The sequence below is a fragment of the Capsicum annuum genome, unplaced genomic scaffold (assembly GCF_002878395.1).
Source record: "Capsicum annuum cultivar UCD-10X-F1 unplaced genomic scaffold, UCD10Xv1.1 ctg4585, whole genome shotgun sequence".
Taxonomy (NCBI): domain Eukaryota; kingdom Viridiplantae; phylum Streptophyta; class Magnoliopsida; order Solanales; family Solanaceae; genus Capsicum; species Capsicum annuum.
In genome coordinates, this window is record NW_025853376.1 from 162,779 (window position 1) to 233,069 (window position 70,291).

Below are 70,291 nucleotides of genomic sequence, written 5' to 3' on the forward strand. Positions count from 1 at the left end.
TTATGTCCTCCATGGACATCTTCCCAAAGCTAGATGCAGCAGCTTCACAATTTCCAGGAGGGATATATAAACCACTCATGTCATTCTTTTTCTTCCAATTTCCTTGGTCTTGGTCCTTGTATCCATATTTTTCATGATAGTTTCTTCCTTGGGTTCCTTGGCCACTACCTCGGAAACCCCCTTGATTATTCAAGTAATTTGCTTCCTCCTCAGAATCAGAGTCACCTCTTCCCTGTGATACAATACCTTTGAACTTTTTTGTCTTCCCCGATAATAAATTCTTAGTAAGAAGGTCCATCTGCATTTTTATGTGAGCCATGTCCTGGTCACGTTCCTCTTCCCTTTGCCTCTGTTCTGCCGTCATGCCAATAGATACAGTAGAGCTTGCTACCTCAGAGACCCTGGTATGCAAAACTCTATTCTTCTTTGTTATATGATCCAGTATTTCAGATTACTCAAGAAAAGTAAGGTCCATAAATGACCCCACCCACAGCGTTATCTACCATAGGCTTAGTCACCGAGTTCAGAGCCTTATATAATATCTCCATCAAGTGGACATTGGTCATCTGATGATTTGGGCACCGCATAAGCTTCTTATTGAACCTCTCCTAAGTCTCGTGGAGAGCTTTAGTTTGAAGCTATCTAAAATTGCTTGTCTCATCTCTCAATTGTGCCCTCTTGGACGGCGGAAAGAATCTTTCTAGGAATGTGTCTTTCAGTTGCCTCCAATTGATAATTGAGTTAGGAGTTAGCTTATTTAACCATAGAGTTGCCTCTCCAAATAGAGACAATGGAAATAAGTGTAGTCGGATCACATTTTTTCCAACCCCTGGATTGTCAAACGATTTTCATATTGAGATAAAATTAATCAGATGCATATTTGGATCGTCGCCTGCAAGTCCACCAAATAGCCTTTTGAGTTGCAATAGCTGGATCATAGTTCTAGTGATATTGAACTTGGCTCTGGGTGCTAAAGAAAGAGGAATAATAGTCCCCGTGGCACCATCCCCATCTAAGTCATCATCATGATCATCAAAATCAAACTACACAGCTCTACGTTTAGGTCTCATTTTAGCATGGTGATCTCTGTTGACATTCCTATTCACAGGTACAGCCAAATGGTCTGTACGGCTTAGATTTAATAGCTCATTATCACCTAGGTATTCATCATCCGGATTTGGTATCCGACCTGGGTTATCAGCATTCTGCTGATTTACTTGTGCCGTTTCCAAAGCAGCTAATCTACCCTACTCCTGTTGAGTAGCTATCCTTTTCGAGTCTCGTTGTGCATCCATTCTACCAATGAGATGTGGTTCAGGATTTATAGGTAAAAATGGTTGACCCAATATCCGCATATTTGGCATGCAATCCACTCAACTTGAATAAAATAAAAACAACAAACAAAAAGTAAAATTTTTGGAATCTTTGACCAAAAGGTCGAGTAACAAACACAACCTTAGTTGAAAACCGTACTCCCCAGCAATGGGGCCAAAATTTGATGTGTCCAAATTACACCTCTTCTTACGAGAGAGTAAGCGGTTGCTGTCAAATATAGAACCCAACTAGGTTGGATGTTGAATCCCATAAGGAATATTGTGTTACTAAGTATTGTAGTTGTTACTGGACTGTTAGTTAGAGGTTCCTGAATAGGGGGTTTTGGTTTTTATCTGAAGTGATAGTTACTATATAACAATGAAGCAATATGTGTATTAATATTTGATTATAGAGAATGACAGGTTAGAGTTATGTCTACCTTGTATCTTTTACTTCTCTATTGACTATGAGTATTAAGGATTTATACATGCCTTCACTTATAAAGAGATGTATTCGGATTCTAAATCGATGTGTTTCTCAACCATCAAGGATTAATTCACTTTAGTTCTCTTGAATTCAAAGTGTACAACCTATCATATGAACTCTCAAAATCATTAATCCTATGAAGGTATTAACGTGCAAAATAGAGGTTCAAAACCGTATTTTCTTGTCACTGCTCTCTTTTCCAAACATTAACTTTTCTATCGAACAAGTTATTGCTATAATGGCACATTCCCTATGTTTGCAACCATGAGAATTCAATCATAACGAAGAGAGGAGTGATATAAGTGGATCAACAAATTATAAATTCAAAAACTCATTGCAATAGAGAGTATACTACAAGGTTTCCATAACCCTAACAAATAAGCTTAGCTACTCATGAACCAAAAGGAAATAACCATAAGAATGTTCATCATACGTAAGATTAGAGGATGATCTTAGTGTCCACAAAAAAGAGAAACCAAGAGGAGAAAAACGATTTTCACTCTCACCCTTAGCTAAGCCGCCTTTTCTTGTTTCAAAATAATATGATAACGCCATAAAAATTCAGCCATAAGGCTTTTAATAACATTTTTCTCTAATAAATGGCTATTGAGTCCTCAACTATTTAAAAATATCAAGTTTTCCCAGGAAAAATTTCCCATCTATCACATTCAGTCCAAAACCTATTTTTCTTTTATGTGAAGTTTCCTCTACTATCCATAGGTGTCCAAAGTGCCGTAATCTTCCTCATTAGTACCTGAAAAGCATGCTAATCATATAGGTCAGCTCACATAACTAAAAATAGACTGAAAGTGCAAGAATTATGAATTTTATCCTCAAAACTTAGCTAAAACATGGGTAAGTTAAGGTGCTTAGACGTATAAATACGCCCAACATCAATGATTGGGTCTCTGTATTTTGCTAAGGCCTTGTGTGATCTACAAGCCAGCATCAATCTGATGCCGCTAGGTGTTTATAAAAAGTTGGGTTTGGTAGTCCCCACACCCATAAACCTGCGACATGTAATGAAAGATAGATCGGTGAAAAAGCCAGTTGGGATTCTATATGATGTATTTCTAAAGGTGGCTGATTTTTATATTTCCTGCTGACTTTTTAATTCTTGATTGGGAAGTAGACTTTCAAATACCCATAATTTTGTGCAGGACTTTCTTTGCAACTAGGAGAGTGTTTGTTGACCAGGAGTTGAATTAGCTGATATTTAGGCTCAATGAGAAAGAGGTTAGTTTTGAATTGTGTAAATCCATGAAACAACAAAAAGAGATGAGTGTTTTCTTGACCGTTATTATATTCGATGAATATGAGGTACAAATGGTATCATCGATGTATTTTGACGATGCCTGAGTAGTCTAGATAATCAAAGTTTTGCTGCAACGTTAAATCAGGCACTTCATGGGAGGCAACCCATAATTTTATTCTCATTTTATCATGTGAATTAAAAATTAAAAAATAAGAGTCGAGCCACGACCAAAACTGCGATGCTTAGTGGGAGATAATCCATCCATCTAATCATTTTTAGCTTTTTCTCGATTAAGCGTAGGTGCATAAAGTACTAAGGAGGTGATTGGTACCAAATTCTATTTGGAATTGATCCATACCAAAGGTGGTAAGTTTATGAGTAATGGGAATATTACAGGTAAGTTGGAGTAGTCAATCATTAAGGCTCGAGTCATGATTCGTAATAGAGTTGTGCCTAGAATTATGTTATTCTGACCCCAAAAGTTTTGTGATGAAATATAATTTTTTTGATTTTCAATAAGGTCTATGGTGCTACCATATGGATTGGGCTGATAGGCCAAATCTCAGAGCCTACCACTGACCTCAATGGGGGTGCGGGGACGAAGCCCCCTTCGTACGGACCTTCCCTACTTCCTCAAGTTGGATTTTCCATATGCGTCACTCAAAGCACATGTTGACATTCCTTGTGTTATGTCTAAGAATAATTAGGGAATGCATTATGCATTGCCCAACACATAGCAGAAGCCCACAGCCTTATTTAGGCATTACATTAGGCGGTTCCTAAATATAGTTATGCGATTAGATGTATGGCACACATGTGCCCTTAGAGATGCTCTTTGCGATGCATACTTATGATTAGGCAATAAATTTTGCGGTTCTCAAAACACCATATACCCTCACTGATTCACTTAGGAGACATATTAGGCGGCGCCTAAGTCCACTTTTGCGATACTTTGTGAGCTGCCTACCCTAGTTTAGGTGATAGCTTATGAGTCGCATAACTAAATGCATAACCTCATTGTTTTAAGTTATCAACTGTCTATGTTTCTTCTGAGTCTACTTGTGCCATAGTTTAGGCAATACACACTTATGGTAAGGCGATGAGCTATGCAACACTTAACATAAAGCATACACACACTGGTTCCTTACGCGCTAATCTTTGCGCCGCAAACTTAAAAATTGGTTATCCACTAGGCGATGCAAACTACTCCAATTAAATCCCCAAATTCTCCCTTATTTCACCATAAAACTATGCCTTTAATAAACTCTCTGTCCCAAAAGTTTCTTCAAAACTTTTAAAACCCAGAAACCTCCACACTCTTTCTTCAATATTTAATCTTCAAGGTAAGTTTTATTTTCATAATCCTTAAGTATTGTGACTTTATTTTGTAGTTTTTAATTGGTTTCTTGAGGATTATGGATTAAATTCTTGCTATGGCTATGTCAAAGAGAGTTTTGAGCATCTTCGGAAGATAAACATCATTGTTGTAGTAGACACCATTGTTCTAGTACTCTCAGCTTTTGCATATGATTGAATTATTCATGACTAACGTAGTTTTGTTGTGTGGCCATTATTTCACAACTTACTTAATGTAACATGGTGTTCGTTAAATCATGTGACAGTGATGGTGTTTTGTGTATATTGATATGTTGAAGCTCTATGGCATAACTTTGTTCAAAAATTATTTCATTGAAGTAAAACTGGTGGAATTAAAGTGAGTGAATTGTATTGTGATTAATGTTTGTGCACCATATCAAAGTGTATGTCGGTGACGTCTGAGTACCCGACAATAACACTTTATTGGTTTATACTAACAAATTAAGTGTGGGGTGGTGACTTCACCACCTTCATCTTAATTGTAGTTAGTTTCATTATCTGTGGCTAACGTGGATGATGTGAAGAATACAGGAAAAATGACTCCGATAATGATCTCCATGCAGGTAGCACGACTCCTAATAGGAATGAGGAGTACTACTAGCCAGGTTCTTTATCTTGTTATTTGCACTGGGGACATTGCTTAGCTTAAGTGTGGGGTGGTTGGTTACTTTACTACTTTTTTTGTAAGAAAATAGTTCCTTCTCCGTATTATACTTCTGTGACAGGATTAGTTATTTTGTTTATTTTGTTTCTTGTTAAATGTTTGTTTGATTTAGTCATAATTTGGTGCTTTTCTTGATGATGGAAGGATGACGACCGTCTTAATAGAAACTAGTCATTTACATGCATGTAACTATTCTTGTTGATCACATTAAATTAAAAAATAAGTATATGATGGATCATTATTTTGAAACACCTAAGCTCTAGTTGTGACTCTTGTTGTGATTGTTGGTTTTATTTAAATTCATTTAATCGTTGGGTCGAGAATCTTCAATGCTCCTAATTAAGTTGACCATGTGCCATATGTATGTAAGACTATTGTATATTCTTTATTGCAATTGATGCTAGAACTTGCATATTATGTATGGAAAGTGAAATAAAGATTGTGAGTATAGGAAACGATTTAGGCATTTCTTTGACATCCATTGTTGATGTGTGTGCAAAAGCTAACACATTTAATGCTTTTTAGCTCAAACTAATTGTGAATTCTGAAGAAATTCTAGTTGTTTTGATGTGTTTGCTCAGGATATTGTAAAAAAAGGCTGAAGAAATTAGAATAAAAAATAATGGAGAAAAAGAGTTGAAAATCTGAGCAAAATAGAAGAAAACATGGCTGACGACCTCTGTGATAAGTCGTCAGCCGCGTGATAGCTTATCAGTATTAGCATCAGCCTTAGCCAAGGAGTCACAGTTCGAGGAGCTGTTCTAACGACACCGGTGATGTGGCGTCAAAGTCGTGATAAGGCGTCAATAATGGCGTCAGGCTTAAGCAGAAAGTTAGTGTGGGAAGAAGATATCTGACGACGTCGGTGATACGCCATCAGATCCCTGACACAGCGCCACCCACATCGTCAGCGTAAGACAGCACCTGAAGGTAACTGAAGCCTCTCTGATGCCATCCGTGATAGGGTGTCAACTTTTTGACGCGGCGTCAGCCTGGGCGTCACCTATTTCAGACAATTTGATTAATTTTGTTATTTTGATTCCTTAATTAGGCTTTAGTATAAATAGCATCTTTTGGGGTCTTTCATAAAAAAAATCATTTATCAGATATCTACTCTAAGAAGAGAGACACATATTTTTGCTCTCTTTCATAAATTATTCTTGTGTTTTCTTATCAACTATTTTTTTGGGGGTTTCTACCTTGTGATTAAATTGGAGGAACTTCTTGTTGTTTTGTACCCATTCATAAGTTTATTATTATAATCATTCATTCAACTTGTTATTTCGTTCATCAAATCATGAGCGGCTCATTTCATTAGCCGGAGTTATGGGATCCATGGATTAGGGTTTGATATCATACTACGTGTTTAACGGATTCAAGGAGTAGTAAAACATCTTAAGATTCTGTTCTTTTAATTATAATATAGTTGTTGCAATTATTAGGTTATACCTTATGTTTTAGTTGCTTCTAACGGAGAAACAAACTAGAGGACGTGAATTATCAACAGGGACTCGAAGGCTACCAACCTTCTATTTAATGATTAATGTCGTAACTGGATTAATCTACCTGAGGTAACATGCTATTAGAAATAGATAAGTTATCTAAGTTCGAGAGAATTAGATAATAAATTGTCTGGTAGGGTCGAGAGATACGTCAGATAGTATAATCGTCAGGGATATTCTGCCGTTCTACTCATTCTGAGAATCTCTAGCATTACCTAGTATCTGTCAATTCCCAAAATCTTTGGTGAACATAGATATGGTTTCCCATTTATCTTGATTAAAAATCCTGAAGTATTTAAAGTGATATTTAACACACCGTGAAGTTAAACCCCCATCTTTCGGAAGCTGTAAACTATGAGTAAAATATTTCATATACAAATTGAAGTTCACACCCTATTCCTTATGGGATTCAACCCCAACCTAGTTCGTTTTATATTGACAACGATCTTTTAAACCCATTCCAGAGTGTAATTTGAGCGTTATAAAAAAATTGCACTGTTTCCGGGGAATACGATTATAGACTGAAAATTTTGTGTGCGAAAATTTGCTTATAGTTAAGTTTCCTTGATTTAAATTTGGTTGTTGTTTTAGTTCATTTGTAGAATCCCTATAGGTTAGACTCAACACTACTCAATTGAAAACCTCACTAAATGAGTAGAATGGCTGAACAACCGCTGTGGTATGAGATTGATGATGATGATGATGTCGATGGAGCATGGGAAACAGGTGCGATCATTCCCTCTCCATTAGTAGCTAGAGCAAAGTTCTATATTACTAGTACAATGACTCAGCTCTTAAATCTAAAGGGGTTGTTTGGAGGCCATCATAGAGAAGACCCTACCCTGCATCTTGTGAATTTTGTCACCATTTATAAGTCCTTTGATAATCTAGGGGTAAGATAGAGCGCTATCAATTTGAGGCTATTTCCATTGTCCTTATCAGGAGAGGCTACATTATGGCTAAATGAGTTGACACCTGTCTTTATAACCAACTGGAGGCAGTTGAGAGGAGCTTTCCTACAAAGGTTCTTTCCGCCATCCAGAAGGGTGCCATTAAGAGATTAGATCAACAATTTCAAATAGTTTCCAAATGAGGCTTTACATGAAACTTGGGAGAGATTCAAGAAAAAGATGACACAGTTTCCGAACCATAATATGATGGAGATACATTTAATGGAGACTCTGTACAAAGCTTTTAACTCTGTGACGAAGCCAATGGTAGACAATGCTACTGGAGGGTCATTTGTTTCTCTCTCATTTCAAAATGCTTCTAATATGCTGAATAGGATGACCAAATTAAGTAGGGCTTGGCACAAAAGTGATTTTATGGTGGAAAGTCCAACTATTCCTGTTGGAATGAATGATGAACAACGCAAAAGAGATGAGTAGAAGGATCAAGACATAGCCCATCTTAAGACTCAAATAGACCTACTCACCAAGCACTTATTGTCAGGAAGGACAAAATAGGTAAAAGCTGTAATGATTCAGGATTGGGATGATATGGAACCTGAAGAAGAAGTCAACTACTTTGCTAATCAGGTGGGTTTCCGAGGATTTAGCCAAGGGAATCAAGGTCGGAATGGGTATGGAAATCTTAATCACAGAGACAGAGAGCAAGAAAACTGGAGATGCAACAATGACAAAAATGAGTTGTATGTTCATGCGGGAAATCAAGAAGCTGCTGCAACTAGTTCGGGAAAGTGGTCAATGGAAGAAATAATGAAAGACCTATTGAAAGGAGTAGAGGCTACCAATGCCGGAGTAGCTAGTGTGCGAATTGAATTTTCCACTATGAGTTGATTGGTTAGCTTACATTCAATTTCTATCCATCAGCTAGAGCAACAAATGAGTCAACTGTGTTCAATATTAAACCATGGAAAAAGTGGTACTTCACCTACTCAAATGACTTAGGATCAGAAGACTAACGATTCATGTCTAGCAATCACCACTAGGAGTGGTAAGATTTTATCTGGCCTTGATATGGAAAAATCTATGAATATAGTGGAAGTTGCAAAAGAACCAGCAGAACTGCACCCAGAGAAGTCTAAGAAACTAGATAGTTCAGTTGATATGTCGGACAAGGAGAAGGAAGAGGAAGTGGTGCTAAAACCTATCCCACGACCACCACCTTTCATTCCTTAATGGCTGAGAAAAAAGGCAAATGATGCAAAAATCATTAAGTTTCTAGCAATGCTCAAGAAATTGACTATAAATGTGCCTTTGATCGAGGCACTTTAGAAAATGCCAGGGTATGCAAAATTCATGAAAGTCCTCATTACCAAGAAGCCAGCAGTGAGTTGCGAACTAGAAGCAGATCTCCACCTTTTTAGTGCCATTTCTATAAGGATCTTGATACAGAAAAAGTCGGATCCAAGTGTAGTCATTATTCCTTGCACGATTGGAACCATGGAATTTACTACAACACTATCTGATCTGGGGGCAAGTGTTAATCTGATGCTGTTGAATGTTTACCAAAAGTTACGAATGGGGAATCACATACGTACCAACATAAGCCTGGTGATAGCGGACGGATCAGTAAAGCGACCTGTTGGCATTCTATATGATGTGTTGGCAAAGGTCTGAAATTTCATATTCCCTATGGACTTTGTCATTCTAGATTACGAGGTGGACTTCGAGGTACCCGTAATCTTGGGTCAATCTTTTCTCTTAATTGGAAGTATGTTGATTGATTTGAGAGCGAATGAACTCTTATTCAGGGTGAACAATGAAGAGGCACAGTTTGATATGGGCAGATCAGTAAAGCAACATAAGGAAATGAGCGTGTTTTTAGTGGTTGATATGTATTTTGAGGACGAACAGGATGTTGCCAAAACTGAATAACTTATGATGGAGCCTTTATCCTCATTTGTGATGAACTATAAAAGCGAAGGCATTGAGGGGTATGAAGAGATAGTTTGTGCCTTGACTGGTGTGGGCTCGTATTCTTATTCTTATCCAGTATTAGAATTGAGGGAGCTGCTGGTTCACTTATGATATGTGTTTCTGGGGAAATGGATCATGCTACCGGTTATTATTGCTTCTGATTTAGAAAAACAATAGGTGAATGCACTTGTCTCAGTACTTCAGAGGCACAAGAGAGCTATCGGATGGACTATCACAGATATTATTAGCATTCCTCCTAGCATCTGTACACATAAAATCCAACTAGAAGAAGATGGTACCCCTACCATTAAACACCAACGCCGTCTAAATCCACCAATGCAGGAGGTGGTTAAAAAGGAGATTATTAAGTAGTTGGACGCAGGAGTAGTCTACCCTATTTTTAACAGAAAATAGGTAAGTCCATTTCAATACATACCTAAGAAAAGGGGTATGACGGTGGTTGAGAATGAAAAGAACGTGCTGATTCCACTCAGAACAATCACAGGATGGAGATTCTACATAGATTATCTCAAGCTAAACTCATGGACTTTGAAGGACCACTTCCCAATGGCCTTTATGGACCAAACGCTTGATAGATTGGCGGGTTGGGGGTGGTATTATTTCTTGGATGGTTATTCTTGATATAACCAAATCTACATTACTCTGGAAGAAGAAGAGAAGAAGACATTTATATACCCATATGGCACCTTTGCATTTAAGAAGATGCCAGTTAGGCTATGCACTGCACCAGCAACTTTTCAATAATGTATGATGTCTATCTTTCCTGACATGGTAGAAGACACTGTAGAGCTCTTTATGGATAATTTCTCGGTGGTGGTTGATTAATTTGAAATGTGTTTGAAGAATCTGAATGTGGCCTTGTAGAGATGTGTTGAATTTAATCTAGTGCTTAACTGGGAAAAATATCACTCTATGGGAAAGGAGGGTATCGTGTTGGGCCATAAAATTTATGAAAAATAGATTGAAGTTGATCGAGCAAAGGTAGAAGTTATCTAGAAATTACCACTTCCCATTTCAGTAAAGGGAGTACGTAGTTTTCTTGGTCATGTAGGATTTTATTGGAGATTTATAAAAGACTTCTCCAAAGTTATCTGTTGTGCGCCCAGTTTGATAAACAGTCTACAAAAATTTTGAATACACGTAAGGCCTTGATGTCGCTGAAGCAGAAGCAAGGCAAGGTGATGGCAGATCTGTAGATAGAGATGATGGTGCTGTGACGAGCTATGGCTGTGTCTGGGCAGCCTCATGAAGGAAGTTCCAAACTAAAAATTCCTGAGCTTAAACCTTTTGGTAGTGCTAGAAGTTCCAAGGAGTTAGAGAAACCTCTTGATAATGGATACCTCATATATTTTATTGATGAAGAACATAGTGAAATGCGATACTTAGTATCAATTGCAAATTCCCATGAACTATCAAGTCCTTGAACGTAGGTTGCAGACAAAGCAATTAGGCTGAGGGCACATCTTCCTGGGTGTCATGAATTATGTCACCCACTCACATTACGCATCATGTCACCCCCTCAAATCACATCTTAATCATTGGTGCACTATCATTGCTAGGTGGATACTGTCCTTCAGTGTTCCTCGAACTTGCAGTTTGCCTAAATATGAGTCCACGTTGATGGATGCCACGACAAGTGGTGGTTGTTATTTAACTCTCTTTGTTATCACGGCTACCGCTTATCGTGCGTTCAGACTCCAGGACACTATCACGCTTAGGCGCTCTTACCGCGACCACAGGTTAGACGAGATTACCGTCTAAGTTTAAGAAAATCAATAAGTGGAGGAAAAGAAACTTATAAGGATTCCCTTAGTAATGGTGAGGGAACCGGCAATAGCCCAACCTTAGAATTAGGCAGCTCTATCATGTGAATTATAGTAAGGAGAAACGTTCGCAGCGATTGACTGAGACCAAGTCCCTTAGAAGGAGGCGCTATAGATGGTGAGAGCCCCGTTATGCTCAGACCCTGTCATACCACGAGTCGAGTTAATTGGGAGTGCAACCTAAATCGAGCGGCGACTTCCATCCAAGGCTAAATAGGGGCGAGATACCGATAGCGAACAAGTACCATAAGGGAAAAATAAAAAGTACTTTGAAAAAAGAGTCAAAGATTACTTGAAAATGTCAGGAAACAAGTGAATACGAGCATATAATGTGCCCCTGTGAGATTAGAATGGTGACGATGATTTATAAAGGATTTCTCAAAAATTGCAAATCTACTTTGCAAACTTTGGGAGAAGAAGGCTAAGTTTAACTTTTATAATGATTGCTTGAAGCATTTGAATGCCTTAAAGAAAAGTTAGTTGATGCTTCTATTATTGTTGCACTGGATTGGTCAACACCGTTTGATATTATGTGTGATGCAAGCGGTGTTGTATTTGAGGTTGTACTTGGCCAAAAGACGGATAAATTGTTTCATCCTATCTACTATGAAAGTATAGCACTGAATGGGACCCAAAAGAACTACTCTATCACTGAACAAGACCATCTTGCAGTTGTCTATGATTTTCATCAAAGAAAGAAGTTTCTCCATGATATGACACATTAATTTTGGGGAGACCCATATATATTTCAGTGATGTGCTAAAAATATCATATGGAGATGTGTTCCAGAAGTAGTTATGTTGAGTATCTTAGAAGCATGTCATGCTTCCCCGGTTGGAGGACACCATATAGGTGACCGTACTGCTAGAATTGTTCTGCAAAGTAGCTTCTATTAGATTACTTTATTCAATGATGCTTATGATTTACTTATAAGATGTGACCAATGTCAGAGGCAGGAGTCAATCTCTAAATTCCATGTAATTCCTTTGAAAAAATGATTGACGTAGAATTTTTTGACGTTTATGGCATTGACTTCATGGGCCTTTTGTGAGCTTATATGGGATGAAATACATTCTAGTTATTGTTGATTATGTATCAAAATAGGTTGAATAAGTTGCTTTGCCTGAAAATGAAGGGATGAGAGTGGTTATGTTTTATAAAAGAAACATTTTCTCTCAATTTATGGTGCCATCCACCATTATAAGAGATGGTGGATCTCACTTTTGCAACCTAGTGTTTTGAGCTGACTTAGCAAAGAATGGTGTTATGAAACACAAGGTAGCAACTCCATATCACCCACAAACTAGTAGGGAAGTGGAGATTTTGAATAGAGAGATCAAAGCCATCCTTTCTAAGACAGTGAATGCTGGCAGACAAGACTAGTCTAGGATGCTGGATGATGCTTTATGGGCGTACAAAATATATTTCAAGACACCCATATGCATGTCACCATACCAACTAGTTTCCGAAGAGCAGGTCATTCACCAATTTAATTGGAGAATTGAGCGTTGTAGGCACTCAGGACGCTGAATTTGAATTGCAGTAAGGAAGCACAGTTGAGATTGCTACAACTCAATATGATGGATAAGTTCAATCTTGGTGCATATGAAAGGGAAAATAATTGCAAGGAGAAAATAAAGAAGTACCATGACCAGAGGATTATATAAAAAGATTTTCAAAAAGGTGATTGGGTGTTTCTCTTCAACTCTAAATTGAAGTTATTTCGAAGTAAGCTTAAATCAAAATGGTGGGGTCTATTCCAAGTTAATCATGTCTACTCATCTGGAGTAGTTGAACTTGCAAAGAAAGACGAACGCGTCTTCAAACTGATGGGCAACGAATGAAGTTGTATATTGGTCCAATTGACTCGACAAATTACATAACTACTATCTATCTTGATGAAATATGAGTAATCGTTACAACTGAGTCCTGCCACGACATTAAATCAGGTGCTAGCAGGAAGCAACCCAAAAGGTGTTGTTGTAAGCATACCTAGTGTTTACTGGGTATTTTTTTGCATTTTTGATGTGTTTGTGAATTGTGTAGGTCTAAAAATGCATAAAGGAAGGAGTTAACAGTTGAAAAAGAGGTTGACGGAGATATAAATGGGCCGTCACACCCTTAACAGACTGCCACTTGAACCGTCAAAGCAATGGGAAAAAATGAACATTTTGTTTGACGCTCGATGACTGATGTGGAAAACGATCAATAACTTGGTAGACTGTCACAACAACTGTCAGATTGAAGTTGAAATTTTGAGACATTGGAATGATTTGATGGACCATCAGATCAACCGCCAGATATAAGCAGAGTTACCCAGTTTCTAGAAAGATGCGATGGCCAATTTGGTGGACCGTCTCAGACCTGACAGACCGTTAGGTTAGCTGTCAATAAAACTCTAAGTTTGGGTCAGGTCAGTCTATGCTGAAATACTATTTAATGCATAAGAAATTGACCCAAAAATCTTTTAAAGGATAAAAACCAGTGGTTACATGCGTTGCCGCCTTTCCAAATTCTAAAACTGTTCAACTCCCTTTGCATTAAAAAAATCAATTATTCTAAAGGATTCTCCCTCTACTTTTTCTCTCCTATTTAAGCAACAACATCCCTATATTTCTCTTCATCACAACCAAAGTTGAAATCACTTAATAGAGTCTTAAGTTAGTTTTATTTTTTGAAGTTGCAAGCAAGTAGAGGGAAGTTACTACAAAATCAAGTTACTAATTTTTCTCTCCAACTTAAACAACAACACCTCTATCTTCTCTTGTCTTGTTATTAATGAAATGAGTGTTGACACTGTTAAACTATATTTTGGACAAAGTCTGAGTAACCCAGGCATTTGAAATAGGAAAATTTGCATCTAAGTATTGAATTGATGTCATTATAATGTTGCTAATCAAAAGATATCTACCAGGTGTTCAAAAAAATGCCCAAAAGAAATTTTGTACTAAAGGGGTTGTCGACAGTCATTCTTGGTGGACCATTGCTACTTCGACTGACCGCCCGATGGACCGTCACACTGACCCCCATTTTATAGTCCACTAGACAAGGGGTGATAGCAAACTTGGCGAATTGTTAGTTACCCGATGTACCGCCATTTTTACCGTCGCAAGCCTCTAAAATAATTGACTCACTAGTTAGGGCTGACGGGCAGTTCGGCAGACTATCGCATCATCGACTGACCGTCAAGCCATATTTTTTACTCCTTTTAATTTGTTTGATGTGCCAACTGATTCTGTGTTTCTTTTGCAGGCATTATGGCAATAAAACTTCCATTGATCGAAGGTGGTAGTCGGGCAAGAGGATGAGGCAAACCTCCCAGGAGCAAGGAGGCACCAGACTTCAACACTCGCCAAAGAGACCAAATAATTCTAACATTCGTCCAATCTAAAGAGAAGAGTAAGAGTAGCAACAATAGTACTAGGTCGATCCCCAACAAGTCAAGTGTAGTCACATCTCGTCCTAAGCCAGTTGAGGTTGAAACTGAGGCTACAAATATAGAAGCGCAAAATAAAGTTGTTAATTCAGAGACTGATCCTAAGAATGCCTACTTGATCAGACGTAAGGACCATCAAATAAGGGAGGCCATCAGATGGAAACTCAAGGGAGCAAGGGACAAGTTATATCATCGACTGGCACCGACGATAAATAGGGCAATCAAAAGATCATTCTCTAAGGAGTACCAAATAGTGACTTCTAAGTTACACGAGTATTATGAATTGGAGCATTGGTTCAACAAGTACGAGTTGGCTTTGATGAGCAAACCACCTGGTTCATATTAGCCAAATTTGGTAAGAGAATTCTTTACTAACTATTTGGTGGTGGAAGTAAAGGATGTTCCCAAGGGCTCTAAGATTTTAGATCTGTCGAACAGAGAGTCAGTTCCAATCTGTGGAGTTAATATTGACATATAAGCCCAAAAAATAAATAGGAAGTTGTTTGTGCTAGACTATGAAACCCCACCTTCTATTCCCAAACTCGAGTACCATCTACACTCTACATCCACCCAATAACATTGGTTGACAGGGTTGTTGACTAATGATGGTAATCTTTCCTGGGTAGCAAACCTACGTGAGTGCATAGCGAAGTATTTCCTTAGGTTCAAAATAAGTTTGGGTGGGATATGGTTCGATTGAGACATATGCAAACTGGAGGTAATGCTAATCTTGACAGTCACCGTGTTGTGTTTCTTGCTAGTTTACTTTTATGATTGAAAATTGATTTCAGTCAGATCATTGCCGATGTGTTATTTGTGAGTGCACATAAGGTGGCCAGCACACTACTATTTCCCCATTTAATCACAGAGTTATGTAGGTAGGTGGGTTTGCTATTTATTTGTGGGGTGGATAATGAGGTCCGGGCAACACATAGGTAGGATATTAATAAGTCCAAGGATGACTAAAAGTTCAAAATAAGGGTCACCAAACCTCAAAACCTCAGTCACCACCAGCCCCAGAGACCTCAGAAATTCCAACAGGTATGCCATTGTCGATTACCGATTACGTACCACTTGATTATGTGCCATCAAGTGAGTCTGCAGGGTTAGAATATACACCACCAATGGTGGGGCATAATTGTAAGAATATAGTTTGACACAGGAAAACTTCGCCAAGTGTGTGAAATTGCAAAAGAAATTCAAGAAGCAACTAGATACTTGGGCTACAGAATTCAAGCCTTTTATTAATAAAATTTAGTTGAGCCAATCTATCTATTCCAAGGCATTAAGATAAGAATGGATCACATAAAGGAGCAAATCAACAAAAGGTTGCATTCAATGTCCATCCCATACTTTGCTAAGTTCATGGAAGAGTTTAAGAAAGAACAAGTTAACATCGAAGAATTAAGAGCAGACAACTATAATAGCCCATTTTTTATCTGGACTTAGTAATGAGTGATGAAAATGAAGAAATTTTTGATCTAAGAGGAAGGCCATTGAAAGATAAGGAAAAGAAATAGATAGATGAACATAATAAAAGGAAAGATAAAAAGAGAAGAAAGAGAGAGGCAATGACATCGAAGGAGTGAGTACATTATGATCTGAAGAAAGCCTTAAAATGATTGAGGAGAGATGAACAGAGAAGAAAGAAGAAAGTAGAAGTTGATGTGGCTGAAGTGTCTACCAGTTTCTCCCAAATTAGGGGACCGACTTCAGACACAATCTAGGATGTGGTACCTCCGATTTCGGAGGGAGTGTTTCTAAGTACCCCCACCACTATAGGGGTCAACATTGCAACAGATGAGGACACTGGAAGTTGACAACATTTCATAGATTCCTCTAATGAATAAGAGGAATTGCAAGTGTTTCCTCTCCGTTGTACTTAAAATTTTATGCATTTGAGGACAAAGCATGTATTATTCTATGGGGGGGTGTACTTGTACCATGGGGGGTTGTGTTGCTGATGTTTTTTCCTCCCATGTGCTATCTAGTAGAATTAATATGCTTAGGATTATGTTTAGGATTGCATTTTTCTTTTCCTAAGTTCCATTTTTTATGTCTATTTATGAAATAAAAGTATCTTTTATTTCTGCATCTTGTTGTATATTTGAATAATTAGTGTTGTTAGCATAAGGCTTTGAGCATGTATGCGTGATTATTTATTCTAGTCATTTCATATATGTGAGCAACCTTTAGTAATTCTTTAACTAGCATTAATATGTGAGATTTGCATAAATCATGTGATGGAAATCCTTAGAGCATTAGAATAAGTTAAACTCAGTTGCCTCTGTGTGTGCGAGGATTTTTCCTTAGTTCTTGCATAGTATAGTAACTAGAACTTGACTAGTTCCTTAGGGTTATATTGTAGATGATTCAATGGGGTAGGATAGCATGCCTCCATGTATATTTAGTTCACTTACCCAAAATAATTAACCCCACCAAAAAGATTCAAGATTTGAACCCTTTTTGAGCTTGTAGAAGTTGCCTACATCACTAGTAACTCAAATTAACTATCTTTAGGGTAGTAGCATGTAAATCTTACCCTGCTTCAATATTTTACATTATGCACCATCACTTATTTTAAAAACCTATGTGGAGGGTGGCTATTGTCAAGATGTTGAGCATCTAATGAAAAGTTGGTTTAGAACTTAGTTTTAAAAGCATTTGGACCTGATATATTCAAGATATTATGCACCTTAACTGGTTGCATCAGCATAAGTTGATGGTGGCTTGTACTTATCAAAATAAAAAAAGGGTTATGTCAAAGTGAGCTAAATAATAGAAGTTGTAAATGATCTAGTAAAATAGAAGCTTGGGTAAGTAAGAATACAAGGGAAAAGAGGGTTATGTCTGAATGTTGAGTCACATTTACAAAAATTTATCCCCACCTAGACCAAAGCCTTATTACAAATCTTAAATAGACCTATATAATCTCGGTGAATCAACTATAAGAGAGCGCTAGATGGTACGGGAAATCCTATGGGTATGTAGACTCTACTTATAACTCTTGGAGTGTGATAGTTTAAATTGTGGCCACAAAAGATAATGAGTGGTGGACTTCATTGGGGTGAGGGTAACTTGAGTTTTACTTAATCTTGCTAGTCTCGGTACGATATGATGTCCATGATTTAATTTGTGCTGATATTGAATCAATGCCAATTGTAATTCCTGATGTTGTTGAGCATATTTGTGTGAATGACAAGTGAATAGTTGTACTAAGTCTAGCTCAATAGTTTATTATCTGTTATTGTATTGTTCATTTTTGCAATTTGGTGATAAGTTTCTTGAGGAAAAGTAATTATCTTAAGTTGAGGTGTTGATGTTCCAGAATTTGACGAAATATTTTGCATTTTTTTCTTGGGAAAATGATGTGTTTTCAATCAACTAAAGTTGTATTTAACACTAGATTTGAGTACTTTCAGTTTAAGGAGTAAGCCATAGAAGAAACCTAGAAAAATAACATAAAAATATTTCTACGGCGGTCTAAGTGGCATACTGTCAGCCATTCGATGGACTGCCAGGGTGACCTCTAGAATAAAGCAAAATATAGAAACTGAGTGACCTCTGCGATGGTCCAAGAGGTGGACTGTCACATTTGAGATGGTCCACCAACTTGGACGTCAGGCACAACAAAAATTTAGGATTTTAGAAGACCCAGAGATGGCCAAGGTGATAGAACGTCAGTCCAGTGATAGTCCACCAACAAAATCGTCAGATGTAAACAGAACCTGGTATTTTTGGACACTAAACGATAGCCGTGTGATGGACCATCACGCCTCCAACGGGCTGTCAGTCAGACCATCAACTTGGACACAACTTTTTCTGAGTTTAAATTTTAAATTATTCGTATCCAGGAGCATATAAATACCTAGTTAGGCTTTTATTTCTATTATCTTTTATATCGTTCCTTAGTTTTCCATCTTTTAAACCCTATAACGTAGTATTCTGTGAATCAAGAAAAACTCGTGGATCTAATCATTCCATTTTTATTAAATATTCATGAACTAAACCTTGTAACTTTTGTAAGTGAATTTTGAATTTATTTATGAATAAAATACAAAGACTTTTTCTTTTTTTTCTTCTTTAGTGATGTGTAGCTAAGCTCCTATAACTAGGGTTATTAGAGCCTTGATATAAAAAACTAATTTGGGTTGTGATTCTAAATGAGTTCCATGGGTAATTGACATTGCATAAACCCTTCTTCATTTAAATGACTTTTCTTTGTTGCAAACTTGAAAGGTGAGCCCAAGAATATCACTTGTTCGAATAGAAAAATGTTTGTTGGGAAAAGAAAGGGTTTACATGGAATTTATAGGCTTTAATCTTTTGATTAATGGAAACTGGCTTAACAGGATTGACCAATATGAGAAAGTAGTTGAATAATCAATTCATTCTTTAGGTATGAGAGAATTAAATGGATAAACTATCCATTTAGGTTGACAAATTAAGGGGTAAACAATAGGATTCAGCTACTCTTGCAATTGAATTTATTAATTGTAACTCAAAAGTGATTCAAAACCATACCTGTTGAAGCATTTCGGTAAGCATAACTATAGTTTGTTTAATATCATTGAATTACTACTTGGAAATAGAATCATTAGTTTGAACAACTATGTTGAAATTATTTAAAATACAATCCATAAATCAAAACCCCTTTTATTTAGGAAGCATTGATTAGCAGTCAGATAACAATCACAATACTTAGTGAACATGGTATTTCTTGTGGGATTCAGCACCTAACCTAGTTGGGTTCTATATTTGACAGTGATCGCTTACTCCTTCATAAGAGGGGGTGTATTAATGAGAAAGTTTAACATCACCATGATGTACTTCAAGGGTGATACAAAACTATGAGGGAGGACTCAGAATGCGAATGATGAAAGTGCAAGACATCCCAAAATTGATACTTAGGAAAAGATGAAGAAGGAAATGAGGGACCAATTCCTTCCTAGTAATGCCTCATGGATTGCTAGAGACACATTGAAAATTCTATGGCAACATGGAATGATTCAGGACTCTATCAACGAGTTTATTTATTTGATCCTGTACATTTAGAACATGTCTGATGTAGACGAGTTGCATAACTTCATCTCTGGGACCAAAATGAATTAAAAAGGCAGAATATGAAAGCTATTCCTAGTGCAATTGCTGCAGCTGACTCATTGGTGGATTTTGGCTCAACTCATTTTGATTTTGATATTTCCACTTCTTCAAAGTCTTAGAAAAAGACAGAAAATAAAGGGGAAGGGAAGAAATATATAAAAAAGGACAAGGGTGACAAGAGCAAGGCCTCAATGAATACTTGAAACACCAAGATTAAGGGAAAAGATAGAAATAATAAAGATTGTTGGACTTTTGGTGGACCCTATATGGAGAAGAGTTGTCCCAATTACGAAAGAGTGAATGCTATGCTTGTTGGAAATGTGAATCAAGGTGGGGGTAATGAAGTTGTTGCTTCTTTAATAAATCCTTTGGGTTTTTTCACTTAATCATATTAGTTTGTTGAATATTGTGGTTGGATCCTCAAAGTCATTCAACCCTCATGCTTCTTTAATTCACATAGAGATGAAAGTTTATGGCAATCATATGATGGAAATGGTCGATATCGAAGACACGTAAACTTTTGTGGAAGCCAAAGTTACTGCAATGTATGGACTTAAGTTGAAAAAAAGTCCACCCTTTGTCAAAACATTCAGTTTCAAGGCACAAGCTATTATAGGCTTGGCTTAAGATGTGCAGATGGTGATCGAAAGTTGGACGGAAAATCATAACTTGATGGCTATGCCATTGGCTGATTTTAAATTCATTCTAGGGATAGATTTCCTTAGAACATTTTGGTTTGTTCCTTTTCCTCACTTAGACGGAGTGATGATCTTGGATGAAGCCAATCCATGTTTCATCAAGGCTGCTCATCCTTGTGGAGAAACAAAAAAATGAAGAACAAGGTAATGAAACTTTCCTTTCTTCCATGATTGAAGTGAAGCTAGATATGAAAGTTGAGGTTTTGAACTGTGTTGCTAAAGTATTAAAGCAATTTGCTGATGTGATGCCTCCCAAGGTTCCTAAAGAGTTTCCGCAAAGAAGGGACATTGATCAAAAGATTGAGTTGTTGCCACGTTGTATTTCCGCTACATAAGCTTCTTATAGAATGTCACCCAAAAATTATTGTTGAACTACAAAAACAATTGAATGAATTGTTGGATGCGGGCTTGATTTACTCTACCAAGGCTCCTCATGATGCTCCTGTTTTGTTCCAAAAGAAGCAAGATGTTTCAATGTGGTTGTGTGTGGACTATCAGGCATTGAATAAAGAGACTATGAAGAATAAGTATCCTATCCCATTGGTTCAGGATCTTATGGACTGGCTAAGCAAAACATGCTAGTTCATAAATCTTAATCTACGATCATGTTATTGGAAGGTTCGAATGGCAGATGGGGATGAACCAAAAACTATTTGTGTGATTAGGTATGGTTTGTATGAGTTTGTTGTTATGCCATTCGGGTTGACAAACTCCCCGACAACTTTCTACAACTTGATGAATGATGTATTACTTCATTACTTAGATGATTTTGTGGTGGTACATCTAGATAACAGTCATTTATAGTTGCTCCCTTGATGAATATTTTGAACATTTTAAATTGGTATTGTCCTGTTTGAGGGTGTACAAAATTTATGTCGAAATTTAAAAATATGAGTTATCTACAAAGGAAGGGGAGTTTCTTGTGTATTTAGTCAATCAAAACCAAGAAAGGTTGGAATCAAAGAAGGTGCAAGCAAGTGTTGAATGGCAGACGCCAAGTGAGGTCAAAGAATTGAGATCATTCTTTGGGCTAGCGATCTACTATCGTAAGTTCATTGCAGGTTACTCTAAAAATTTAGGGGCTTTAATAGACATGCTGAAGAAAGATGTGAAGTAGGTGTGGTATGATAAGTGCAATATAACATTTCAGATGTTAAAGGAAGCTATAGCTTCAGAACGCATTTTGAAGCTGTTAGACTTTGAGTTAACTTCCGAAGTACACACTGATGCATCGAATAAGGCTGTTGGTAGCGTGTTGATGAAGGAAGGCCATCTTATGGCTTTTGAAAGTTGAAAATTTAGAGATGCTGGGAAAAGATATTTGACCCATGAAAAAGAGATGGTATCAGTAATGCATTGTTTATAAACTTGGAGGGTGTACGTACTGGATACTTGGTTTATGATGTGGACAGATAATGTTGCAAGCACATTCTTTAAGACGCAGAAAAAGTTAAGACCAAAGCAGCCCATATGGCCAAAATTCCTATCTAATTCATGTGGGAGCACAAACCAGGGAAGCACAACTAAGTTGTTGATACACTAAGTCGAAAAGAGGTATTTGCTACAGTATACTCTATTTCTAAACTTGAGACTGATTTTCTAGAAAAAAATATATTTTATACTACAAATGACCCTCTTTATGTCAAGTGGATGGGTCAAGTGAAAGGCGGGATCATTCAAAGGTATTAGATCGAGGATGATCTCCTTTACTTTAGGGGTGAGAATCGTGGTATCTCAATGTAGTGGACTGCATAAGGACATGATGAAAGAGGCGCATAACACACCTTGAGCTGGACATCCAGGCGTTAAGTGGATGCTAGGCCTGCTGTCCCGTGTATATTTCTAGTCAAAGTTGGAAGATGGCATTGAAGCATATGTGAAGACTTGTCAAATGTGCCAAAGAGACATGATCAAACGTATGAAGGAGGAGGGTTTGTTGTAGCCTCTACCTATTCCTGAAAGTCCATAGTTATCTGTATCTATGGACTTTATTTCTGGGTTCCCTAAGGTGGATGGCAATGCATCCATAATGGTGATGGTGGACAGGTTCTCAAAGTATGCTATTTTTGTTGCTACTCCAATTACTTTCTCAGAAGTTGTTGTAGGATTATTCTACCAGAACATAGTGAAATAATTTTGTTTGCCATGAGATATTTTGAGTGATAGAGATATGCAGTTCACAGGTTGGTTCTAGCATACATTATTTATTATGGTAGGGACAGATCTAAATTTTTCCACAACAAATGATCCTCAAAATGATGGACAAACTTAGAGGATAAATCACTTTCTAGAAGAGTACCTGAGGCTCTATGTGATAGCAAACTAGTGGAATTGGGCAGACTTTTTGTATACAATGAAGTTTTGCTACAATCTGCATAGGTCATCTGTAACAAAAAAGAGCCCATTTGAACTTGTTCTAGGTATGTATCCTATGACACCATTGGAGGTGGTGATGTAGACGAGTGAAGGAATTTTCCCTTCTACTTATAAATATGCAAAAAATAAGCATGAGATGCTTATAAAGGCACAAGATAGCTTGAGAAAGGACACAAAATACATGAAGAAGTATGTTGATCAGTGTAGACGTGTGGTGGAGTTTAGTGTGGGTTACAAAGTTTTTCAAAATCTCACTCCACAAATCTAGAAATAAATTGGTAGAAATAAGTGGTGTAGGAGACTAGTCCAAATGTATGACGGCTCGTTCGATGTTATTGAAAAGGTTGGTGAAGTTGCTTATAAATTGGACTTGCTAGAAGTTTAAAGATTCAGCCTACCTTGCATTTCAGCTTTCTGAAAAGGTATAATCAAGATGCTGAAGATCTGAGAAAGAACAAATCCAAGAGGGCTCGTCCTTTGATTGTGAAATAGTATAAATCCAAGATGGAGAAGATACTTGATCATTGGATCGTGGGGAACAACAAAAATAATATCAATACAGAATTAATGATTCAATAGAAGGGCTCAAGCGAAGAAGACGCTCTTTTGGAGAACGCTTAAAACTTGTGGAAATTTGACAAGCAAATTGAGGACTACCTCAAAACAATCTCAATAAGGGTGTCGAGTTCATCAGGTAGGGATGCTTTGTTAGACCCCCAATATAAGACATGATGGATGATAAGGCCATGTCAAGGTGAACATTGGCCTTGACATGCACTAAGACAAGCAATGTAATGCTGTGGTGGGTATGAGATAATAGGCAGCTAATAATGACCAAGGTGGCCGGAGTGATGGCAAGGCATCCTTGGGCATATGAGTTGATGATGGGTGCATCGCACCTATGCGGTCATGCATGTACAAAGTGACATAGGCATTGTATTACACTGGAATGGGATAGACATGGGCATTGGCATGGTCAAGACAGTGTCACAACATAGGCAGTGCCATAGCCTAGGCAGTGACATAATCGTGACAGCAGTATGGAATGGGCAATTGCATGGAACAAACACAGGCAATGGCATGAAATGGGCAATGCATGATGCTGGAAAGGCAAGGCATGGATGACAAACATGGTTAGACAAACACGAAATGATCAAGTCTTTGAAAGCTGAAAATTAACTAAGTATTGAACATTGGCAAAATTGTCTAAAGGGTCAAGGCTGCCCATGTTCTTGTCACATGGGGTAGTTCCTATTTTGAATGTTGTAAACATGTGTGATTTTCAAAAAGTATTTGAATACATAGATCAGGCTGTTGATTTATGTGATAAGCATGCAGCCATGTCCAATAAGATATTGTTAGGTGTCATTGGTTGTAACTACTGTAAAGGCCCACATGCAGTCTATTTAAGTTGTGCTGGAAATTGTATAAGGTATAGTGAGAGTTGTATGTCTTTGTATAATTTGTGTCACATTGTCCATTTTAATTCTAAGAGAATAATAAATATTGGGAACTTCTTTCCTTTACATTTTTGTGTGCTTTACGTTTCAGGAAACTTAGTCTATTATTCTTAGACTTTGCATTGTATGTGTTAGTGAAGTAGTGCAGTGCGGTACAATTGCCAAGCAATGGTATTGGAAAAATGAAAACGCCCCTATCTTACCTACTATGGTGGCGTCTCTTTTGAGTTGGTTGTTCATGTATCAACACCTTCACCCACAAGGCACCATGCGCCAATGCCTCACACCACCATGGGAAGAAACGGCTATAAGTCACCATGATAACGTACATCAAGGCACCATGACACCATGGCACTAAGGCACAAAGGTACCATGGCACCATGCACCATGTCACCAAGGCACTGCACTGCTAGGGCACCAAGGCACTGCACACCATGACACCTGATCTTGGGTGTATTTATACGCCTAAGCACCCTAATTTATCCATATTTTAGCTATGTTTAGAGAACAAAATGCCTAGTTTCTTATGTTTTTACTCTACTTTTATGTAATTGAGCTAACCGATGTGATTAGCATGATTTCAGGTATGAATGAGGTAGATGAAGACGTTATGGGACTGTGGAATTCGAATGGTATATGACACAAGAGAGAGTAGCAACCTGGACCAAATGTGGCGCCTAGAAACTAGAATCTGGACCAAGTGTGGCGCCTAGAAACTATCTTCAAGACTAGTTTGTCATTTATAATTAGTTCAGGGACCTAGAAGGCAATTATGAGAGAAGAGATTATTAAAAGGCTTAATGCTGAATTTTTAAGGAGGATTCATTATTCTATATTTTTTTTTGGGGAGAGATCAGAGAAGGGAAGCTTAGATTGAGAGAGAGAGAAAGCCATTTTTTGCTCTTGCTCTTAGTATTTGCACACCAAGATCGTCTTCTAGTTTTTGATACGACGAATATTTCTATTGTGATTTTCATTTTATTCATGAGTAGCTAAGTTTATTAGTTAGGGTTATGGAAGCCTTGTAGCATACAATCTATTACTTTGGGTTTTGAATTCATTATGCATTGATTTGTTAACATTATACTCTCTTCGTTTATCTTGAATTCTCGTGGTTGCAAACATAGAGGATATGCCTTAAAAATGCAACCTTTTTGAAAGAAAGGTTGTTGTTCGAAAGGATAGTAGTGACAAGAAAATAGGATTACCAACCCCTATTTCATATGCTAATGCCTTAGAAGGATTAACTACTTGGAGATTTTGTATTGGTTTTGGTAAACGCTTTTGATTCGAGAGAACTAAAGTGAATTAGTCCTTGATGATTGAGAAACACTAGCATTATGTTATTAAATACAATACGTTTCTCTGTAAGCATGATGCATGTATGAATTCGTAAAGCCAAGAGTTAGAAAGTATTGAAAACTACAAGGAAGACATAACCCTAGCTTGCTCTTTCTCTAAATTTGAATACTACTACACTTATTTCATCTTGTTAAACTGAAACCATTAATTTGCGAACTGAATCAAATACCCCCTATTTATTTTATGAAAGTAAATGATTAAAAGTCAACTAATCTGTATACAACTTAATTAGCACCATATTCCCTGTATGATTCGACCCCAACCTAGTTATGTTATATATTTGACAACGACTGCTTACTCTCTCATAAGAGAGGTGTAGTTTGGGCGTATCAGCACCGCGCACCATTATGCCATGGCACCAAAGAACCCATGCATCCTAAACTTGGAACTATGTGCTTGGCAACCTCGAACCTGTGCACATGCCGCAAGTGCACCAAGGCCCCATGACACCATGGGCACAGTGAAGGGACCATGGAACTGTGCAAAAACCAAAAGAGCATAAACCTATGTTCGATCATCCAAATATTTTTTAAACGTTCATGCATCTTCCTCACAGTTGTAAAGTCCTTTCATTACATAACACTAAGTGTTTTTTAGTGGTATTTCAATGTTACAACATATGTTGGGGTGTTTTTCCTAATCTCCCCACGTTATATTTATAAAGTTAAATATTTTATATCGTTACATTATACGTATAAATAGACACTCAATTATTGGTTTAAGGTTTATTCATACGTTGAAAATATTTTCCTAATATTTTTATATTTTTAAAATATTTTTTCGAGTTTTTTATTTATTTTTTTAATTTTCATAAATAATATTTGAAAAAAATATATTATTAATGAAAATTATAATTTACAAATCACGTGACTGTTTTGTGAGTGCATTGTATATTACATCAAAACGTCCATTTCTGGTCCGTACGTATATAGTATTATTCTCAGGAAAATGCATGTCTACTCCTATAAGTTGGGTTGTTTTTTTTAAGCATATATAAGTAGGGTAGAGGTGTTGAAGGCACTTCAAGGCGACTGTCGCTAGTTGGCATAGGTGCTCACTGGAATGTCAGCGTCCAATGTGGGCACATGGTAGCAAGCATGGCTAGTCCATGTGAGCTACTGGTTGCCCGTAAAACAACATTGGTAGCGCTTTATTGTGTGATTGTGTCGGCTATCGCTGTCATTATCCACGATGGGACTGTTGGCGTTTGATTTTATATGAAGCGGTGCTTTTGTGTGTGCGACGAGTTCTAGATGCTACTCTGAAGGTATGCTCTAGGCACTACACGAATAGGATTGATCCGAATCCCCATCTAGCACGGGCATCCAACGTGGGTGACGCCTGTGTACTATTCTCGGTGCGCTTTCATCTTCTCTACTCCCCTTAAGGGTGGGATATCGGGTAAAGTGGGACCTGCTTTATCCCTAAAACATGAGCATGGGCAGCAACATATAACATTTATTGCTGGGCATTGGGTCCAGTTTTGTACAAGCATCAATGGAGCATTTGGATGCACGACACGCGAGTTGTGTTTAGCATATGCAGTTAGGTTGGATCCCTGCTCAAGAAGAGACATCCTAGCCAGCCTGCCATCTTAGTCATGGGGAAAGCACAATTCGGTTTTGCTTAATGTCCGTTTCCTATGTTGCATACCTAATGCCCAGGTATTATCAAGTTTCATTGATCAGTTTTTCCACTTGTATTTCATGCACGGGTTAAATCATAAGACCTCCCTCATGTCCCACACCTTCGTCAATTCATTGTACAATGTTGTCGTCTATGAGTGATGGTTAGGATTTTTTGATATGGTAGACACAGTGGTATGGCCTCTTCATCGGCTACTATCTACCCTATACGATGCACATTAAAAACTATGGTAATGCTCACCTTGAACCTATCCATGCCTTTTTATGTAGGCTGGGCTAATGCAATGCCAGCTTCGATGATGAGTGCTACCTGATTGATCCTGCTAGTAGTCATATGCTTGTCTCAAATAATAATCCATGTATGTTTAAGTATGAATAGATTCAGATTGTGAAATTTTGAATGGCTCATTAAATCAGTTATAGTTTGTTTAATAGTATCTAATACTCGGATAACTATAGTAATTATAGCGATAATACTTGCAACAAGCCCTAACTTATGAAAGGGATGCCCTTATTTGTTAAAAGGTCAATGTGGGCTCTGCCGGTTGCTGTGATTATTCATGATAACTCAACGGATCACACGACCATCATGTCAGCGATGCATCATTCAAATTTCAGCCCTATCAACTTTCAATGGTAGGATAGTAGCCTTCCATGGTGGTGATGGGTGATGGAGAATTAGGGTTTGATTTCGAAGAGGGAGCTTGAGAAACTGCTACTGCATCCATGGAAGGCAGTAGGCACGTAAATTACCCAATCCTGACATGGAGAGGTAGTGACAGTAAATAACAAAACCGCGCACAATAAGTCTGGTAATTGGAATGAGTGCAATATAAATCCCATAATAAGTATCCATTGAAGGGTAAGTCTAGTACGAGCAGACACAGTAATTCCATCTTTAATAGCATATATTTAAGTTTTTATAGTTAAAAAGCTTGTAGTTGTAGTTTGGGATAGGCTAGATGGTCCACTTATGGTGTGCACCGATGATCTCATCCCTATTGTCGGTGATACTCTCCTAGCCTTAACTATCTGGGTTGTGACTTTGGTGCTGTTACTTTGAAGAAATTAAAGCTCTCAAAGCAATCCTACGCTTGTAACGCCCTAAATCTGATGCTTGAAATGCTACATAGTGCTCACGACCCCAAAGGACCACAAGCTAACCCATGACTGATATCTGTACCTGTACACTATATAACACACTAAATATAATGCTTAAATAAAGGATGAAAGTCCATAAGGTTCAGAACTTCATGACTGATAAAATATATCATCTGAGTGAGGTAAAAGAATACCCAAAACTGAAATACTTTCTGAAAATATTGTATTCTGAAAAACCTCTAAAACAAAACTGTCTGGATAAGGAGTAGATGGGACATGTCCCCAACTAACTCCAAATTATAAATTAATTAATGATATAATAAATAAATGATCATGTCGTCAAAAGATGAGGAATTACTACTAGCTCTGACTACTGAGACTAGAATGTGACTGATGCTCTAGTGCTCGTGCTTCTTAACCTATGGTATAAGACACCATAGCACAAATGTGTCAGTACTTTGAATGTACTGGTATGTATGGAAGGTAGGCTGAATGCATGGGGTTCATATGCATGAACATTACTATCTAACTAACTAATATGAACGTGAGAATATATGCATGAATATGTTATAACTATATTTATGAGATCATGATGACCTTAATTTACTGTTAACTAAAATAACTGATTATAGAATTCTGATGACTGATATAATTGATGACATGAGTGGCTATATCTGACAGTCCTAAATCTGATAAAACTAGCTGAGTTCTGTTCTGTTCTGAGTTGACTGTATCTGACAGTCCTGAATTTTGTAGAACTATGAGTATTCTATTACTGAGACTGTATCTTCCAGTACTGATTCTCTAACTAAAATTATGTGAAGTAGTTATCTAACCGACATACCCTTACTATGCCATTATGTCTTAGTTGGGGTCCAATCTATAACCCCAATGGGAAGGTTGTCAATAGCGTGCCACTGGTAAGGACAATCTGTGAGTGACCCTCATCTCACTGTTTCCCCAAAATAAAATGGTTGGGACCTCATCTAATAGTTCTTATCCACCTCATCAACCCTCATCTAACAGGGTTGATGTCTCTACTTATGTTGGCTACATAGTTCTGAAATGCAAAGATGACTTCTAACAATTACACCATCATCTGAAAGTTTGTGTTCCCATCCTTGGGTTCACTCGATGCTAATTATAACTGCCATCTGAATAGAGACTGAGCATGAATTATTGAATTGAATAGGACTGAATTAACTAAGTTCTGTTGACTGACGAAATAGTACTGAGATAGTCACATGACTGACTGAGTTCTATAGATCATGGCTTGACTGAGGGTATCATGTTAATATAACATGGACTTTAGGTGCACAACCATATTTTTTAGGTACAAGTTCCCCCAGAACTCGGAAGACGAAAACTGACGAAGCATGACTTTCTTGAGTACAGGACCAACATCAATAATACATAATCCATTGGCTAAGATATTTCATCAAACACTTGACATACATAACTTGTATATTAACGAATATTTCATATTGTCATACTATTATTCCTTCACATAGGCATTTAATCAAACATGGGGGTAGGATAATCTTGTCATACAATCATCAACACATCTAATAATAAATGATACATCAATGAACTTGTGAATTGAAGTGATTATCATGAATACTGTGTAATTCCTTAGTTACTTGAATCAATTCATGTAACTAATAGTCTATAACATGGAATGAAACCAAACAACAACATGAACATCACTTTTCAATTCAATCAAATCATAAACGATCATAGATATACAAATCCTTGACTTTGAAAAGAGATTCTTGAACTTCATGGGAGAAAAATACCCATGAATGAACAAATGACATACCTTACATCTTGATTTAGCGAAGATTGACTAAGAGACTTTCTTGCAATTGAATCTTTAATAAAAACCCTAGATTGTTCTTCAGAGAAAATTGAGTTAAACTAGTATATTTTGGGTTCCAAATAGCTGAGTATCGTGTTAAAGGACTTAAATAGGGGTGAGAAATTGACCCTCTTAACGTTGGTTGAATCTTTTAAATTGGTGAAAATTTCCAGACCTGGACCTTTGGCCCGACGTAGCGCTATCGCACCGTGTTATAGGAATTTGACAATTGGGAAATAGGGAAATATATCGACCCGGAGCCATTGTGTTGCCACTTTGTTTGTGACCTGGAAGTTTGGCGCAGCATAGAGAAATCACGCTGGGACACTGGAAAAAGGAAAATTGTCATTTTATCTTATAGGACGGCGCGCCACTGACCAATATGGCGTTGTTTTATGATGCGGACCTGAAATAGTCATAACTTTTACCCGGTTATCTGATTTAGGCAAATTTTATATCGATGGAAAGATTATTGAATTTCCCACATGAAAAAGTGAAAATCTTGAAAATTACCCATGGAATAAACATCATTCAAATTAGAAGCTAATACTTGACATTCTTGAGACAAAATTAGGTAGGATACTTTGGGGTATTATAATATCTCCCTCTTGGGAATATTCATTCTCAAATGAGACTGACTGAGAGGGGAGAAACGATAAGCCAAAGAACATACTAACATGAACATTGAAACATGACTACATAATTGACATTTTTGAGATTCATACAGGGCATGTATATCTGATGCTTGATTTTATGACTGAGCTGATACATGAATGCATGACTCTGAGTACTGATAAGCTAATCGCACATATTTGATGCATGAATACATGATGGGACTTATTACATGACTGAGATTTCCATTAACTGAGTCTTCTCATAAGGAGAATGAAGGCCTGATGCATGAACACATGACTAATCTGATGCATGAATATATAATTGGATATACAATGGTACTTAGTACCATGTTTAAAAATGGAATCCTGAACATAAAGCTGATACCAATTTTTAACTGAAATTTGTACATGAAAATTGAAAAGCTAAAGGAGAACTGTTTCCTTGAGCTTTATCTGAGTTAGCGGAGAAGAGTTGACGGTACTTGGTATGCATGTTTGCTTCTTCTTCCCAACTAGCTCCCTCAACTAACTGATTCAGCCAAAGAAATTTAACTAGAGGGACTTTTTTGTTCTCTGTCTATGATTGTGGTACTTGAAATACTAAATGGTGCTCATACCCTGAAGGATGACAAGCTAACCCATGACTGATATTTGTACCTGTTCGCTATATAATAGAGTAAATATAATGCAGAAATGGAGGCTGAAATGCCATAAGGTTCAAAACTGCTTGACTGATAAAATATAACATCTGAGTAGGGTTAAAGAATACCAAAAACTAAAATACTGTCTGAACATACTATAGTCTGAAAAACCTCTAAAACATAACAGTCTAGATAAGGATTTTATGCGACAGGTCCCCAATTAACTCAAACTTATAAATTAATTAATGAGATAATAAATAAATTATCATGTCCTCAAAAGAAAAGGACTCACTGCTAACTCTTACTACTGATACTGGAACGATAATAATGCTCTGGAGCTCGTTCTTCTAAACATATGGTATAAGAAACTATAGTGCAAATGCATCAGTACTTTGAATGTACTGGAATGCATGGAATGTAGGATGAATTCATAGGGTTCATATGTATAAATAATACTGGAAAACTAACTAATATGAATGTGAGAATACATGTATTAATATGTTGTAACTATACTTGAGATCGTGATAACATGAATTTACTAATAACTAACATGACTGATTACTAAATTCTGATGACTGATATAACTGATGACATAAGTGACTGCATCTTATAGTCCTGAATCTGATGGAACTAGTTCCATTCCATATTGTTTTGAGTTGACTGTATCTAATAGTCCTTGCTTCTGTAGAACTATCTTTGTTCTAATACTGAGACTGAATGTCTGTATTGGACAATCTTGATTCTGTAAAAAAAACTATGGGAAGTAGTTATCTAACCTACATGCCCCTAATACGCTAGTATGGCTTAGTTAGGGTCCAATCTATTACCCCAATTAGAAGGGTGGCCATACCATGCCACTGGTAAGGACAAACTATGAGTGACCCTTATCTGATAGTGTCACCTAAAGAAAATAGTGAGGCCCTCATCATACAGTGCTTATCCACCTCATCAACTCTCATTTGACAGTGTTGATGTCTCAATCTATGCTGGTTACATAGTTCTGCAATACAATGATGACTTCTAAGAGTCACACCCTCATCTAATAGTGTGTGTTCCCATCCTTGGGTTCACTCGGTGCTAATTCTTACTCCCATCTAAATAGAAATTGATCATAGATTATTGAACTGAATAGGACTAAATTAACTGAGTTTTGTTGACTAACAGAATAGTACTGAGATTACTGTATTATTGAGTTTTCCTGAATCACATGAATAACTGAGTTCTATGGATCATGGATTTACTAAGGATATCATGAAAACATAACACGGACTCTAGGCACTCAACTATATTTTTCAAGTACAATTACCCCCAGGACTCGATAGAAGGAAACTAACAAAGCATAACTTTCTTCAGTACAGGACCAACATCAACAATACGTAATCCATTAGTTAAGATATTTCATCAAACACTTGACATATATAACTTGTACATGAATGGATATTTCATATTATCATACTAGTATGGAACTTTTCATTCACATTGGCATTTAATCAAACATGGGGGGAGCATGCTATGGTTATACAATCATCAACACATCTAATAATCAAGGATACATCAATTAACTTGTGAATTGAAGGGATTATCATGAATATCGCATAATTTCTCACATACTAGAATCAATTCTTGTAAGTAATAGTCTATAATATGGAATGAAACCAAACAACAAAATGAACATTACATTTCAATTCAATCAAATCATGAACATTCATATATATACAAATCTTTGACTTTGAAGAGAGATTCTTGAGCTTCAAGGTTGAAAGAGACCCATGAATCAACACATGACATACCTTAGTTCTTTATTTAGCAAAGATTGATGGAGAGATTTTCCTGAAATTGAAACCCTAGAAGATTCTTGAGAGAAAATTGGGAGAAACTAGTATATTTTGGGTTCCACATAGCTGATTCTCATGTTAAAAGGCTTAAATAGGGGTTGGAGATTGACCCTTTTAACCCTGGATACATCTTTTAAATTGGTGAAAATTTTCTAACCTGGACCCCTGACGTGATACAGCGCTATCACGCCGCGTCACTGTAATTTGACAATTGTGAAATAGAAAAATGGCATGACCCGGAGCCATCATATTGCCATTTTGTTTACAACCTGGAAGGTTGGCGCAACGTAGAGAAATCACACTGGGACACTGGAAAAAGGATAAATGCCATTTTATCTTGTGGCGCGGTATGCCACTGACCAATATGGCGCTATTTTACGACAGGGACTTGAAATAGTAATAACTTTTTACCTGTTTATCAAATTTAGGCAAATTTTATATCGATGAAAAGCTTATTGAATTTCCCACATAACAAAAGTGAAAATTCTAAAAACTCCCCATGGAATTAACATCATTCAATTTAGTAGCTAATACTTGAAATTCTTGAGATAAAATTAGTTAGGAAACTTTGGGGTGTTGAATCATCTCCCCCTTGAGAACATTTATCCTCGAATGAGACTGACTGAGAGGGGAGAAATGATAATCCAAAGTACAAACTGATATGAACACTGAAGCATGACTACATAACTGATATTTTTGAGATTCATATAGAGCATGTATATCTGATGCATAATTTCATGACTGAAATAATACGTGAATGCATGACTGAGGGTATTGATAAGTTGATCACACATAACTGATGTATGAATACATGATGGAACTAATTACATAACTGAAATTTCTAATAACTGAGTCTTCTTACAAAGAGAATACATGCTTAATGAATGAACACATGACTAATCTGATGCATGAACATATAATTGGATATGTAATGGTATTTGGTACCAAGTTTAAAGATGGAATCCTGAACATAAGGCTGATACAAAGTTCTAAATAAAATCTAGACATGAAAACTAAAAAGCTTAAGGAAAACTATTACCTTGGGCTTGATCTGAGTCAGCGAAGAAGAGGTGAGAGTACTTGATATGCATGTCTGCTTCTACTTTCCAAGTAGTTCCCTCAACGGACTGATTCCACCAAAGAAATTTGACTAGAGGGACTTCTTTGTTACTCTATCTATGAATGTGGTACTCGAAACAATAGACGATGCTTATGACCCCGAAGGACCACAAGCTAACCCATGACTGATATCTGTACACGTACATTATATAACATACTATAATGTGGAAATAGAGGCTAAAATACCTTAAGGTTTAAAACTGTATGACTTATAAAATATAACATTCAAGTGGGTAATAGAATACCCAAAACAGAAATATTTTCTGAACATACAATTGTCTGTAAAACCTTGAAAACATAACTGTCTGGATAAAAAGTTGATGGGATATGTTCCCAACTAACTCCAACTTATAAATTATTTAATAATATAATAAATAAATGATCATGTCTAAAAAGATGAGGACTCACTACTAACTTTGACTGTTAAGACTAGAATGCTACTGATGCTCTGGAGCTCATACTTTTGAACCTATGGTATAAGACACCATAGCGCAAATGCATCAGTATTTTTAATGCACTGGAATGTATGGAAGGTAGGCTGAATTCATGGGGTTCATATGCATGAACAATACTAGCTAATTGACTAATATGAATCTAATAATACAGGCATGAAAATGCTATAACTATATCTGAGATCGTGATAAGATGAATTTACTGATAACTGAATTTTGATGACTAATATAACTGATGACTTAAGTGACTATATTTGACACTCCTCAATCTGATCGAACTAGCTGTGTTCTATACTATTCAGAGTTGAATGTATCTGACAGTCTTGAATTCTATAGAACTATCTGAGTTCTATTACTAAGATTAAATGACTGTATCTGACAGTCCTAATTATATAACTAAAACTATGGGAAGTAGTTATCTAACTAACATGCCCCTGATAATCCATTATGGCTTAGTTGGGCTCCAATCTATAACCCTAATTAGAAGGGTGTCAATACCACACCTTTGGTAATGAAAAGCTTTGAGTGAACCTCATCTAACAGTGTCCCCAAAAGAGAATGGTGGGGCCCTCATCTAACAGTGCCTATCCACCTTATCAACCCTCATCTTACATTGTTGATGTCTGAACGTATGCTAGATACATAGTTTTGGAACTTAAGGATTACTTCTAATAATCACACCCTCATCTGACAGTGTGTTTTCCCATCCTTGGGTTTACTCGATCCTAATTCCTACTCCCATCTGAATAGACACTACTCATGGATTATTAAACAGAACTAGACTAAATTAACTAACTTCTGTTAACTGATGGAACAGTATTGAGATTACCATATTACTGAGCTTCCCTGAGTCATATGACTGACTGAGTTCTATGGATCATGGTTTGACTAAGGATATCATGAAAACATGACACGGAATCTAGGCACACAATTATATTTTTTGGGTACAAGTATCCCAAGGAGTCGATAGAAGAAAATAGACAAAGCATGACTTTCTTGAGTACAGGACAAACATCAACAATACATAATCCATTGGCTAAGACATTTCATCAGACACTTCACAAATATAAGTTATACATGAATGGATATTTTATATTATCATACTAGTATGGCACTTTTCATTCATATAGGAATTTAATCAAACATGGGGGGAGCATGCTATGGTTAAACAATCATCAACACATCAAATAATCAAGAATACATCAATCAACATGTGAATTGAACGGTTTATCATGAATACCGTATAATACTTGACATTCTTGAGACTAAATTAGTTAGGAAACTTTGAGGTTTTACAATATCTCCCCCTTGGGAACATTAGTCCTGGAATTAGACTGACTGAGATGGGAGAAATCATAAGCCATAGTACATACTAAATATGAAAACTAAAACATGACTACATAACTAACATTTCTGAGATTCATACACAGCATGCATATCTGATGCATGATTTCATGACTGAGTTGATACATGAAAACATGACTAATATAATGCATAAAATATTATTGGAGATGCAATGTACTTAATACCAAGTTTAAAAATAAAATCCTGAACATGAGGCTGATACCAAGTTGTAACTGAAATCTGGACATGAAAACTGAAAAGCTTAAGAAGAACTATTACCTTGAGCTTCATTTGAGTCAACAAAGATGAGGTAAGGGTACTAGGTACACATTCCTACTTCTACCTTCCAAGTAGCTCCCTCAACGAACTAATTTTTTTCAAAGAACTTTGACTATAGGGACTTCTTTGTTCCTTATTTTATGAGTCTGGTAGTCTAGAATTTTAACTGGAATCTCCTCATAAGAGAGAATGTTCTGAACATCTATTCTCTGAATAGGGACTTTAACTGTTGGTTGACCTATACTCTTCTTGAGCAAAGAAACATAAAATACTAGGTTAACTGAGGCTAGATTTGAGGGTAATTCATGCTCGTAACCTACCTTGTAGAAGCGACTATGAATTTTTAAGGGACCGATATATCAGAGACTGATCTTTCACTTCTAGCCAAACCTCATCACTTCCTTCATGGGAGAGATATTTAGATAGACATAGTCACTAACATCGAACTCGAGATCCTATCTACGCATATCTGCATAAGACGTCTATCAGCTCTGAGCAGCCCGGAGTCTTTCTCTGATCAACTGGACTTTCTCTAAGGCATCGAATATCAAGTCAGGTCCTATCATCAAGGCCTCACTATCTTAAAACCAACAAAATGGAGATCTACATATCCTACCATAGAGAGCTTCAAATGGAGCCATCTAAGTAATGGAATGATATCTATTGTTGTATGTAAACTCAATTAAAGTCAAGTGGTTATCCCCACCACCCTTGAAAATAACTTCACATTGACCATCTGTCTGGGGATGAAAGGTTGTACTGAGATGAACTTTGGTAACAAGACCCTTTTTGAATGCTTTCTAGAAATGAGAGGTGAACTAGGTAACTTTGTCTGAAATAATGGATAATGGAATACTGTGTAATCTAACCAACTCCCTAATGTAGGGTTTGGCATAATCCTCAGCTGAATAAAAGGTATGAATTGGAAGAAAATGGGCTGATTTGTTCATTCTATCTAGCATGACCCAAACTAAAACATGCTAGCAACGAGTACGAATATCTTTGAATTATTTTGTCAAAATGTCCTTGTTCACTTCTTCGCATTTCGAAGAAGGAATATTGAACTCCTGCATGGAGCCACTAGACTTTTGTTGCTCTATCTTAACCTGTTGAGATATTGAGCACTTAGCCATAAACTTTGAAACATCTCTCTTCATCCCACTCGACCAATAGACCTCCTACAATTTGCGGTACATCTTTGTGGACCCTGGATAAATAGAGTAGCGCGCACCATATGCTTCTACAAGAATTTTCTACCTTAAGTCAACTACACCTGGAACATAGAGACAACCCTAGCAATTCAATACACCATATCCCTCTTCGAAAAAGATCTCTACTTTCTTGACCTTAATTGACTAGTGCACCTTTGACTAAATTGTGGTCTCTATCTTGATTTTATTTCACCTTAGAAACTAGACATGATTCTAAACTACTCTGAACCCATATGTCACCCTCCTCTGAATCAACTAAATAAATTCCTAGTCTGGCAAGCTGATGGACTTGCTGAGCTAACTTCTTCATACTTTCCTAGACATAAGTAACACTACTCATTGCCAGTCTACTGAGAGCGTTCGCCACTACGTTAGCCTTGCCCTGATGATAAAAGACACTCATGTCATAATCTTTCAAGAGCTCTAACTACCTTCTCTAATGAATATTGAGATATTTCTGAGAAAAGACATACTGAAGGCTCTTATGATTAGTGAACACATCTATATGAACTCCGTACAAGTAATGCCTCCAAATCATTAAGGAAAAAACCATGGCTGCTAACTCAAGATCTTAAGTAGGAATATTCTACTCATGGAGTGTAAGTTGTCTAGAGGTGTAGGCTATGAACTTATAATGCTACAGGAGGACACAATCCAAACTTACTCTAGATTTATTAAACTACACTACAAACCCATCTGGACCATCTGGAAGAGCTAAGATTGAGGCTGAGGTAAGTTGAGTTTTCAACTCCTAAAAGCTCTTCTCGCAAGGATCTGACCATTAAAACTTGACTTTTTTCTGTGTCAATATGGACATAGAGAATGCAATAGATGAAAATCCTTCAATAAACCATCTGTAATAGCCAGCCAAATCCAAGAAACTCCTGATGCTTGATGGAGAGACAGGTCTAAACCAGTTTATTACCACTTCGATCTTTTAAGGATTGATATGCTACATTTTTGTAGCACATTTAAGACTTTTTAACTTGAAGTAATTGTAAGTTCTTGAGTAATTATTGGTGTTTTTGATGTTATTTCTTAAGATTTTGTAGGAAAGTCAAGATGCATGGAAATAAATAACAATAGAGCTAAAGATCAGAAATCTGAGCTAAAAGAGCTGAAAATAAGGCTGACGACAACTATGATAAGTTGTCAGCCTTGTGCTAGGCTATCAATATCGGCGTCAGTGTTAAACAAGGAGTTGTAATATGAGAAACTATTCTAACATTGTTGGTGATGTGGCATCAAAGTTTTGATAAGGCATTAATTAGGGCGTCAGCCTTAAACAACATCGTCAGCTTTAGAAAGAACTTGAAGACAACTGGAGCTAATCTGACGCCATCAGTGATAAGGTGTCAGACTATTGCTGTGGCGTCATTAAGGGCGTCACCTAATCCAATAATTTTATTTATTTTGTTATTTTATTTCCATAATTAAGTTTAGGTATAAATAGAAGTTTTGAGGGTTTTATTTAGGATCTCTCTCAATCTTGTTTTTTAGAATTTGGGAGGAACGTACATTGCCTCATCTTTTTCATCAAGTATTTTTTCTTGTTTTCCCTTCAACACTTAGAAACTATGGTGGATTATTCTCTAGTGAAGAAATAATTGTTTTTTTCATCCATTCATAAGTTTATCCATAATATCATGAATTCAACTTTTTATTTCGTTCATCAAATCATGAGCGGCTAGTTCCATTAGCCCAAGTTATGGGATCCATGGATTAGGGTTTGATATGTTTTGAGGTACTTAAAGGCTTGAAAGAGTAGTAGGACGTCTTTAAAATCTATTGTTTTAACTTAAAATCTATTGGTTGCAAATAATAGCTTATGCCTTAGGTTTATTTGCTTGAACAGAGAAATAGACTAGAGGACGTGAATTATCAATGGGGACTCGAAAGCTACCAACCTTCTATTCGATGATTAATGTCGTAACTAGATTAATCTACCTAAGATAACATCCTATTGGAAATAGATAAGTTATCTAAGTTCAAGAGAATTAGATAATAAATTGTTTGGTGAGGTGGAGAGATAAGTCAGATAGTATAGTTGTCAGGGATATTCTATTGTTCCTACTTACTCTAAGAATCTTAAGCATTACCTAGTATCTGTTAATTACTGAAACCCACAGTCGACATAACTCTTGTTTTCCATTTTTATTGATTACAAACATTAATACTAAAACCCCATTTTATATTTTTGTATCATTTGTTTGAATTTAACTTGTAGCTATAATTTCAAACTAGTTTAATCGCCACTCACATTGTCCCCTGTGGAATCGACCCCGAATCCAATGTTGGGTAAATATATTGACAATGGCCGCCTTATACTAATTTGTGGTGTAAGTTGAGAGTTATCAAAAAATAGCACCATTGCCGAGGAACAATTTGGCGTATTGAGTTTGTTTGTAATTTTATCTTGCTGGCTTGAATTTGAACTTGTAAATATTTGTTTGTGATTTTCTTTGTTTCGTGTGTTAGGTAGATTTTCTTTATTTTTGCTTATTTCTTACTATGGAATCATGGAATGAATGTGAGTTTGGTGGTCAGAATTCTTATCTGGATGATCCATGTCCAGATTGTGATGGACCCCACTTTTGGCATGATTGTAGATATGCTCTCCGGAGAGAGATGTGCGCACCTTATCCATCTTAGTGGGAGTATAATTGTTCTTTATGTGGTGGTCAAGATGGGCATTGGATTGATTACTCAAATTCCCTCTCCCCCTACTACGCTAACCCAAGTTCTAGTACTTCTTATAAGTATGACAGGTCTTATGGTCGAGAAAAGGAAGAATGCAGCACTGAAAAGAGTAACATTGAAGCTATGCTCCAACTAATGTTGGGTCATATAGACACAACAAATGATACCATATGTTACATATATCAAGACATTAGGGTATTTAATAAGGGAAAAGAAAGGATAGAAGAGATGGATATCGGGGTCAATCTTCCAAAACACTTTTCTACATTATGTTTAGATGATATCTTGTCTGTGGAATCATTTAAAATATTTGAAGAGTGTGGCGATGATGAGCAAGATTCTGATACTGAGGATAAGCTTAATGTTGGTCAATCCTTGGAGATTTCCCAACCAACCGAGCCAACCATAAGGGATGATGCCAAGATTGAGGAATTAGTGCTAGAGGCAAAAGAAAAAGCCAAGCCAATCTCTTATGAAGACTTTAGCCCAATTCAAAGTAAAAATATTGTGAAGATGAATAGAAGTGAGTGTGTATTGGATAGTGTAAATTTAGAAGTAGGATTTGTTGGTCCACACTCAAAGCATTTTTTCACATTATGTTTAGATGATATCTTGTCTGTGCAATCATCTAAAATAGTTGAAGACTATGAAGATGAGGCACAAGAATCCTATATTTTTATTTTACACTTGATAAGCAACACAAAAAACACAACTCACTTCAAAGCTGAGTTATTTACCATGCATCATCCATTACTCAGCTTCTTAATCTTTGTACCACCCCCTATGAGTGAGGCAATAAGTTGGACTCTAAGTAGGGGGTAAAGTTTATATCCTCAGGATAGAGGAAAAAGATGAGTTGGGTCATGCCGCGACACTAAATTAGGTGCTTCTTGGGAGGCAACCCAAGGTATTTTATTGCTTGTCTTTGTATTGCGTGATTGAAATCAGATCTTCACACCCATGGTGCCATAGGTAAGTTTCTAACTCTCTTGTTTTTGATTGACGCCTTGGAAACACTGCATGATATTAAGTTGAGGGTGGGGCTTATTGTAGGTGTGATGTCCTCCTGGGGTTTTTGTTGTCGTGCCTCTTTTCCTCGGAGTCTTGTTCCTAGTAGAGCCGGCATGTTTAGGCGTATTGTGTTTGTTTTGTGATGTGTTGTGGTTAACTAGAGAAAAATAAATATCTAGAGTAGTTGACATATTTTTGTTCATTTTTAAGATGGATAAACTCCTCTCCGTTGGTTTATTTTATAACTATGTGATATACATTTATATGTGTCTACTGTGAATATTTTTATGGCATTAGTACTAGGGACAAGATAATCACTACTAATAATTGCATGAAATGAATGGGTAGTAGCTTATGATGTACGATTGTTCCATGTGTGTGTGAGGTCTTACTCAATTCCCTGTGTGTGTTGAATCTAGAATTTGCCCGATTAGTCTTACCTTGGATGAAAGATAGGGGTTAGGAAAGGATCATAGGACATTTTGATTTTAAGTCATTTTTTTTGCCTAAATGACCTTTCCTGTATGCATGACATCTCTTGATCCCTATTTGAGCCTGAATTGACCATTTCTTTCTATGACACCTATCACCTTCCCATTTAGATCATAATGAACCTATTTTGGCCTTGGTCCTCCTTGGACATTGTGCACCTTGACTTAGGTGAACAACCTAAGTTTAGGGTGGCTATCATAGGGGTGTGTGATGTAAACTGGGGATGAAGAAAGGTAGAATAAAAGGAAAATAATAAGTGAAAAAGCATAAAAAGTTGGGTGGTGTGGAAGAAGAATAAGAAAAGAAAAAGAATGAAAAAGAAAAACCACATCCATCCTGAATAATGTGTGATTAAGAAAAGGAGAAAAAGAAGAAAAAGGTTAATAAGTGAACCCCAAAAGTTAAGGTAGTGCCAAGGAGGCTTAGTCACTCTAAATGCCATTGAATATCATAGCAGCCCTTAGCCTATATTACAAGCTGAAGAAAAGACCTATAGTTATCCTAACTTACCTGTCTGGAAACCTTTGTAATGAAAATAAGGGCAAGCATATGGTATTTGACATGCATTGATTAGAATTTCTTTCTGAGAGTGAGTGTCTCCTGACCGTCCCCGCGTTGACATACCTATGTTCATATATGAGTGAGGAGGGACTTCTTTGTTGTAAGGGCACATCGGTTGCATTTCTAGCTATTTACTTGTTTGTGTAGTGTAAGTTGTACATATGCATGGTTATTGTTGCTAAATTGATGCCATATCTTGATTTCTTTGGGTCACATTGTTAATCTTCATTGATATGCACAATTGGATTTATAAGTAATTGAACGTGAAGTGTGGCATGAGTTTTGAGCTAAACTTGATAATCAACTGTGATAGGTATCTTATGTGTCTCTTGGTTAAGCATCGTAATATAGTGTTATGTAGTTGCTTGAGGACAAACAATTTTTTTTAAGTTGAGGGTGTTGATGTGCTAGATTTTTGTAGCACATTTAAGACTTTTTAACTTGAAATAATTGTAAGTTCTTAAGTAATTATTTGTATTTTTGATGTTATATCTTAAGATTTTGTAGTAAAGTCAAGATGCATGGAAATAAATAACAATGGAGCAAAAGAGCTGAATTCTGAGCAAAAAGAGTTGAAAACATAGCTGACGACAACCGTGATAATTCGTCAGCCTTGTGATACGCTACCAGCATTGGCGTCAATCTTAACTAGGGAGTTGCAGTCTGAGAAGCAGTTGTGATGATGTTGGTGATGTGGCATCAAAATTATGTTAACGCGTCAATAAGGGTGTCAGCCTTAAGAAGAGAATTTGAAAAAGGAGAAGACATCTGACGAAAACAGTGAAATGCCATCAGATCCGAGACGCGGCTTAGCAACATCGTCAGCTTTAGACAGAACTAGAAGACAATTGGAGCTAATTTGATGCCATCCATGATAAGGCGTTAGACTCTTGATGTGGCGTCAGCCAGGGCGTCACCTAATCTAATAATTTTATTTATTTTGTTACTTTATTTCCATAATTAAGTTTAGGTATCAATAATAGTTTTAATGGTTCTTTTTAGGATCTCTCTCAATCTTATTTTTGGAACATGGGAGTAACGTACATTGCCTCATCTTTTTCATCAAGTATTTTTTTCTTGTTTAACCTTCAACACTTATCAACTATTGTGGATTATTCTTTTGTAAAGAAAAAATTGTTGTTTTCATCCATTCATAAGTTTATCCATACTAGCATGAATTCAACTTTTTATTTTGTTCATCAAATCATGAGCGGCTAATTCCATTAGCCTTAGTTATGGGATCGATGGATTAGGGTTTGATATACTGCTATGTACTAAAAGGGTTCAAAGAGTTGTAGGACGTCTTGAAATTCTGTTGTTTTAACTTAAAATCTATTGGTTGTAAACAATGGGTTATGCCTTAGGTCTATTTGCTTGAACAGAGAAATAAACTAGAGGACGTGAAGTATCAACAGGGACTCAAAAGCTACCAACCTTCTGTTTAATGATTAATGTCATAACTGGATTAATTTACTTGAGATAACATCCTATTGGAAATAGATAAGCTATCTAAGTTCAAGAGAATTAGATAATAAATTGTCTAGTGAGGTCCAGAGATAAGTCAGATAGTATTGTCGTTAGGGATATTCTGTTGTTCTTACTTACTCCAAGAATCTTAAGCATTACCTTGTATCTTTCAATCCCCGAAACCTACAGTAAACAAAACTATAGTTTTCCATTTATATTAATTACAAACTTTAATACTAAAATTGCATTTTATATTTTTGTATCATTTTGTTTGAATTTAACTTGTAGCTATAATTTCAAACTAGTTTAATCACCATTAACATTGATCCCTATGGATTCGACCCCAACTCCAAAGTTGGGTAAATATATTGACGACGACTGCCATACACTAATTTAAGGTGTAAGCTGAGCGTTATCAAGGATCTACTCTAATGCCATCACTGGAGACGATATGGGCAAGGAATGCTATTTACCTTAACCAAAATTTGCAATTACGGAATATGGCGAACAACTGATGATTTTTGAGTGTCTAAAGTATAATTTTGAGATGGTCTGCATGATCATGCTCACTGTGGGACTAGACCAGCATATCATCTATAAATACTATGGTAAACATGTCCAAGTACAGCTTGAACATATGGTTCATCTAGTACATGAAAGCTTCTGGGGTATTGGTAATACCAAAGGACATGACTAGGAATTTGAAGTGACCATACCGGGTACGAAAGGCTATTTTTAGAATGTCACATTCTCTTACTCTGAGCTGATGATAGCCGGATTCAAGGTTTATCTTAGACAAATAACTAGCACCCTAAAGTTTGTCAAATAAGTCATCAATTCAGGGAAGTGGATACTGGTTCTTGACCGTGACTCTATTGAGCTTACGGTAACCAATACACATTCTAAGAGAACTATCTTTCTTGCACATGAATAAGTTTGGTGCACCCCATGGGGACACACTGGGTCTTATGAATCCCTTATCTAAGAGATCCTTCAACTACTATTTCAGTTCTTTGAGTTCTGCTGGTGCCATTTTATATGGCGGAATAGATATAGGTTGAGTATCTAGAAGAAGGTCAATGCCGAAGTCTATTTCTCTTTTGGGAGAAATTCCTGAAATATCTTTGGGAAAGATATCTAAATATTAATTCACTACTGGGACTGATTCAAGACTAGGAGTCTCGTAAATAGAATCCTTAACATGAACAAGATGGTAGACATATCCCTTAGATATCATTTTTTGTGCCCGAAGGAAAGAAAAAAGCTGGCCTCTGAAAGGTGAAGTACTACCCCTCCACTCTAGGTTAGTTTCAATTGGAAACTAAAATTGGACTATTCTGTTTCTACTATCAGCTATGGCATAGAAGGAATGAAGACAATCCATGCCAAGAATGACATCAAAATCAATCATATCTAATTCCACTAAGCCTGCTGAGATGACTTTCTGAAATATCATAACTGGGCAGTTCCTGTATACCTGCTGGGCTATGATACTTTTATACACTGGGGTAGAGATTGAAAAGGCTTCTTCTAGAATTTTAGGACTGATTTTGAAATCAACTACTATATAGGGAGTGATAAAAGACTAGGAAGCTCCTGGATCTAGCAAAGCATAAATATGCACATGAAAGACCTGCAACGTACAAGTAACCACACTAGGAGAATTTTCCTAATCTTGTCGGGACTAGAGAGTATAGAGTCTATTTAGGCATTGCCCACTAGTACTACTAGAAGTGGCACCCTGTTGATTTGGGCGACCGGACTTAGCTAAGGGATGGTTCTGTTGACCTAGAAAGTCTTGAAAATTCTGCAAGGAATGAACATCATTCAATTTAGAAGCTAATACTTCACATTCTTCATAAAATGATAGTTATAAACTTTGGGGTATTACAACGCTCAGTATAGATTAGTATGGGAAAAATTATGGGATTTTGGTCCTGTTACATTGGCTTTTAGGACCGAAGTAATGATCAACAGGGACAGTTGGGGGCATTCATATTTCATAGTCAAAGGTGAAATTCTTGGATTTATGAAAGACGAACAATAGTGAAGGAAATTTCCAAGGGTGTTTTCATTAATCTAGAATGAAAGTTGGGGGCTCAAAGATAATCAGATATAGTCTTAGTCTCAACCATAAACAATGTTGACTAGGGATCAGCGGATGTTGTTTTAAGGACTCCGCCGGTACCTTATGAGAAATCAAAGTTTTTAGGTTCCAGGGTGAGTATGGTCACAAGACTGAAACTTAAATGGTTTTAGGGAAGTGCACTACCAGGAGTGGAGCCGGCGGCTTAATTTAACTCAACACGGGGAAACTTACTAGGTCAAGAAATAGTAAGAATTGATAGACTGAGAGCTCTTTCTTTATTCTATGGGTGGTATTGCATGTCCGTTCTTAGATGGTGAAGTGATTTATCTGGTTAATTCCATTAACAAACAAAGACCTTAACCTGCTAACTAGCTATGCGGCGGTATCCCTTCACAGCCTGCTTCTTAAAAGGACTACGACCTTTTAGGCTGTGGAAGTTTGAGGAAATAACAGGTCTGCAATGCCATTAGATGTTCTGGGTCACACACATGCTACAGTGATGAATTTAATGAGTTTATATACTTCTCCAACAGGACCGGGTAATCTTTTTAATTTCATCCTGATGGGGATACATATTTCAATTGTTGATCTTCAACGGGGAATTCCTAGTAAGTGCGAGTTATCAGCTCGCTTTAACTATGTCCCTTCCCTTTGTATACACTGCCCATCACCCCTACCAAATGAATAATTCTGTAAAATATCTAAATCGCGGCAACGTGGGTGGTTCACTGGCCGTGATATCGCTAGAAGTCCATTTAACCTTATCATTTAGGGGAATGAGAAGTCGTAATAAGGTTTCTGTAGGTTACCCTGTGGAAGGATTATTCTCAAAAACAGCACAACAGAACAACCCATAAATATGTTTAACTACTAGGGAGTCCACAGGGGCGATATGCTTCGGCCCTCCGCACAACTAACGAACCCCAGTGTGAAAAATACCAAGGAATAATTAAATTGATAGCGTGCTCCTCAAGCCAATTTTGCGACGTGCATCGGGGAAAACTAAGCTTCCTCTACAAATAAAAATGACTCTCAACAATGGATATATCAATTCTCGTATCGATGAAGAACATAGAGAAATATGATACTTGGTGTGAATTGTAGAATCCCATGAACCATCAAGTCTTTGAACGCAAGATATGCCCAAAGCTATTATGCCGAGGGCACGTCTACCTGGGCATCACGCATCGCATTGCCTCCTCATGTTATACCTTAATCATGGGGTGTGTTATCGTTGTGGGACAGGTACTGGCCACTCATATGCCTCGAGCTCCCAACTGGCCTAAATACGAGTCTATATCAACGGACATCATGGAAAGTGGTGGTTGTAACTAAACTTTTTTTTTGTCGCGGCTACAACACATCATGCATTTGGACTCCACGACCATATCACACTTAGGAACTCTGACCGCCACCCCAAGACAGGCGGGATTACCCACTGAGTTTAAGCATATCAATAAGCGAAGGAAATAAAACTTATAAGGATTACCATAGTAACAATGAGAGAATCGGGAATAGCTAGGCCATAGAATTAGGAGTCTCCATAGTCCTAATTATAGTCTGGAGAAGAATCCTCAGCGGCAGACTGGGCCCAAGTTCCCAGAAAGGGGGTGCCAGAATGGGTGAGAGCCCCGTTGTGCCTGAACCCTATCGCACCGCAAGGCATTGTCTACAAGTTGGGTAATTTTGTCTATGGATAAATACGAGAGACATACCAATAAAGAAAAAGTACCACGACGGAAATATGAAAATGACTTTGAAAAGTGAGTCTAAGAGTACTTGAAATTATTAAGAGAAAGGCAGATGTGGGCCGGAGATGCACCTCGATCGGATGTGGAATGGCAACGAGCTGGTCAGCCGATTGAATTGGGGCATTGACCATTATGGATTAGGGGAGGACAAATCCCGGGCTCTCGATACATTCATGAAACATCATCTCCCCAATTATGGTAGGCAGCGCGTGCCTCTAGCATGCTTTAGCATCGATGCACCACAGACATTGGCCGGTGCACTCCCTAATCGGACCATCTTGAAACACTGACCAAGGAGTCTGACATGTGTGCGAGTCAATAGGGTAGTAAAACCGTAAGACGTAAGAAAGTTTATTAGAGGGATCTCTCTGATGGTGCACCATTAACTGTCATTGATCTTGTTGGAATAGTTTGAATGTGAGGATACCTATCTAACCCCAAAAGATGGTGAACTATGCCTGAGAAAGGAGAAGCTAGATAAAATTCTGAAGGAGGCCCATAATGATACTGATGTGTAAATTGTCTATATGAATTGGGTATAGAGGAAAAAGACTAATCAAACCATCTAGTAGTTGTTTCCCTCCAAAGTTTCCCTCAGGATAGCTGGAGCTAGCGTGCTAGTTCTATTGAGTAAATCCCAGGATTAGAGGCCACAGGGGTATAACTTCCTTGAAATATCCTCAAACATTAAATAGGTAGGACAACGCAACTGCTTTGTTGAGCCGTGCTATGCAATCAAGAGATCCAAGCGGTCCATTTTTGGCAAGTAGAACTTACGATGTAGGATGAATCGGAAGCCAATTTATGTTGCCAAACAGTGCATATCCTAGATCCCACAAAGGATGTTGGTCAATGATGTGTGAGCAGATATTAACACATTTGAGGCTTTTAAATGAGAATAATTGCAAAGTCTTAAGAAAATTTTATCATTTTTGATTATTTTCTCTTTGATATTGCAGCAAAAGTCAAGATGTAAGAGAACTAGCAATAATGGAAGTAAAAGTGTTGATTTCTGATCAAGTAGAGAGGGAAGTATAGCTGACGGCTTGTCTGATATGTCATCAGCCTTGTGATAAGCTATTAGAGTTACCATCAACCTTAGATAGAGAATGAGATTCAGCTGGAAGAAGTGACCATAACCTGTGATAGGCTGTCAGAGTTGTGATAAGCCATCAAGCTCGTCATCAGGCTTAGACAGTGCTTGAGAACTTTACGTGCAGAAGCGATGATAATTCAGATAAGTCGTCACATGTCTAATAAGTCATCAGGCTTTATCGTCAGCTGAAGACACAACCTGTTCAAATATGAAGAGAAGCTGCCAACATTCTTGATAAGGCATCAAACTCGTGATAAGCCATCACAAACGTTGTCGTCTGTCTTAGAAAATATTATGATCTGTGATTTTGTTTCCATAATTAGGATGAAGTATTTAAATCATATGTTATGGTTTTCTAATTAAAAAAGGGGCGGAACATCTTGATCTTATTCCAAAGAAAAAGAAACCTTTTTTTATGACTCAAAACTTTGAATTCAATTTTCAACTCTTTGATTTGGTGGTGGGAATTTTCTCTTGAACTTAGAAGAGAATCAACTCCAGACTTCATCTTTTGTAAGTTTAATTACTTTAAGTGATGATTACAATTGTTGCTATCTCTTTCTTTCTCATGTGGAACTAAAACCCACAATTAGGGTTGTGTTATCTGTAATTATTACCCCATGGATTTAATAGTTGGTTAGGATTTGACTGATTGTGGGGACATGTTGATAATTCCTTTATTATGATTATTATTTATTGGTTGCAACTAATAAATCCCGCCTTATGTTGATTTGCTCGAACAAAGAAATAAACTAAAGGTAAAAAATTATAAATAAGGATTTGGGAAGGTTAAGCTCCCATCTAATGATTAATGTTGTAACAAGATTGATCAACTTGAGATAAAATCTGTATGAATAGAATGATTTCCTAAGTTTGAGAGAATTTGGGAGTTCAACATATAGGCAGGTTGAGAAACACTTAGATGGACTATCAAAACTGTTAATTTGATGTTTCCCATAAGTCATGAGAACCCAATAATATAGTTATTATTCAATAGGGATTAACAATCATAGCGATCACAACCCAAGTTCCTCTCTATCACTGATTTGAACTATCAAAATTTCAGTTTTGAGCTCTAAAGCAAGTTAAAAATTTAATAGTTTTTTGATCATCCTAAATCCACATTTTATCTTTTCATATCATTTGTTTGAATTCAACTTATAGATATAGTTTCAAATTAGTTTAATCTTCACTCAAATTGTTCCTCGTTGATTCGACTCCAACTCCAAAGTTGGGTAAATATATTGAAATCGACCGCCTTTCACTAAATTGACGTGTAAGTATAGAGTAATAAAAAATGGTGCCTTTTACGGAGAAACAATTTGGCGTATTGAGTTGGTTTTGAATTTTAGCCAACTTGCTTGAATTCAATCTTGTAAATATTTGTTTTTAGTTTTCTTTTATTTATTGTGTTAGGTAAATTTTTATTTTAGTTTACTTATTAATGTGGCATCGTGGAAGGAACATGAGCTTGGTGGTTGAAAATCTTATCTTGATGATCCATGTCCATATTGTGATGGACCTTACTTTTTCCAAGATTGTAGATATGCTCCCTGGAGAGAGATGTGCACACCATCTCAATCCTACCAGGAGTATGATTGTTCTTTATGTGGTTGATAGGTCTTATGGTCCAGTAAAGAAAGAACGAAGAACCAAAAAGAGTTGCATTGAAGCTATGTTTTAATGAATGTTGGAACTCCAGAAAGAAACGTATGATATTATATGTGATATGTATCAAGACATAAAGCCATTAATTCATGAGGAGATAGATATAGAGGTCAATCATTCAAAACATTATTCTATGTTATATTTAGATGATATCATGTCTGTGGAGCTATTTAAAATAATGGAAGAGTGTGAAGATGAGGAGCAAATGACGAGCAACCCTTGTTGATTTCCCAATCAACCGAGGGTGAGTATTCCCACCTGTCACGTGGCCTCGTCTCTTGTACATTGTTCCATAGTCATACTAACAGAAACAGTGGGTCTTGCTACCACAGAGTCTCTGGTATGCTATGCCCGACTCTGTTTTGTCATTCTCACTAACATTTCTGAAGCCTCTGGGAATGTAAGATCAATAAACAAACCGCAAGCTGTATTATCTACAATAGGTTTTTTCATAGAGTTAAGAGACCTATACAAATTCTCCATCAATTGTATGTCCATCATGTTGTGGTTCGGACACTGCATTAGCTTCTTTTTAAATCTCTCCCAGGTTTCATACAAGGCTTCAGTTGGGAGCTGTCTAAAGTTACTGATCTCATCCCTCAACTTTACCCTTATGGAAGATGGAAAGAAACCTTCTAGAAAAGCTCCTTTCAACTGCCTCTCATTGGTTATAGAATTGGTTGTCAGCTTATTAAGCCATAATGTTGCCTCCCCAAACAGAGACAACGAAAACAATCTCAAACGAATAGAATTCTAACCCACTCCTGGGTTATCGAAACATTTACAAATGTTGATAAAGTTCACCAGATGCAAGTTCGGATCATCCCCAGATAGTCCACCAAATAACCCTTTCAGATGAAGGAGTTGAATTATAGTGCTCGTTTTGTTGAATTTTGCCCCAGGTTCTAATGGTAGAAAAATAATTTCACCCATTTCACCTACTCCATCTATTCCATCATAATTAAGGTCATACTGGACCAAATGGTGATCTGTCCTTCCTAGAAATGGACGGTTCCTCTTAGCATTATGTTGTACTGGTGTTGCTATTTTCTTTGCACGCCTTGGGTTACAAGGGTTTAGCAACTTCTAATCTCCCAAGTCTTTCTCCTCTGGATTTGGATGTCGTACTTGTTGACCTTTATTCTACATATTCACCTGAGCTCTATCTAAGGCTGCTAACCTTTCAGCCCTCCTGCTAGTCTGCCTATCTGCCGATTAGTTGCAGTTCCAGATTAAATGGTAATAATGGTTCTCCGGAACTTCTGGTTCTTGGCATACACCACAACACTTCTTCGGAAAATAAAAACAACAAATAAATGTAAAACTAGGAAACTTGACTAACAGTCAATTAGCACACATAAACTTTAATTTAGAACAGTATACCCAGGTAACGGTGCCATTTTTGATAACACTCAAACTACACCTCTCTTACAAGAATGTAAGCGATCGTTGTCAATATATAGCCCAACTTGGTTGGCGTCGAATTCCACAGGGAATATGGTGTCAATTTGTGTTATCTGCGGGTTAATCAACTGATAGTTAGCAATTTCCTATGAATGTGTTTTTTTTAAAGGTAGCAAATAATTACTTCTCAATTCAGTGTTTGAAATCAATATGATAAGGGAAACCATAATTATGTTGACTATGGTTATTCGGATTTGACAGATGCTAGTAAAGGTTTAAGATTCTTATGGTGGGTAGGAACAACAGACTATCCTTGTCAAAGTAATGTTTAAATGTTTATCAAACTATTTAGACATTTAACCACCTAATTCTTTCGAACTTAGAAAATTTATATTTCATTAAAGGATGTATATCAAGTTAATTAATATTGTTACAACATTAAGTATTAAATGGAAGTTTGATGCTTCCAAGTCCATGTTGATAATTCGATTCTTACTAGGGTTGATTTCTTATTTCAAGCAAATCACTAGTAAGCAAGACCTATTGTTTCCAACCAATAGTCATAACATAAAAGAATGGAATCAACAAGAAGTTTCTACCACCGTTAGAATCTTGAACACTTAGTTATGTTACAAACCCAAACCCATAGATCACACAACACAGGTTAGGGGAATTTAGCTACTCATAATATAATAAGCAAGATAAAAAATAGAATTCATAATTTGATAGATGAACTTAAAGCAAGATGAATAACAACAAGTATTTCTCTGATTTGATCATAGTAGAAAATCCCAAAACAATGGTAATAGTCTCTCCAAAAATAATTACCTTGTGAAAGTCAAAAAACTAGAGAGAAAATTTTTGTACCAAACATGTCCAGTTTCCCCCCATTATAAAATCCTGAAATATGCTGTAAATACTTCAGCCTAATTATAAAAACAAAATCACATATCATAGTATTTTCCTGAACAGACGACGATGTGTGTGATGACTTATCAGTAGTCTAATGCCTTATCAAAAATGTCGTTAGCTCCTCTTTACATTTGAAAAATTTTTGTATTCAGCTGACGATGTAGCCTAACATGTTATCAGACAAGTAAAGACTTATCATAAAGATGATGACTTATCAGACAAGTCGTTAGCTATACTTCCCTCTTTACTTGCTCCGAAATCAACTCTTTACTTCCATTATTGCTGGTTCTCTTGCATCTTGACTTTTACTACAATATAAAAGAGAAATCAATCAAAAATTACAAAATTTTCTTAAGACTTTGTAATTATTCTCAATTAAAAGCCTAAAATATGTTAGAATCTGCTCACACATCAACACCCTCAACTTAAAACAATTGCTTGTCCTCAAGAAAATAAAACATATCCAAGAGGATACAAAGTACATTTAGAAGTCAACCATCCGTATTATCTCAAAACATCTTCACCATCAACAATGCGCTGTTTTATAATTGTGTGATATGCATTTATGTGCGACCACTGCGCATGTTGTTATGGCATTACTACTTGTAACATGATGACCATTTCTAAACAATTTCTTGAACCAAATGGGTAGTATCTTGTGATGAACCTTTGTGCCATGTGTTTGTTAGATACTACCTAGTTACTATTGTGTGTTAAATCAAGAACTTGCCCGGTTGGTCTTGCCTTGGTTGTACGATAGGGGTTAGGAGAGAATTATAGGCCGTTGTTGATATTAGTCAACTTTGATCGTAAATTCCCTTCCATATGTGAATAATATCCCTTGATCCTTATTTTAAATCTAAATGCCTATTCTTTTTATTATACCTATAACCTTCCCATTTCTATCACAATGAACCTGTTTTGGCCTTGGTCATCCTTGGACATTGTGCACTATGACTTAGGCAAATAAACTAAGTTGAGAGTGGCTATCATAGGGGTGCATTATGTAAAGTAAGTATGAAGAAGGGTAAAAAAATGCAAGGCTGGGTGTGGTAGAAAAATTATGAGAAAAGAAAAGTTGAGAAAAAAAAATAAAAAATAAACACTACACCCAGCTTTAATGTGCTTTAATAAAGAAAGGGAGAAATAAGGTAAAGGTTGATAAGTGAAACAACAAAAATAGTGTAGTGCCAAAGAGGCTTAGTTACTTTAAATATCCTTGTGTAACATACCAGCCCCAAGCCTACATTATAAGCTGAAGAGAAGTCCTACAGTGAGCCTAACTTAACTGTCTAAAAGCTTTGGTAACTAAAATAAGGGCAAGCTTATGGTATTTGGCATACATTGACTGGAACTTCTTTCTGAGAGCGAGTGTCTCTTGACCGTCCCCGCATTGACATGCTTGATTTCACATATGAAGGAGGAAACCTATTTGTTGTAAGGGCATACTGATTACGTTTCTAGTTGCTAACTTGTTTGGATAGTGAAATCTTGAAACATTCATGGTTGTTGTTGCTAAACTGATGCCATATCTTTATTTCTGTGTGTCGCATTATTGTCCTTCATTAACATGCACAGTTGTTTTTTAAATTAATTGACGTTGGATATGGTGAAGATCTTTTGAGATAATATGGATGGCTAGCTATCGAATGTACTTTGCATCTTCTTGGTTGTGTTTTAGTTGCTTGAGGACAAGCAATTATTTTAAGTTAAGGATATTGATGTGTGAGCAAATGCGAACACATTTGAGGCTTTTAACTAATACTAATTGCAAAGTCTTAATCAACTTTTGTCGTTTTTGATTGTTTTCTCTTTGATATTGAGGTAAAAGTCAAGATGCAAGAGAACTAGCAATAATGGAAGTAAAAAAGTTAATTTCTGAGTAAGTAGAGAGGGAAGTATAGCTAACGACTTGTCTGATAAGTCGTCAGTCGTGTGATAATTATTAGAGTTGTCGTCAGCCTTAGACAGAGAATAAGATTCAACTAGAAGAAGTGATGACAACCTATGATAGGCCGTCAGAGTTGTGATAAATCATAAAGCACATTATTAGGCTTAGGCAGTGCTTGGTATATTTAAGTGAAGAAGCGTCGACAATTCTAATAAGTCGTCACATGTCTGATAAGTTGTCATGCTTCATCGTCAGCTGAAGACAGAACTTGTTCAAATATGAAGAGGAGCTAACGACATTCTTGATAAGGCATCAGACTCTTGATAAGCTGTTACACACGTCGTCGTCTGTCCGAGAGAATACTATGATCTGTGATTTTGTTTCCATAATTATGATGAAGTATTTAAAGCAGATGTTAGGGTTTTCTAATAAAAAAATAAGCAGAACATCTTGAACTTATTCCAAAGTCAAAGAAACCTCTTTTTGGGGATCAAAACTTAAAGTTCAATTTTCAAATCTTTGATTTGGTTGTGAAAATTTTCTCTTGAACTTAGAAGAGAATCAACTTTAGACTTCACCTTTTGTAAGTTTAATTACTTTGAATAATGTTTAAAATTGCTGCTATCTCTTTCTTTCTCTTGTGGAACTAAAACAACAACTAGGGTTGTGGGATGTAAGATTATTCCCCCAAGGATTTTATAGTGGGTTAGGATTTGTGTGATTGTGGGTACACCTTGATAATTACTTTGTTATGATTGTTATTTATTTGTTACAAACAATAAATCCCACCTTATGTTGATTTGCTTGAACTGAGAAATAAACTAAAGGTAGTGAATTATCAACAGGATTTGGAAAGGTTAAGCTCCCGTCTAATGATTAATTCTATAACAAGATTGATCAACTTGAGATAAAATCGGTATGAATAGAACGATTTCCTATGTTCAAGAGAATTAGGGAGTTCAACATCTAGGCTGCTTGAGAAACACTTAGATAGACTTTTGAAACTAATATTTTGGTGTTTCCCATAAATCATGAGAACCCAATACTACAGTTATTATTTAATGGGGATTAAGAATCATAGAGATCACAATCCTCATTCCCCTCAATCACTGATTTGAACTATTGAAATTTTAGTTTTGAGCTATGAAACAAGTTAAAACTTTTACATTTGTTTGATCATCAAAAACCCCCATTTTATCTTTTCATATTATTTGTTTGAATTCAACTTATATCTATAGTTTCCAATTATTTTAATCTCCACTCACATTTTTCCTCGTGGATTCGACCCCAATTCCAAAGTTGGGTAAATATATTGATGATGACCGCCTTGCACTAAATTAAGCGTTATCAGCCAATTCAGACAGGAGGAAGGTGGTCATGGAAGTTGAAATCCGCTAAGTAGTGTGTAACTACTCACCTGCTAAATCAAATAGCCTAAAAAATGGATTGTCCTTAAGAGCGCGACCTATATACGGTCGTCAGGAATGTGTTAGTCCTCAATTATTAGAAGGGCATAACGGTCGCTGCAAAACCTTGTACGTGAGCCTAGGAGGATAAGTCGATGGTGCAGATTTGGTAGTAGTAGCAAATATTCAAGTGAGAGCATTGAATGCTAGAGAGTGAAAAGGTTCCATGTTAATGGAACTTGCACATGGGTTAGTCGATCCAAAGGGTCGGGGCAACCCTGATGAATAGTGCATTTAAAGCGTTCACAAAAAAAGAATCTGGTTAAAATTCCTGAATCGGTATGTGGTGGTCAATGGCAATGTTAGAAAGTTTAGAGATATCGATGGGAGCCTCGGGAAGAGTTATCTTTTTTATTTAACAGACTGCCCACCCATGAAATAGCTCAAACGGAGGTAGGTTCTAGTGGCTGGAAGAGCACCGCACATCGCATGGTGTTCGGTGCACTCCTGGAAGCCATTGAAAATCTACAGGACATAATGGCATCCATGCCTGATCGTACTCATAACTGCATCATGTATCAAAGGTGAACATCCTCTAGTCGATAAAATAATATAGGTTAGGGAAGTTGGCTAAATAGATCTATACCTTCGGGAAAAGGGTTGGTTTGAAGGGATGGGCAAGGGGTTCTCAGTCCCAAACCTGTCGGCTATCGGTGGATATCTTGAGCTACTCCTGCAACAATAGTGGGTCACCGCATATAGGCTGGGGGACAGACTGGAAACGGTTCCTTCAGATTCCTTTCCCGTGCATCGAATAACCAACTCAGAACTATACTTACAAGGGGAATCCTTCTGTTGGATTAAAAGAAAGAATTGCGATTGTCCTGATGAATGTTCACGCAATGTGATTTCCACCTATTGCTCTAATTCTCAAAGTAAATAAATTCAACTAGGCGTAGGTAAACAATGGGAGTAACTATGACTCTCTTAAGGTAGCCAAATGCATCGTCATCTAATTAGTGACGTGCATGAATGTATTAATAAGATTTCCACTATCCCTCTCTACTATCTAGCAAACTCACAACCAAGACAACAGACTTAGCATAATCAGTGGGAAAAAAGACCCTGTTGATGTTGACTCTAGCCTGATTTTGTGAAATAACTTGAGATGTAAGTATAACTGGGATCATAAAGGAGAATGTGAAATACCACAAATTTTAATGTTATTTCACTTACTTCGTGAAATGAAAGTGGGGCACTGACCCTATTTTTGGACCTAAGGATCCCTCTACGGGCTGATCTGGGTGGAAGACATTGTTTGGTTAGATGTTTGACCGGGGCAGCATATTTGTTGAATTATAATGCAGGTGTCCTAATCTGAGGTCAATGAGAACTAAAATCTCTTGTGGAACAATAGGTAAAAGCTCATTTCATTCTGATTTCTACAACAAATATGAACCATGAAAGCATGGCCTAATGATCCTTTAGACATTTGAAATTTAAAGATAGAGGTGTTAGAAAAGTTACCATGGGGATAAATGGTTTGTGGCAGCAAAGAGTTCATAGCGACATTGCTATTTGATACTTCGATATCGGCTCTTCATATCATTTTGAAGCAAAATTCACCAAGTGATGGATTGTTCACCCACTAATAGGGAATGTAAGCTGGGTTTAGACCATTGTGAGAAAAGTTAGTTTTACCCTAATGATGACAGTGCCAAAATAGTAATTCAACGTAGTATGAGAGGAGCCATTGATTCACACAATTGGTCATTGCACTTGGCTGAATAGGTAGTTGGACGAAGCTATCATTTGTTAGTTTATGACTGAATGCCTCTAAGTCAGAATCCAGGCTAAAAGCTATACATGAGCCCTCTGTCCATTTGCCTACCCATAGTAGAGGCCTTAGAATCTAAGGGCACGTGTTGTTGGCTAAGCCATCACGGTAAAAGGGTCGCGGTGTCCGCCTTGAAGAACAATATTCATCGAGTGGCAGGTATATTCCTTTACAGATAACTTAAATAAACAACAGGATGTTATAAGTAGCAGGTGGCCTTGCTGCCTTAAATCCACTGAGATTCATCCCTTTGCCGCTCAAGTTCGTCCCTCCCCCTCCAATTAAATTATTTTTCCATCCATCTCCAAAGGAGGCTTGTGCATCCTCTTTGAAGAATCCCACTAAGTGATGTGAGTTCACCTCACCCTCGAGCATGCAGCGAAATAGCCTCACCTGAGTTTACCGCTTATTTTTTAAGTGTAGCGTACATTTCATTCCAAATAGTTAAGTATGATATAAAGTGGATTTTCATGCAAGACTACAGCATTGCAATTAGAGGTTTTCCACAATGCACGGTGTGCCTTTAGATCACAGCGATGCGTTGAGGCCAACATTAGTGCGTAGAGGCATGTTGAAATTAGAGGTTTTAGTGATTGTCAAATGTAATCCTAGAGACATGTCCATTGACCGGATCTTCACCAACCGGAGAAATCGGTAGGACCCAACATCGGTATGAGTAACTCCACAGTCAATGTCAAATACCGAAGGACCTATAGTTTCCTACCATGGTGGTGTCTTTGTCGAGTTGGTTGTCCGTGTATCACTACCTTCACCCACAAGGAACCATACGCCAATGCCTCAAACCACCATGGGCAATAACAACCATAGGGCACCATGACACCATGCAACAAGTCACCATGGCACCAAGTCACAAAGACACCATGGCACCGGGCACCATGGCAGCATAGCACTGCACACCATGGCACCACGGCACCGCGATGCCATGGCACCAAGGCACCGCGCACCATGGCGCCATGGCACCAAAGCACCCATGCATCCTAAACTAGGAACTATGTTTCTGGAACCCATGCGCGCGTGAACTTTTCTCGAGCACACCAATGCCCAATAACTCAATGGGCACGGTGAAGTCACCATGGCACCATGAAAAAATCAAAAAAGCATAAATCTATGTATGGTCATCCTATGTTACTTACACGCTATAAGTATTTTTTAACGGTATTTCGATATTACCTCATATGTTGGGGTGGTTTTCCTAATGTGCCCATGTTATTTTAATAAATATAAATATATTGTATCATTATGTTATACGTACAAATATGCACTCAATTATTGGTTTCAAGTTACTTCACGTGTTGAAAATATTTTTCTAATTTTTTTATATTTTAATATTTTTTTTAATTTTTTATTTATGTTTATTTATTTTTTGAAAATAATATTTGAAAAAAATATTTTCTTAATGAAAATTATCATTTAATAATTACCTGACTCTTTTGTGAGACATTGGCTTAGTCTTATGTCAAAATGTGCAGTTCTGGTTCATACATGTCTAGTATGATTCTCTAGAAAAATCATGTCTACTCCTGTTAATTGGGTTACTTTTTTAAGCATATATAAGGGGGTGGAGGTTTTGAAGACACTTTAAGGTGACTGTCACTAGTTTTGATAGGCGCTAACTTTACATGTCGGTGTGTAGTGTAAGCATATGGTAGCATGCATGGCTAGTCCATGTGAGATGCTGGTGCCTATGAAACAACATTGATCACGCTTCATTGAGCGCTCGTGTCATCTATTGGTGGCATCGTTCATGAAGGGGATGTTGGCGTTTGATTTCACATGAAGCGGTGCTTTTATGCGTACAATGAGTTTTGGATGCTCCTCTCTGGGAAAGCTCTAGGTGTTGCACACATGGGATCAAGCCAAATCTGCACCTAACACCGACAGCGGACATGGGCAGCGCCCGTGCACTAGCCTCGATGCTTTTTCACATTCTTTGCTCCCGATAAGGCTGGCTTATTGTGTTAAGCAGGACTTACTTTAGCATTACAATGTCTGTATAAGTAGCAATGCATATCATCTATTTTTGGCCATTGAGACTGGTGCTGGGTGTGCATTAATGGAGCATTTGGATGCACGGTACATGAGTTGCATTTGGCATGTTCAGTTAGGTAGGATCACTTCTCAATCAGTGACATCCTGACCTGCCTGCTATCTTAGTCGTGGGGAAAGCTCAATTTTGGATTGGTCGAATTCTATTTCTTTGTTTCATACCTAATGCCCATGCATTGTCAAGTTTTATTCATCAGCTTTTTCCCCTAGCATTTTGTTCACGGGGTGAATCGAAAGGTCACCCTCGTGTCCCACGCCTTCCTCACTTTGCCTTGTGATGTCGTGGTCCATTAGTGTCAGTCGAGATTTTTTAATACAGCAGACGCAGTGGTGAAGGAGTATTCATCGGCTCCTATCTTCCCTATACAGTGATCATGGCAAATAACTGCCATACATGCCTTGAGCCTATCCACACCTTTTAGGGTAGGTAGGGCTCATGCGATGCCGACGTCAATGAGGAATGCTACCTAGTTGATCCTACCAATAGTCATATGGTTGTCTTAATGATTAAGCCATGCATGTGTAAGTATGAACAAATTTAGACTGTGAAACTGCGAATGGCTCATTAAATCAGTTATAATTAGTTTGAAAGTATCTACTGCTCGGATAACCATAGTAATTCTAGAGATAATACATGCAAAAAACTGCGACTTTTGGAAGAGAATCATTTATTAGATAAAAGGTCGACGCACTCTCTATCCATTGCTGTGATGATTTATGATAACTCAACGGATCAGTTAGCCATCGTGCCAGCATTGCATTATTCAAATTTCTGCCTAATAAACTTTCAATGGTAGGATAGTGGACCACTATGGTTGTGATAGGTCATGGAGAATTAATGTTCAATTTTTAAGAGGAATTATAAAAATTGGCTACCACATCCAGGAAAGACAGCAGGAGTGCAAATTACCCAATCCTAACATAGGAAGGCAGTGACAATAAAGAAAAATACCGGGCTTAATGAGTCTGGTAGTTGGAATTAGTACAATCTATGTCCCTTAATGAGGATCGAATAGAGGGCATGTCTTCTACTAGCAGTTGTTGTAATTCACCCTTCAATAGCCTATATTTAAGTTTTTGCAGATAAAAAGTTTATAGTTGTACTTTGGGATGGGCCGACCGATCCACGTATGGTATGCACTGGTCATCTCATCCCTTCTGTCGGCAATGAGCTCTTGGACATAACTGGTCGGGTAGTGTCTCCAGAACTGTTACTTTGAAGAAATTATAGAGCTCAAAGCAAGCCTATGCTCTGCATAAATCAGCATGGGATAACATTATTGGATTTTGGTCTAATTACGTTGGCCTTCGGGATTAACAAGGACAATCAAGGGCATTTGTATTTCGTAGTCAGACATGAAATTCATGGATTTATTAAGGACAAAAAACTATGAAAACATTTGACAAGGATATTTTAATTAATAAATAAAAAAAGTTGAGGGCTCTAAGAAGATCAGATACCATCGGAGTCTTAATCACAAATGATGCTGACCTGGGATCGACCGATGTTGCTTTTAGGATTACGCCGACACTTTATAAGAAATCAAAGTTTTTGGGTTTCAGGGGGAGTATGGTCGCAAGGCTTTAACTTAAAAGAATTGATAGAAGGGAACCTCTAGTAGTAGAGGTTGCGGCTAAATTTAACTATACACGGGGAAACATACCACGTCCACAATAGTAAGGATTGACAGACCAAAAGCTCTTTCTTTATTCTATGGGTGGTGGTGCATGGCCGTTTTTAGTTTGTGGAGCAATTTTTCTTGTTAATTCCATTAACAAAAGAGACCTCAGCCTGCCAACTAGCTATGCAGAGGTATCTCTTCTCAGCCAGCATCTTAGAGGTCCTACAACCTTTTAGGCCATAAAAATGTGAGGCAATAACAAGTCTATGATGCCTTTAAAATTTTTGGGTCGAACACCCACTACACTGATGTATTCAACGAGTTTATAGCCTCTACTGATGATGTTGGGCATATATATACGTCTAAGCACCACAACTTACCTATGTTTCAGCTAAGTTTTGAGGATAAAATGCATAATTGTTGCACTTTTAGTCTATTTTTAGTTAAGTGAGCTGACCTATGTGATTAGCATGCTTTTCAGGTACTAATGAGGAAGATTACAGCACTTTGGAAACCTATAGATCGCAAAGGAAACTTCACATAAAAAGGAAAGCAACTTTTGGACTGAATGTGATGTATGAGAACTTTTTCCGAGGCAAACTCAATATTTTTAAATAGTTAAGGATGCAGTAGCAATTTATTAGAGAAGGATGTTATTAAAAGCCTTATGGCTGAATTTTTCGGGATTATTCACATTCTGTATTATTTTGAAAACAAGAGAAAGCGGCTTAGCTTGAGGACGGAGAGAGAGAGAAACATTTTTCTCTCTTATTTTTTCTATTCATCTTTACCACCAAGATTGTTCCACGTTTTGGTATGATGAATATTTCTATTGTGATTTCCGTTTTATTCATGAGTAGCTATGTTTATTTGTTAGGGTTACGAAAACCTTGTAGTATACTCTCTATTGCTATGGGTTTTTGAATTTATGATGTGTTAATCCACTTATATCATTACTCTCTTCATTTTGATTAAATTCTCATTGTTGCAAACATAGGGAATGTGCCATTATAGCAATAACTTGTTCGATAGAAAAGTTCCTATTTTGGAAAAGAGAGTGTGACAAGAAAATAGGGTTTCCAACCTCTATTTTATACGTTAATGCCTTAGCAGGATTAACTACTTGGAGGGTTCGTACGATTGGTTGTACACTTTGGATTTGAGAGAACTAAGGTGAATAAATCCTTGATGGTTGAGAAACACTTGGATTTAGAATTAGAATACATCTCTCTATAAGTGCATGCATGTATAAAATCTTTATTACTCATAGTTAATATAGAATTAGAAGCTACAAAGTGGACATAACCCTAATTTGTCATTCTCTGTGATCAAGTATTATTATACATATCATCTCATTGTTACACTGATAATATTATTGTGCACTTAAACTGAAACCCCCTTACCTTGGAACCTTCGATCAACAGTCTAATAATAATTGCAATACTTAGTGATCATAGTATTCCCTGTGGGATTCGACACCCAACCCAGTTGGGTTCTATATTTGACAGCGACCGCTTGCACTTTCTAACGAGAGTTGTAATTTGGGCATATCAAATTTTGGCACCATTGCTAGTGAATACGGTTGTCAACTAAGTTTGTGATAGTTAATAGACCCTTTGGTCAAAGATTCTCAAATTTTACTTTTTGTTTGTTGTTTTTGTTTTGTTCAGGTTGAGTGCATTACATGCCAATCACACAGAGATTGGGTCATCCATTATTACCAATAAATCCTGAACCACATCTCATTGGCAGAATGGATGCGCAAAGAGACCCTGAAAGGATAGCTACTCAATAGGAGCAGGCTAGATTAACTGCATTAGCAGCTGCGCAAGTAAATCAACAGAATGCTGATAACCCAGGTCGGGTACCAAATCTTGATGATGAGGACCTGGGTATTGATAAGTTATTAAATCCAGGGCCTGCAGATGATGTGGCTGCACCAGTGAACAGGAATGTCAATAGAGATCGTCAAGCTATGATGAGACCCGAATGTTGAGTTGTACAAGTTTCTTTTGATGATGATGATGACGACTTGGATGGGGATGGTGCCACAGGGGCTATTATTCCTCTTCCCTTGGCACCCGGATCCAAGTTCAATATCACTAGCACCATGATCCAGCTATTGCAACTCAAAGGGTTATTTGGTGGACTTCCAGGCTATGATCCAAATATGCATCTGATTAATTTTATCTCAACATGCAAATCATTTGACAATCCAGGGGTTGGACTCTATGGTTAAACGGGCTAACTCCTGACTCAGTTACCAATTGGAGGCAAATAAAAGATGCTTTCCTAGAAAGACTTTTTCCGCCATCCAAGAGAGCACAATTAAGATATGTGATAAGCAATTTCAGATAGCTTCCAGCTGAACCTCTCCACGAGACTTGGGAGAGGTTCAAGAAGAAGCTTATGCGGTCCCCAAATCTTCAGATTACCAATGTCCACTTGATGTAAATATTATATAGGGCTTTGAACTCGATGACTAAGCCAGTGGTAGATAATAAAACGGGTGGGTCATTCATGGACCTTACTTTTATTGAGGTATGTGATATGCTGGATTGTATGATAAAGCAGAGTAGAGCTTGGCATACCAGGGATTCTAAGTTAGCAAGCTCTACTGTATCTATTGGCATGACGGCAGAACATAAGCAAAGAAAAGAGGAACGTGATAGGATATGGCTCATATGAAAACATAGACGCACCTTCTTAGTAAGCATTTATTATCAGGGAAGATAGAAAAGGTCAAAGCTATTGTATCACAGGGAAGAGATGACTCCGATTCTGAGGAGGAAGCAAATTACTTGAATAATCAGGGGGTTTCCAACGCAATGGACAAAGAAACCAAGGTAGGAACTATTATGAAAAATTTGGATACAAGGATCGAGACCAAGGGAATTGGAAGAATAAGAATGACAGGAGCGCTTTCTATGTCCCTCCTGGAAATCGTGAAGCTGCACCTAGCTTTGGGAAGTTTTCCATGGAGGACATGATGGCTAAGCTGTTAACAGGAGTGGAGGCAACCAACACGAGAGTAGCTGAGATAAAAAATAATTTGTCCTCAATGAATCAATTGGTTTACTTGTATTCCACTTCAATAAAACAGCTGGAACAATAAATGAGTCTACTATCGGAGGCATTCAATCAAAGGAAAGTTGGCACTTTACCAAGTGACACTATGCAAAATCCAAAGAAAGATGGATCATGTTTGGCTATTACATCCAGGAGTGGTAAGGTATTGGAGAATCCGTCCAAGGGCAAGCCTGTAGTTGATAGTATGGAGGAGAATGTTGTTGAAGCAGATTGTGATGATTCTATAGAAGTTAAAAATCAGGATGAGAACTTTCATGCTACTACATGTAGATGTCAACAGTCTGAAAAGATTGATAATGGGAAACACAATAAAAAGGAAGTGGTGGAGAAAACACTTCCAAATCCATCACCACCTTTTCCTTAGAGACTGAAGAAGAAGAGTGATGATACCAGTTTCAGTAAATTCATGACCATGCTGAAGCAGCTGACTATAAATGTGCCGTTGGTGGAGGCACTAGAACAAATTCTAGGGTATGCCAGAAGCTAAACTCGTGGACGTTAAAGGACCACTTCACAATGCCATTCATGGATCAAATGCCTGATCGATTGGTAGGAAAGGGATCGTTCTATTTCTTGGATGGTTATTCCGGATATAACCAGATTTGTATTGCTCCTAAATATCAGGAGAAGACAACTTTTACATGCCCAAATGGTACTTTTGCATTCAAATGAATGTCATTTGGGCTATGTAATGCACCTGCCACTTTTTAGCAGTGTATAACGTCCATTTTCTCTGATATGGTTGAAGACACCTTGGAGGTGTTTATGGATAACTTTTCGGTTGTAGGTGAGTCATTTGAGTCATGTTTGGCAAAACATTGTATGGCTTTGCAGCGATATATGGAATTCAATCTGGTGTTAAATTGGGAGAAGTGTCATTTTATGGTTAAGAAAGGCATTGTTCTCGGGCATAAAATCTCTGAAAAGGGAATTGAAGTTGATCGAGCCAAAATTGAAGTTATCAAGAGACTACCACCTCCAATTTCTGTGAAAAGGTTTCGTAGTTTTCTCGGTCATGTTGGTTTTTATTGGAGGTTTATTAAAGACTTCTCTAACATTGCAAACCCATTATGCAAACTTTTAGATAAGGAGGCAAAGTTTTACTTTGGTAAAGATTGCTTGAAGGCATTTGAATGCCTCAAAGGGAAGCTAGTTGAAGCCCCTATTATTGTAGCACCCGATTGGTCTCTACTATTTGAAATAATCTGTAATGCAAGCGGTGTAGCCTTGGGTGCTGTACTTGGTCAGAAAAGAGAAAGGTTATTTTATCCAATCTACTACGCGAGCAAGGCCTTGAATGGAGCACAGAAGAACTATACCATAACCGAATAGGAGCTTCTTGCGGTTGTTTATGCTTTCGAGAAGTTCCGTGCATATTTATTGGGAACCAAAGCAATGGTTCATACAGATCATACGACTCTAAGATATCTAATGACAAAGAAGGATGCCAAGCCAAGGCTAATTAGGTGGGTGCTACTTCTTCAAGAATTCTATTTCGAGGTAAAGGATAGAAAAGGTTGTGAAAACCAAGTAACTGATGATCTATCTAGACTTGAGAGTGAGCACACAGTGCAGACCGACCTTGATATTGATAATGCATTCCCCGATGAAGATATTCTAGCAACTGTGGTGAAAAATTTACCGTGGTATACAAATTTCACTAACTACGTGGTAAGTGAAGTGATTCCTGAGAATCTCGCCTTTCATCAAAAGAAAAAGTTCATGCATGATGTGAAACATTACTTCTGGGATGAGCCATATCTTTTTCGATGATGTGCCGATGGTATTATTAGGCGGTGCATCCCAGATGTAGAGGTGTCTAGCATACTGGAAGCAAGCCATGCTTCCCAAGTTGGAGGTCACCACGCAGGTGAACGGACGGCCAAGAAAGTACTGCAAAGTGGCTACTATTGGCGTTCATTATTCAAGGATACCTACGATTTTGTAAGAAGATATGATCAGTGCCATTGGCAAGGTTCTATCTCAAAGCCCCATTAGATGCCCATGTACAAAATACTTGAAGTAGAGTTATTCGATGTCTGGGGTATTGACTTCATGGGCCCATCTGTGAGATCATTTGGGATGAAATATATATTAGTTGTTGTGGATTACGTATCCAAATGGGTCAAAGCAGTGGCTCTAGCTTATAATAAAGGTAAGAGTGTTGTGGTGTTCTTAAAGAGAAATATCTTCTCTCATTTTGGGGTACCCCGTACCATCATAAGCGATGGAGGATCACATTTCTGCAACAAGCTATTCAAAGCCGTATTGGCAAAGTATGGGGTTAAGAAATATAAGGTAGCTACACCGTACCACCCATAAACTAGTGGGCAGGTGGAGGTTTCAAACCAGGAAATCAAGCTGATCCTTGCTAAGACTGTGAATGCCAGCAAGAAAGATTGGTCCAGGATGCTGGATGATGCCTTATGGGCATATAGGACCGCGTTTAAGACACCAATTGGCATGTCACCATACCAACTAGTTAATGGAAAGGCTTGTCACTTGCCAACTGAGCTAGAACATAAAGCAATGTGGGCACTGAAGCAGCTTAACCTGAACTGGGATGATGCTATAAATATGAGATTGGGATAGCTAAATGAGATGGATGAATTCTGTCTCAATGCATATGAAAGAGGAAATCTTTTCAAGGAAAGGATGAAAAAGTACCACGATCGGTGGATTATCCAATGAAACTTTCAGAAAGGCAATTTGGTAGTCCTTTTCAACTCCAGACTGAAGCTGTTTCTAGGTAAGTTGAAGTCTAAATGGTCTGGTCCATTCAGAATCGGCCAAGTCTACTCATCTGGAGTAGTGGAGTTTGAAAACAATAATGGTAGTGTCTTTACGGTTAATGGATAAAGAGTGAAGCTATATATCGGTCCAACCGACTCGAAAAAATGTATAGCCATCATATATCTTGATAAAGTCTAAGTAATTGAGATAACTGTGTCGTTCCGCGATAATAAATCAAGCGCTACATGGGAGCCAACCCATCATTTTGCTAGGATTTTGTTTTTGGTAAATGAAAATTCAAAAGGAAGAGTCGAGCCACGACCAAAACTAAGGCACTTGGTGGGAGGCAACCCATCTTTCTAATCATTTTTGTTGTTTATGATTAAGTGTAGGTGCACGAAGTACAAAGGAGGAGATTAGTCCCAATTTTTATTTGGAAGTGAGCCATGTCAATGGTGGTAAGTCTAGGAGTTATGGAAAAATATAGGTAAGTACGAGTGGTCAAATGTGTAAGGCTCAAGTATGATTTGCATTAGAGTCCCGCCTCGAATTATGTAGATTTGACCCAAAAAGTTTTGTGGTGCGACTTTATTTTATGACTTTCAATGAGGTCTGTGGTGGTAGCGTAGGTATGGACATTTTCGACCAAGAGTGCGCTGCATTTCCAATTGCCTATGCTCACTGCCTCACTTAGACGATAGGTTAGGTGCCGCCTATGTCAACATAGGCGATACGTTAGGCACCACCTATGTCAACATAGGCGATACGTTAGGCGCCGCCTATGCCATTGCCTATGCTCACTGCCTCACTTAAATGGCCGCCTATGTCAACATAGGCGATAGGTTAGGCGCCGCCTATGTCAACATAGCCGATAGCTTGGGCGCCGCCTATGCCATTTCCAATGCTCACTGCCTCACTTAAGTGATAGGTTAGGCGCTGCCTATATCAACAAAGGCGATAGATTAGGCGTCGCATATTCCATTGCCTATGCTTACTGCCTTACTTAGGCGATAAGTTAGGCACCGCCTATGTCAACATAGGCGATAGGTTAGGCGCCTCCTATGTCAACATACGCGATAGGTCAGGTGCCGCCTATACCATTGCCTATGCTTACTGCCTCACTTAGGTGATAGGATAGGCGCCGCCTATGTCAACATAGGCGATAGGTTAGGCACCGCCTATGAAAACATAGGCGATAGGTTAGGCGCCGCCTATGTCAACATAGGAGATAGGTTAGGTGCCGCCTGTGTCACCATAGGCGATAGTTTAGGTGCCACCTATGCCATTGCCTATGCTCACTGCCTCACTTAGGAAATACATTAGGCGCCGCCTATGTCAACATAGGCGATAGGTTAGGCGCCGCCTATGCCATTGCCAATGCTCACAGCCTCACTTAGGCGAAAGGTAAGGCGCCGCCTATGTCAACATAGGCGATAGGTTACGCGCCGCCTATGCCATTGCCTATGCTCACTGGCTCACATAGGTAATAGGTTAGGCGCCGCATATGTCAACATAGTCGATAGGTTAGGCGCCGCCTATGCCATTACCTATCCTAACTGTCTCACTTTAGTGATAGGTTAGGCGTTTCCTATGTCAAAATCGGAGATAGGTTAGGGGCCGCCTATGTCAACATAGGTGATAGGTTAGGCGCATTCTATGCTATTGCCGATGCTTACTGCCTCACTTGGGCGATAGGTTAGGTGCCGCATATGTCAACATAGGCGATAGGTAAGGTGCCGCCTATGTCAACATAGGGGATAGGTTAGGCGCCTCCTATGATATTACCTATACTCACTGCCTCACTTAGGAGATAGTTTAGGTGCTGTCTTTGTCAACATAGGAGATAGGTTAGGTGTCACCTATGTCAACATAGGCAATAGGTTAGGCGCCACCTATGCCATTGCCTATGCTCACTGCCTCACATAGGCAATAGGTTAGGCACCGCCGATGTCAACATAGGCGGTAGGTTAGGCGCCGTCAATGTCAACATATGCGATAGGTTAGGAACCACCTATGTCAAGATAGGCGATAGCTTGGGCGTTGCCTATGCCATTGCCTATGCTCACTGCCTCACTTAGGCGATACGTTAGGCGCCGCCTATTTCAACATAGGCGATACGTTAGGCGTTGTCTATGTCAACATAGGAGATAGGTTAGGCATCGCCTATTTCAACATAGGCGATAGGTTAGGCGCCGCCTATGCCATTACCAATGCTCACTACGTCACTTAGGTGATAGGTTAGGTGCCGCCTATGTCAACATAGTCGATGGTTAGGCGCCACCTATGCCATTGCCTATACTCACCGCCTCATATAGGTGATAGGTTAAGGCCCGCCTATGTTATCTTAGGCGATAGGATAGGCGCCACCTATGCCATTACCTATGCTCAGTACCTCACTTTAGAAATAGATTAGGCGTTTCCTATGTCAACATAGGAGATAGGTTAGGGGCCGCCTATGTCAATATAGGCAATAGGTTAGGCGCCACCAATGCCATTTCCTATGCTCACTACCTCACTTAGGCGATAGGTTAGGCGCTACCTATGTCAACATAGGCGATAGATTAAGCACTGGTTATGTCAATATAGGCGATAGGTTAGGCACTGCCTATGTCAACATAGGGGATAGGTTAGGCGC

The 70,291-nt window shown here is 37.7% G+C and overlaps 2 non-coding genes across 2 annotated transcripts; both read left to right on the forward strand.

Moving 5' to 3' along the window:
• Positions 1-47,206: 47,206 nt before the first annotated feature.
• LOC124892315 lies at positions 47,207-47,362 on the forward strand. The gene has a single exon (XR_007050184.1). It is a non-coding gene; the product is annotated as a 5.8S ribosomal RNA (ribosomal RNA).
• A 3,831-nt stretch (positions 47,363-51,193) lies between these two features.
• LOC124892317 lies at positions 51,194-51,300 on the forward strand. The gene has a single exon (XR_007050185.1). It is a non-coding gene; the product is annotated as a small nucleolar RNA R71 (small nucleolar RNA).
• The last annotated feature ends 18,991 nt before the right edge of the window (positions 51,301-70,291 follow it).